The sequence below is a fragment of the Corvus hawaiiensis genome, chromosome 1 (genome assembly GCF_020740725.1).
Source record: "Corvus hawaiiensis isolate bCorHaw1 chromosome 1, bCorHaw1.pri.cur, whole genome shotgun sequence".
Lineage (NCBI taxonomy): Eukaryota > Metazoa > Chordata > Aves > Passeriformes > Corvidae > Corvus > Corvus hawaiiensis.
In genome coordinates, this window is record NC_063213.1 from 14,590,546 (window position 1) to 14,651,493 (window position 60,948).

At 38.7% G+C, this 60,948-nt stretch overlaps 1 protein-coding gene across 2 annotated transcripts; it reads left to right on the forward strand.

The window, feature by feature from the left end:
* Positions 1-23,905: 23,905 nt before the first annotated feature.
* KIF5B (kinesin family member 5B) lies at positions 23,906-59,651 on the forward strand. Of its 2 annotated transcripts, none has more exons than XM_048293610.1 (26): positions 23,906-24,262; positions 32,492-32,579; positions 34,128-34,201; positions 34,630-34,734; positions 35,141-35,189; positions 35,491-35,546; positions 35,658-35,745; positions 37,164-37,288; positions 38,768-38,872; positions 39,272-39,417; positions 41,192-41,340; positions 42,719-42,912; positions 43,851-43,919; positions 45,639-45,845; positions 47,648-47,791; positions 48,434-48,622; positions 49,491-49,608; positions 49,949-50,010; positions 50,121-50,230; positions 50,414-50,515; positions 52,557-52,617; positions 52,725-52,796; positions 52,970-53,074; positions 53,568-53,784; positions 55,503-55,632; positions 57,073-59,651. In XM_048293610.1, the coding sequence occupies exons 1-26, from the start codon at positions 24,137-24,139 to the stop codon at positions 57,077-57,079; spliced, it is 2,898 nt and encodes a 965-aa protein (XP_048149567.1). In that variant the 5' UTR covers positions 23,906-24,136; the 3' UTR covers positions 57,080-59,651. The 2 variants fall into 2 exon arrangements, with proteins under 2 accessions (XP_048149567.1, XP_048149576.1); XM_048293619.1 differs by having other exon boundaries at positions 48,437-48,622.
* The last annotated feature ends 1,297 nt before the right edge of the window (positions 59,652-60,948 follow it).

Sequence of the window (60,948 nt, forward strand, 5' to 3'; positions counted from 1 at the left end):
ATCTGAAGTTTGGCATCTGCTGGGAGTTCAGAGCTTGTTTAATGCATTAGGTTAAGTTGTTTGTGGTCCATTGATGTCATCGGTATAACAGGCACAACTTGCAGTTTCAAAAAATGCCTGATTTAAAGCTCAAAGCTTATGGCAATAGCTATTGCTTTAGCACAGGAGACTGCCACACAGAGTTGGAATCTGTGGTGTCTTTTAGTATTTTGTCAGCAGTATGATCAAAATGAAGAATTTCAGAAGAAAAACCTTCTGAGTTCTGGTTGATTTAACATTTTGCTTGTGCTCCAGAGATAATCTGTATCATTTGTATCTTAGAAAGTAAGGCTCAGGAAGGGGAAAATAAATGTGTCCACCCAAAAATCATCTATTCCATTCTTCATTTCCATAACCAGCCTTCTTGTTTGTAAGAGCTGTCAGCAGCCAATGCTTGTGCACGTTTGTGTGGGCGTGCACCAGCATAGCCTTGATAGCCGCGATAATCAGTCCCTCAGGGTCACGGCTGGCCGGGGGGCAGGGTCCTTTCTGCAGAAGGCTTGTGTCACTCCGTGTGGGCTGGGAAGAGGGGTGGGGGGAGAAGATTGCCCAGGAAGAGGAGACGGATGTGGGTAAACACTGAACAAACCTGGAGAATGAAAATTAGCAGCCTCCTTTGCAGTTTCCTTGGCGCCGGCACTTCCTGCTGGAGCACAGCCTTTGGCAGCCACCGGGATAAGCAGTTTGTCAGACGCCTTGTCTTGGTGCTTTGGAGGAGTGCCTGACTGTGGCTGGAGACAGCAATCAGATGCCATCAGCCAAACCCACTTTCAGGCTTTTTTATGTCTCATATTTCCAACTGTTTGTCCTTGTTTCTCTCCTGGTGCATGGCTCGCAGATCTGCCCTCCCAAGCTGCCCACCAGCCGCTGACTTTTCTCTTTCTGTTCCTTTAGACCTGGCCACTGCCCGGGATTGTCTCTTGTCCTTCTGCTTGACCTTATAGTTTCTCTTGATACAGACAACACTGATATAGTTGTCTGGTTTGGAGACTTCAGAAGACTCTAAGGCATTGCAGGAGGGTACAGGGGCTTGCCCTGAGGGCATTTGTCTGCTTGCAACACAGGCCAGAGCTCATCAGAGGGCATCTTTTAGCTTTTTGATAGCATAGAAGTGCAAAGTTTGTCTCAAGTCAAATCCTGGCAGACATGGATCATCATAATCATTAAACCAATCACCACAACTGCAGTTAATTTGGACCTCTGTAAGCAGACATGAGGTTTGGTGATACAATCTCAGTCCTAAAAATATAACATAAATGTGCTTCAATGCTCTGCATTGAAGATTCAGTTTTTAACAGAGCCAACACAGACTTACCAGCTCCCTTTCACTGGGAGTCTACATTTTCGTTTCCCACCTCAGATTTAGCAGTACTAAAGTAATCCTGCACCTCTGCATCAGGCAGGTGTAGGAAACAAGATTTGTTTTATATAAGTAAAGGCACCAAAAAGATGGGTTAGATGATACATTGAGTCTAGCTATGTAATTATCTCCTTGCTGATGGTCTCAAAAAACCTTCCCTCAGAGTAAGTCAAGTGATGATAAACATTATTTCTCAGGGATTTACTGCCTTCTTTCATTCCCTGTAAATCAGGGTGACAAGATAATTATATGGAACCCTCTATAGAGAAGAAGTTGTAGATTTAGCAAAGATCGACAGAAAGAGGCAAGCAACAAGGCAAGGCAGTAAGGCAGATAACATGCACAAAAACTCTGCTGAATACTGACATACCAGAAAACCAAATAATCTAATTGGAATTAGGACCCACTTTGAATAAAATGCAGTGCTGAAATTATAGCAAGAATAGGAGAAATGTTGGCGACACTTGGGCACCTGACACTGTTACCTGTGATGATCCCAGAGCAGACCTGAAAGAACTCTCAGCAGCAGGAACAATTTGGCTGAAGGTGTTGAATGTCATCAGACACTGCCTTTTCTAACAGGACTGCTACATTTAACTTGGAAGTTTCGTGGAGACATCTTATAATCCGTCCTTCTATAATACATCCAGCTCTGCCAGATCAGCTGAACAAACAACTTGCAGCGATGAGATTATTCGTCTAAAAACACCATTAAAATTGCACTCACTGGAGTATGGAAACCTGTCAAGGCTTTGTGCCTTTTTAGATACTGACTGTTTCCACAGAAAAAAATTATGGGGTATATGGCCTCCCTTTCAGTTGCTATGGAGTTTTGTGGATGCTGGGAAAATTTGCCTTTCACTTATGCTTGGTCTAATAGGCACTATAATGAAAATATTTGATTGAATGAGGTGCAGAAGATAACCCAGCTGGTGACTTTCCATCTTGTCAGGAACATTAAGCCCATTCCCTGAAATAAATTGCTAGTTCAGTTTCATATGTCTGCTGGGGCTAAACGCCCTGTTACTGTAGGATGGAAAAAGACAGATTCAGCAGCAACCACAGAAACCTGGCCCAAAATAATTTGGCAGAGATTAGGCCTTGGGTTGGCACAGTTCCTGGAAGTGAATTACATTCGTGCCACTGGACTTAGTGGCCTTTCTCACATGGTCATTACTATATGCTCCTACAATGACTTAGCATCTACCTGCATTTACCTACTTATTTCCTCAAGTGTCTTCAAAATACCAATACCATAGCTATCAGAAGATTTCTAGTGATGTCGTGTTTGGCACCCAGAAGTCTCATCTCTCTAACCTAGTTTGGCTTTTATGCCTCTCTTTGATAGTCATTTTGGATAAATTTTGCTGTTCTCTGTCCTTCCCACTACATTTCCTGGTACAAATTCCTATCAGTTCACTGTGAACATGGCTTTTTTTGGCCAGCTCTCAGGCTTGAGAAAGCTTCAGTGAAAGTACAGGGAAGGTAATTCTAGTGAGAAAAGTACAGAGATTAGGGGGAAAAATACCCAGAACAGAACTCTGACTTTCTGCCAGGAGACTGACTTTGCCGTGGCTGGCAGTGGAGCTGCACTGTCTGATAGCAGCTGTCACTCTGTGGGAAGAAAAGGATGGGCCATCATCAAGGATGTGCAGCAGGCCTTCCTGGGTAACCATTCCTCGTGTAGGGAATATCACAAGGGATATCAGGACACTTCAAAGAGAGGAGCTGTCTCACCAGTCACAGACAGCACTAAACTGGGTTGTTTTCAGTACTGGTGAAACATCACAAGTACCTTTTTTTTAGTTTCATCTTGAAGGCTTTTATTCAGGATACGGCAAATGGGATCATTGTGACCTCAGCTCAGCTCCATCTGCTGATAGAGACTTTATTTTTGGCCATAATGTCACAATTGCTTTAAATAATTGAGACTGAAAACCTCCAGGATGATTCCTGCAATGGAAATCATAATGCCTCCTGTCGCATCCTGCTCTGGGAAAATGTGTAGAAGGAAGATGAAAACCTGAGCTCAGCCTGCAGTTAGGGAAAGGCTGTGCATGGACACTCAGCTGCTGTCTGCAATGCAGGGCAGGTTCCTGAGCTGGCCCTGGGTTAGCTGGCCAGGACCCCACTGTTTCTCAGGAGGCAGATTTGTCCTGGCACAGCAGCTGCTCTGTGCTGTGGTGTGAGACACAGAGCAGTGTCCAGCTCCTGAGGGCGTGTGCTCAGGGGAGAGAAAAGCAGCAAGAGGAGGCAGGGCAGCTGAGGTGCAAAGCTTACAGGAACCAGCTCAAGGATCTCTAAATTTGCCTCCTGCTTCAGTTAACTTGGAAGCAACACCTTACATATTTGAAGGATAGATCTGACCACATATTTCTACTTCCTTATGCTGAACTCAAGCAAGCAAAAAAATTATGACTGGCTGAAAACAAATAAAACCCACACACATTGTGCCTTTTGGCTCTGATCCAGTGGGGTGTACACTCAGCAGGTTTTTTTTAAGACTTGAGACATGTTTCTTAGCAAGAAAATCTCTGAAAGTGAAAACTGCCACATGACTGTCAGACTCCAGGAATGATGGGTTGGAGGAAAAAAACCTGGTATTGCAAATCTTGCTGTGGACTGGAGGCAGCTGAGAACACCCAACTGCAGGAACACAGAACCCTGTCAAATCTGGATTGTTTTCCTTATTTGTGCTATGGACAAGGACCACTACAGCCAGTGTTGAGCCTGTCTCAATCTGCACACTACATAATATGACTGCTGTTGCATGTCAGTAATGGCTTTCTGTGTCAGTTTATAGGCAGGTTTCTTGAAAGACAGCTGGTTTTGGCTTTTGAACAACAGCCAGCACTCACTGAAAGCACTGTACAAAGTTTCTTAGTGGCTTAGGTGTTGCTTGTCCTGTTCCCAGTACACGTTCCCCCTGCCACCAATGGCACAGCCACACGGGCACTATAACTAAATTTCAACAGAAGAAGACTGAAGGGCCATGGACATTAAATTCACATCCCACCCCTGGAAAATAATTCTCCCTAGTGAAGCTGGAAATAATAGTTGTGAAGTGCATTGGCAAAGACGGCTTCAGAGATGCTACCCATATTAAACATTTCAGTGGAAGAAACCTCACTCTGTAAAAGCCATTCATGCTCTAAGCAGCTTTTTCTGTGAGGAACTCCCACTGAAACTGATGGATAGGAAAGAACAGCCTAAGGCAAGGGATATATTTCATTGGAAGTAATCCTAGATATATTGAAATTACTTGCAAATTTTGGTTTATTTCAACAGGATGGGACTGTGGCCAGTTTTGATGGAGTGGAGATGAATCATGTAATTTTCATGTGGTTTAGTGTAGGAATTCAAAGCAAGGCATCCCTCCTACCATGCATGTAATAAAGCATAGTCACTGTTCTACTGTTCCCAGCCTCTTTACAGCCACAAGTTAGGCAGAAATCAGCTGCTATCTGATCTCACATATCAACTTTGATGCCCAAATTGTATTACATGACTGAAGAATTCAAACTCATGAGCAATTATAAATTAACACAGATACAATTCAACACTAAGCAAATGGGGTATGTGTCAGTCTACAAATATCGTAATGTTAAGTTTCAAAAATCCCAGGTGACTCTCCACAGTAACACATCTGGAAAGCTCAGTTTTTTCACTCTCTGATGACAGCTCACCAGTCCTTGGTCTAGTCACTCTTCCTAAGCAGATGTTCTCACCTACCCCATGCCTTTCTGAAGGCCTCTGTACAAGAATCACCAACTCTCTTCTCATCCTCAACAGCAGAACTGAGCCAAAGCAAGAAAGAATGAAAGAAAGAAGGGAAGAAAACATCTCATTTCTGATAATTCAAATAGGCTAATCAAATATAGTGAGGAAGGGCCCTGCAGAAATGTATTTATAACACAGAGAATGTAAAAAAAAACAAGTCAGTGACAGAGGGAGAATGACTTGAGCGAGTTAAGTGTCCAAATAATCCATCGGGCTTTGAGTTGGCAAGAATGCTACAGGACCAGATACAGGCTGTGAATCAGCAGCTTTGGAATGCCAGCACAGAGAGAATGGCAAGAGTGATCCAAGGGGGGAGAGAGGCATGCAGAAACTGCTCCAAGACCATTTTAGCAAAGCACATGTTTCTAACACATATATATGTCCCTATGATGGTAAAGTAATGGCTCAAACGCTTACTAGCTTAGTTCCTCAATGCATTAATTGAGGTCAAAAAGACTTCCTGATGTCTTGAACAGATTAAATCCACTGCTGACCAGGCACTAAGGCAAAATTTAAAATTTACAATTAAAAAACATGCTTTAGAAGGACCTATTTGCTGGAGAGTGGAAGTAAAATGCTGAATTCCTGCTGCTTAATTTCCAAAATCTGCATTCCATAGACTGACTTCTGTTTTGGCTGGCACCAGAGCAAGCTGAAGAACAAGTGGAGGAGGGCGATCCCATGCTCCTGGCAATATGGTGCCAAGGGCAGGATTCCTTTCAGCGGGTGGGGATAAGAGACATGCTGAGGGCATTTGTTCCCAGCTGACTTTGGCTGTTTGCTAAATATTCTTAGGATAGGTCCAGCAGGAGGGCTTGGCGGGTATCCCTACCCTCACCCTGCCCACTGCCCTCTCACCTTGGCGATGGGGGATGCAGGATTATTGCACTACCCAGACTTCAGTAGTAAAGATCTTTTGCACTTTGTGAAAAGATACTTCACAGGTCAGTGAGAGTCTTTACCATTTTCTTTTCGGCAGTATCACTCATTTCTTTTCTGAGAGGTGAGCAATACCAAAACACTTTCTGTGTTTGTCCTCTTTGGTCCATTTGAACTCATAGTCCCCGTGCCCTTCTAGAGAAAAATCAGACTAGGTTCACTAGAGAACAGGAAAAGCACATGATACTGCTGGAAGAATTATCTTTACTTTCTTGAATTAAATCATACTTTGGGATATTTCATGGGGGTTAAATATATCTATTTAACTTCAAATGTCTCACTGATTTTATGATTAATTTGTCTTTTCTTTCCTTTTTTATCTTGAATAGGGAAAAAGTAATTAATTTATAGAATTCTAACAACAGCTTTTTCTCCAACTTTCAACCCAGAAAAAAACTTTAAAATAATTTCTCTATCAGCTGACTGACTGTGAGTATACCCCGGTCTGCTCAGCATACAAAGAGACCATTGTCAATAGTCAGAAAGCACCTCAGCACTTCAAACAGAAATCACATGAGAGGACCTTCCTGATGCCCAGATGGGTCAGTTGGCAGGAGGAGGACTGATAGGGATGAGAAGCCTACTTTGCATGTGTTTATAATTACCACACAGGCTGCTTAGGATATTTTTATTTATTTATTCTTGTGACTCTGCTGTCAGCAAAGTCAAACATCTTTTTGACTTCCATAATGTACCTGAAGATGCACTTTCGTTGAAATCCATTTCAGCATTACGAGGCAGGAATATTCCTGCCACCAAGGAAGCAGGAACTGTTTTCTTCTTTCAATTAGAAATTGGTTCTAGCTTTGACTAATTCCTCAAATTACTTTGATCTAGTCCAGAATAACAATGCTGAGTTCTTTTCGGAGAGCAGGATAGCAACACTTCTTTTTCTATGCTAGTGAATTCTCTGGATGTAATTTGGATGAAGACAGGACAAGGAAAAAGAAAACAAACAAGAAAATATTATGAGAATTTCTAGTGTTCTGTTCTGCTTCTCAGGAAAAACATCCCATCCATGATGGTAATGCACTGATCATGGGCTGTGGTCAGGAGGAGAACATTGTTTTCAGAGGGCAATTACAAAGCTCCATTCCTTAGACTGGAGCTGTGCTGTGCTCTGGGGCATATGGATAAATGACATTCCTTTCAGTCCCACTGTGCCCAAACTAAGACCTAAGGGAAATTTAGTAACAGTCTCTGTGGGCCCTCTGCTCTCGCTGCATTTGTAGCTGCAGCTGCCTGACTGAAGGGAGAAGCAGCAGATGCCTTTCCCCCCATTTCTAATGTATCTCAGACCTAACTCGAAAAGACCACAGGTAGGACAGGAAGTTTATGTCACTCTTGTGTTCGCTTGCTGCTGCCCAGGTTGCTGCCATGTGTGACAAAAGTGCCGGTTTGGGTTCTGAGGACACCTCTGTGCTGGGAATTGGCCCATGGCTCCTTGCAGAACACCAGGAAAATACCTGGCAGCCATGTGCTGCTGCCACTGGGAAAATTGACCCAAACTGTTTGTTAGAAGCATTAATTATGCCTCCCATTGCAAAGCACCTGGGCATTTAGAAATTTGGAAGAATTTTTTTTTATTATTGTTTAAGCATGAAAGGAAGTTCCTCAAACAACTGCCAATTTTTTGTTCCAGTTACTGAATGGTGAAACTAATCCTGGCCTTGTAAAAACAAAAGCTGGCTCCTGTTCAACACCTCTCCTCTGATAAAAAACTTGCAATAATGTAAATAAAACTAAATAAATCAAAGTAAGAAATTGCCATGTATATTTCACATGAAGTGAACCTGCTATGCCTTCTAAATACTTACAGGCAGTATGTGATCTGCTTTTGATTCATCACTTGTTTAAGTAATACAGATATTTTGCCCTCCAAAGTAATAGGAAAAAAAGACAAAGTAAAACAAAATGTAAAAAACCCAACCAACTCTATGCCTAATGGTTTGTGTTTGCAGGTCAAATAAAGCAGAACTCTTTGCAACCCTTTCTGAAAAGCTTATGGGTTTGCATATTATCTCACCTAGCAGAAAATCACTGAGAAATGTTAAATTTAAGAAAGACTTCATCAGCAAAAGTGTGACACCTCAATAAATAGATTAAAATAAGTTGATCTGCATCTTGAACTAGAGATCAGCAGTGTGGCTCTGTGTTTGATCCTTTGCCAGTTGTGCCACTGGGAATTTGTGTTTGCCCTTGTAACCCAGGCAGAGAAATGGCATGCAAGGGAGAAAAGTGCTGGAAAGGCTCATTAATGCCTCTGTAAATAGAGTTCTTGCCTTGTAAAGGTGCTGGGAATGCTTTTTTCATGAAGATTGGGTGAATACCCAAGCAGTCTCAACACTGATGGGCCCTGTATTGCTTTACAAACTTTATACAGACATACAAGGAAAGAGGAAAATGCATCTGCAAAATATCTCAGTTGACCTGCAGCTAGACTTATGTTATTAATTAACATTTTGTTATTGAAAGGTCTCTTTACATGCAGCCCAAGGTAGCCACTAGCCAAAGTGAAAAGTCAACCCTTGGTTTTGTTGGTACAAAACAGAGTGGATGCAGAGCACACAGAATGACCATGAGTTTGGCTGGTTCTACATATTCTTTCTGTTACATTCCCAGCCTGAATTGCAGTATCAGAGATGACAAGGATAATTTCACCTTGAGAAGCTAAAATACATGCCTTAAGAAAGAAAAACAAAACAGTTTGTACCTTCCAAACGGAATGAAAAGATTTCCTTCACTGACTCATGGTAGTTAGTGCAGAATTGCTCATGGTAGATTGTCAGACATGTGGCAATCAGCATATTGCCAAAACAATATAATACAGTCAGTTTTACAGACCTCGTGTTTGTGACTTGAAAATATATACCTTGCTAGAGCAAATGTTTCAAGTTTTGTCAATGATACATTTGTTCTTCTGACAAAATAATTAAGCATTCTGTCAAAAAGGGATATTTTATTGTGGCAACCTCAGAAATAACAAAACATCTATGATCCATCGCATGCATTTGCACAGTTGGAAGGCAAATCATCTGATTGATTATCTCTGTGATATGAAAATCCATGAACATTATTTGAAAATACAAGTTAGTGTGATGCAGTCAAAGAGTTTGAATTTTGGCAGTCTGTCATCATATGCACGTAATGTTAAGAGATTATACTTATTAATCAATCATCAATTTGACTAATCTAGAAACACCATGTCCCAAAGCAGAAAAAAATCAAAAGGAAATCCATCCAATCAAAATAACTCTTTTATATTTTGATTTCAGTAAATAAAACTTCCATAGTCTTATTCATCAACTTTCTTTGATTCTTTAGGAAATCAAAAGCATTGCTCCAGGGTTAAAACTGGACAAAAAAAAAAATTCATAGAGATGGTTTGAATGAGGACTATTGCATTTAGATGAATCAGACTGTGAGTGCTTGCTTAGGGAGTATAGAATTAAGATACTAAACAATTTCCTATCTTCAAATCCTACATCTTGAATGATGTGGAATTCATTATTTTCACTTATAACTCAGCAGTGAAAACATCCTCTTACTGGGAAAAATGAACTTGAAAATACTGCAGAAATTTAAAAAATGTTGATACTGCTGTTTTATTTAAACTTAATTTTGATTGCACATGCTGAGAATTTTATGATTTGGTTAAATTGTTGAAATACTGTAAATAATAGTAAGGACCATTTTATAAGCTCATTTTTATTTAAAGACAAAGAAAAGAGCAAAAATATCCTCTAACATAACATGTGGTAGCTTATCTTTCATGCAATTTTTCTTTATTATCCCTTCCAAAAAAGCTGATCACTTTGATAAACACATAAAACAATATATAAATTAAAAGAGAAAGTGCATGCTGTGCTCTGCCAGTGGAATGTCTGATTTTGATCTTTGCAAAGTGTCAGTTAAATACTTATAATACACTGGCAGATCAATTTTTTTAACGCTGTGTGGGTAGATAACTTTACTACACTATTGTGTCCTTAGGGTTTGTTTCCACTCAATCTGACATGCATTCATTGATATTGATGTTTCTGTTCCCACCTGGTGGGGAAAGCACAGAGTGGGCCATTACTGGCAGGCTGCTTAGTCAATCTTTAAAGGATTCCATTTTGAATCTGATTGCTCCTTACTTTTCTTTCAAATATACCACAGGCGCCTGCCGAATTTGTCTCTTTGACATAAAAGTAAAAGATTTCTTTAAAATATTTAAAAATCTAGTTTCAGTTGGGCTTTCTTTTAGTAGAGAAAATGCTATAATAGGGTGGGCAAAGCAATTGAGAACTCAGGCACGGGGAAGAGGGGCTGTAAGGACATGAATGCCAGAAGTGCAGTTATCCCAGAATCATGGAATAGCTGAGGCTGGAAGTGAACTCTAGAGAGGACCTAGTCCTGCCCCCTGCTAATGCCCAATGCCTTTCACTATGTGCACTAGTACCATTTGGTAGCTTCCCTCTGCTCATAACTCATGTCAGAGTCTAATCAGCCCTTTCAGAGGGCTAATGGCAGAGCTCTCAGACAGTACTTCAGCAAAAAGTTTGAATCAATAATGTTCTAATGGATTCTATTTGACCTTTGCAAGATAGAGAGAACCAATCCAGTTCTACATCATTTGAATGCTTTCCTTCAAGTGAGTGCCAAATACAGCCTCTGCTTTGGAAAAAGCTGCTCTAAAGAGTGTACCAAATGTGTGCAGCACATCTGAGACTCATGCAGTTAGAAATGTTGGTCTGAGGCTGATGCATTGCTGTTATCAATATATTATATACTGCTGCAGATCTTACTGCAGTTTTCTGGAAGTCTACTTAAGGTGGATCCAAATTTAAATTTAAGAGTTCTGTGAGTAAATTTAAGCATCTGACTAAAATTCCCCCACTTAGGAGTCCAGCTCAGTCTTCATTCTATCTAAGCTTTATGCATCTAGGACTTGGCTGTCCAAAGCTAAGTTCGTTTACTTGGGCTCTTTTACAGTCAATAGAAGGTACATGGGCCTCTCCAGGATAATTTATCTGACCTACCTTACAATGACATAGATCACCTTCTGAGCTATTTAAATTTGTTCATAGACTACAAGAGGAGACTAGGAACACTGGATTATGTGCTAGCTTATATATGCTTATAACACATTAGGTGAAATCTTCTCTAGGTTTTAACTGTTCTGGTTGTTTAACACTCTAGGAAGCCTCCTACCCCAGGCAAGGTCAAAAAAAATGAACAAAACACCTCTCTGGCAGACAGAACTTCAGCTTTCCTCCATCAAAATGCTGAAGAGACTCTCCTGGACACCAACCAGACTACAGAACATGAATACCAAGGTTCCTATATACTATGGTATATGATGTTTCCTTAGACAATCTGTTTTCCCTCGCTATTTTTTTTTTTTTTTTAAGTTATTAGCAGAAGAACAGTGTTTCCACAGATAAAAGATTACTATTTTGGCTGGTTTTAATTTGCAGGAGCAAAGTAATCTCAAAGAATTAATAATCAATTAACCAGTTGACAGCAACTTTAAAGTCTTGTTTATATGATTTTGCTTCTTTTAATGTTCAACCTTGAGGAGAGATCAAAGCAATAAATATTGGTAATCTCATGGGAAGCCTGTCTGAAGCAAACCAAACCTTTGCTCCTTTTTCAGTGTTCTCATTAAATTACATAAATATCCTTGCTAACAATGCAGTAAATTCTGTTGGCCATGTATAAAAAGGAACAGAATTCAGCTTACTACCTAATACATAATTACCCTGTCTAGCAGGGATAAAAAACAAAGAAAAATTACTTTTGTCACTTGCGTGTGCAGATAAAATCCTTACAGAACAAGGAAATGGATTTGGTAAGTAAAAACCTGTCAGGGTCATACAATTTTTTTCTCAGAGCAGAAATGCTCTTTAAAATAAAAATCTATGCATCAGAACACACTGGCATGCTGTACTTTCATTAATACATATGAGATTTTCTGAAAGGATTTCCTCTACAATCTTGTATATCTCATAAAACCTTCAGTGGTCTTAATGAAGATTTATATCACATTGGATTTTTTAGTTAATTCTAACATGATGTGACCAACATGCCAGTACTTGTCTTTTTTAAAGACTGAGTCATGCTGTTGAGCTGAGAAGTATAAGAAAGGGAATACTTGTTTCTCAGGGAAAGAGCTGTGCCACTACCTCCATCTAGATACAAAGAAGAGAAAGGAAAAATGTACTTTGCACTCGCAGCAAAAACCAGCTCTTGTGACATATTCAACATCCACGAAATGCTCAGTAGAGATTTTTTGAGAAATCTTTAATTTGGCCAAGAAGAAGAGCAGGCAGACCCTAGGCAGGTCAGAGGCACAACCAACAGCCTTCCAAGCTTACAAGCACTGCTCGTTATTCTCTGGGTTCAGGTCTTAGTACAGTCTAGAATATAGTAACAGAGGACTGAAAAAGACTACTTAGGTCACTGAATGATGTCCCAGGCAATCCAAGAACCACTGCAACAGGTATTTAGTCTTAAAAGATCCATACAACTCCTCCATGAACAGCCCCATACCTCAGCTTGAACACTATTCCTGACTCCCTGTGGGCCTGAGACACGAAGAAAAAGGAGTAAAGCTGTACGTCTGGGGTACCATGAGAAGAAAGCAGGCATGGTCATTTCCCAACACCCTTACAGCAGTAAGAATTGGAAGTAAATTGACCAAAAGATCCTAAGAAGCTCCAAGAGCTCCTAACACCAGACACAAGAGCAGGGCTTCTCACTGAGCACTAAGCCCAGCACCCAGAGCTAAGAACAGAAGTCCTGTAATGGGAAGCTAAAGCATTGCAAACACACAGAATCTCCTCTCTAACAGGCATTTGGGTACCCGCCCTACCAATAAATTGGATACAAATGAGCAGTTATCTCAAGCTTTAATTCCAACTCCACAGTCATTCTTATCTTGTTTTGTGCTCCCCATCCATAAACTTATCAACCTCCATCTTAAAACACTTTGAGTTTCTTGTAACAATGTACCATTGTTGTCTACCTTTTCCCAGGGAAAACTAGCCTTGGGGAATACAACAGGAATGTGATGCATTTGTTTTCTATTTAAGCCGTATGAACTGTGTTAATCCTTACATCCTTCTGCTAAATATTAGACATCTAAGATAATAGTGACCAGTGCTGTTTTCTGTAGACTAGGCTGTACCTTCCAGTAATGGAGGTAGGGCTGATGTATCTGTAATCAGTGTGATCTGTAATCCTTACACAGAAAGGACAGCTGCTCCAGATAATCAATTCATGCATAAAACACTGACACAATTGAATTCACAAGTCCTAGATTAAATTCAAAGCACATACAAGCATAATTTTTTTCAAGCCATACTATGTACCCACCTATGCCACTGTGACCCTTGAGACGATGATAATGTTCAAGAGGGAGGATTTTCAGAAACAGTGACAGGATTAAAGAGATATTCCTTCCTCTTCCATTTTTAAATGAATTTGGGGAATTATATCTGCTCTGGATACTTGATCATCAATTTTATTAGCAGTGAGAAATTTATATATTATTTTAATATCACACATAGAATACTGATAGTATATTTACAAAGTAAATAAACACAAATGCTTTTCTTTTCAATAATGACAAATACACATAACAATAGAAGTGGAAAATTTCTGCACTAAAATTACTTCAGCATATTGTTAATGTGGTCAATGATATCTCTGAAAATAGGAGTTAAACTGTTGAAAAGGGAAAACACCAATATTATTGACTTGTAAGTAGAAAGGGAGATTATGTTGACGAGGTTTAGAACTAACAGGTAAACAAAGATGGAATTGTATAACAGAAACATAGAAGGGCCTGTTCCAGGGAAAACACTTGAAAAAGGACTCTGATATCCATAAAGGTAGTTGTTCCAAGGCTGCTAACTTTGACCAGTGTTAGGTGCAATGTAAACTGGGCCTAAAGCATACAAGGACCATTGATGTTTCACACTACAAGTTTGACATTAACTAAATTAATTTCAAATACATTTTCACTTTAGAAAATATCCTGGAGCATATTCAAGTCTATGCATAAAATGATTTTACAAGTTATTCTAAAACTACTTCACTGATTATGAGGTCCATGCACAGTAACCATTCTGTAGAGCTGTGACTGGGTAGAGGTCTGGTGGATGAGGTAAGGGGAACTAAAGGACACAAAGGCTTCAAATCTACAGTGTCCTTAATGACCTTCTACAGGCTGATCTGCCAAATTGCAATGACCAATGAACCACATGCTAAAGCTTCATCTTCCTCACTCTAAGCTCCCAAACCTCTCCCTACATTTAACCCTCACACACTCTTCAAGGTAAACCTTTAATCCCACATCATTTAACCGGATTCAGAGGAATGCAGTGATCTATCACCCTTCTGTGCTGCCTGTTATATGCTTGGCCAGAGAAAAAGGGCACAAAGAATATTTTTACTCACACTATGCTATGTAAGTTCCAGCTATTGCAAGGACCACTGTTTTCCATTTTAATGGACACAAACCTTACTGAAAAGTTAATTAAGTGTTCTTCCTTTTTAGCTGGTGACAAGTCTAATGCTTTTGGGGGGCTCCAAAAATGAAGACTATAGCGACTGAGGAATCCATTTCCTTATTTTTCCGTCCAAGTACAAGCCCTGTCTTCAGAGCTGTAACCAAGGAAGGAAGTATTCTTTGCCAGGAATGATGATACTATTGTTTCTGGAAGAGATGCATATGGACAAATCAGAATACAATTATTCAAGAGGCGTGGAAATCACAAAGGCAATTTCAGTTTCACTATTCCATTTTTTTCTCTGTATTTCTGGCAGTGCCTTAAATTTTTCTACAAACAATTAAGAAAATTGTTTGTTGATGTCTATGTGATGTCTTAGAGTACCACAGTCAAAAGGATTAATGGCTTTTAAGATGAATCCATGTTTTCTTAATATCAGAAATAAAGGGGTTTCATAAATTGTTCTCACTGTTCTTTTGTCTTTGCCCGTGTTATTCACCATTTTGATAGGCATCATGATAAAATTCATTCTTCCAGGCTATTTAATAGCTAGGGTGATGCAGTAGAAAGCATTGCTGCAACTCTGGGAGACAAATTGTACTCTATGCTCAACATCAAAGAAAAGAGAACAGGAAATCATGAGCAGAAGCAAGGACAGATTAAAAAAGAGCAGCAAAGTCCTACAAATCATGAAACAACAAAACCAACGATCTTTAATGTTGTGAAGGCACTTGAAAAAGAGAGAATTAAATATGCGGGGACAAAAAAGGTTTTATTAGTAGCTATACTTTTTCTGAATGGTTTGAGATGCCTGCTGGACACTGGGGAAGCAACAAATATATCACAGAAAACCATTACAGGGCTGGATAGACAGGGTAGAGCTGTATTAAAGCTGAAAAGTGACCACCTTCATGAATGAAATAGGGATGAGACAGAAGTTTACTTAGGATGACAAAAGCTCTTTAGATGCTGCCAAAAAAAGTGATTAGTACCCGTCTCATCCCTTACCTGATTTTCTTTTCTTTACTCAGCCACTCCTTAGAGTGCTAAATCAGCACTTTAGCGCCACAGCTCCTGTATAACCACTAAGAACTGCTTTTTTCCCACACACCAACTCCATGTCGTAAGAGCTGGCAAACACCCAGAGTAGAAAGAAAAAAAAAATAGGAGACTTTTACTAAACAGCTTGAAAATCTGGTGTAACCTCTCCACTGTTTCAGGTGGACAGCATGGTAAATGAGCTTGATAAAAACATGACTGAGATGGAGAAAACAGTATGAATTGCAGTATGACGAATACATGTGCATGTGTACACTCCTCCACGCCCCCTCACTCCCTCCACCTAGGGCAGCACACATCCATTTATGGGAGGATTGGAAGTCAGGATGGTGAGTCTGTGTGAGGTCAGCAGGAACTTCACAGGAAAGGTTGATTTTTGAAGTGCAGTCATCCCACCCTCTCACCTCTCATGAATGGTGCATTTACCATTGCTAGAGAAGTTTCTTCAGCATGCAACTTGAAAAAGCACTTTCAGCCCAGCAGTTTTAAACTGAACTCTGAAAGTCAGCTCTGTTCTGCCTACCTCATGTACTGTCACTAATAATAAATTTCAGAATTGAAAAATTGAATTGATAAAAGAACTAGAAAAAAGGTTAGATTCTTCTCTTCCAGCATTATTTCTGGAAAGCTTTAAAGTAGAGATTCATAAAATACAATTTTGCCAAGAGATTTTAGACATGAATTTGAGTATAAGCATATTTCAAACTTGCTGAGTAAAAAGCAACCATGTGTGTGATCATCTTTTTAAACAGAATTAGCCCTACAAAACAAATATGGATTTTACAGTCCCTTTGTGTGTGTGTGTGCGCGCGTATGTAATGGCTGTGAAAAACACAGTTTACTTCAACAGTCACAACCTCTGATGTTTTTTGATGCATGAACTGGACAAAAAGATCTAGCCAGGTATAATTTTTCAGAACAATATCAGTGGGAGGCAAACCCTATTTATCTTTAACTGATTCTGACTTCAGTTTTCACTGGCTGATAGAAGCATGACAAGCTTGGCTGGTTAGCTGCAGGAATTAATAAACAGGAAGAAAGGCAAGATGGTACCCCTGTTCAAGAAGGCTTCTTAGGTCTTTCCTTAAGAATTCAATAAGGCCTTCCCAAATATTACTGTCTTTTGAGCTTTAGATTTTAAAGAAACATATGAAGAGATGGGGCTTTAACTGCTACATTTAGGGCTTTTTATTCCTTTGATACTTCTATATTAAAATTCAGAAAACATATGAATTTAGATTTTTTTTGCAAGTGCCCAGTAAAATACCTTTAACGACAGTGGAGGCAAAAGTGCCAGAAAAGACTCCTTAAAAAACCATCAAAAACCTTTTTTAATCACTGAAAATAAGATCTTGCTGAATTACCTCCAAAATCTCAAGACAGAAGCTTTCAAAAAAACAAACAAAAAAAAAGACTTAGGGGCCTTGGGGGATTTTTTCCATACTCAAGATGGGACACTGTATATAATTTCTGACACCCTTGTAGCCAGCTACATAAGACCACTGGACAGACGCTGATGTGCTTTGAAGTACACAGGATATATGAGTAATGTATTTTGATAGATAATACATGTCATATAGATATATGGTCATAAAATACATAGCTTGAAATTTCCTTATCCTTCAACCTACTTTTTGTACTCTTCTTTCTCCAAGTCTGGGGTCTGAAGGATTGCAAATTAGCTATGACCTAAGCTGTATTATATTAGGGGGGCGGGGTTTTTTGTCACATAAAAGCACTTAGATTAATAAAGCAAGGTTATCTGTACACCGTACCAATGAGGTGCTGTGACTGACACTTTAAAGGATGCACCATCTTTGGATCTATTCTTGATTGTAAAGTTCACAATGTAACTTGTTCCCCCTAATTTTTTTTTACCATTTAAAAGTCAAGAAAAAAACATGGCTGCATTTTGAAGAAATAAGCAAGGCTGCAGTTTCAAATGTAGACCTTCTATCCATAATTTTGCTGCTTGCAGGCAAGGTTATCAGGATATGCTCCTTCAGCATACTGCAGTGAAGAGAAAGAGAAGACAAAATTGAAAAGAAATAGGGGGAAAAAAGAAGAGCAAATCCAAAATGGAGTAAAAAAAGTGTTGCATTCAGAATACACTGGTGTTACATAGTTGAGGCTGACTTTCATTTCACATTTCAGGTAGGATTGTAGTATCTGCTTCCCATGTAATGGTAATTTCCCCACCAGCTAAGTATGTAACAGAATGATCATCTCAGTGGGATTTCTTGCCATTTCTGTGTGCAACCTTAGGTGCAAAGCAATGATGTTCATAGCCATCAGTGGTTTTAAATCAGGCTATTGTGAGACCACCACTCTTGTCAATACCAGGTCTTTACAGGTGGATCAGCCAAGAACAATTTTGTGTTCTTTTGAACCCTTTGGATGCTAATTTTTGCAAAGCTTTTTCAGTGCATAATTCCATCATCCTTTAAAAAGCTTGTAAATGTCCCTCTTTTTCTATGTATTACTATATTATAGTACTGGCCTGAATTTTGTTCTGCAGCAGCTGAGCCAGCTCTTTTCTGGAGTAGCTCAATAAACCACACAGATGCTCTCATGATCACACTTTGCCCCAGCCCCTACCACTAACAAAGCCTATGGCAGATGTGGGATGGTGTCCCTTTGAGTGTGCAAAGCTTCACTTGCTTGTTCCATGCCTCTTTGCTGACGGTAGAAAATGAGGGATCTTAAATCCCATTTCTGATGCTGAAAGAGCTCCTGCAGAAATCACAGGCTTTTTTGCCTGGTTCTTCTATGTTCCCAAACTTCTCTCTTCCGCTTTGCCTCTCCTATCCCAACTACTTTTCTTGTTTCTTTCGGTAAATAAAGCACATTCTTCTTGAATTCAAGACAGTCATGCTCCTTGCCTTCCTCTCTGGCTCCCAGACCAAACAGGTAGACTGAAAAAGCAAAGGCTGCCAAACCCCCATTGCTGAGACATGGAGCGAGATCATTTGTTCAGTGATTCACACACATACACCAAGCACAGACAGCAGCAGCCATGGGATGGTACAAGCTTCAGCAGGACTCTAAAGAATATGTTCATGTGAGGTTTTTCCCCCAGTGTCAGCCTTGAGTAGTTTTAGATAATCAAAAGCAGAGCCTACAGGAGCCCTACAGGAATCTGAGACCAAATTTCTCTTTCATAACTCCCACATGAAAGGATTCTAAGAGTTTTCCTTTAGCAACAATGGAAAACAAGGCATATCTAATTTAATTTTTAAAATGAATAAATTAATTATCAATTTTTTCTACAACTATAAAAAATTTGCTTCAGGCAGGGACCCAGCAAGCTAAGATACAATCCAGTGGTCAGTTTAGTAAGGGTTATAAACAGTGAAAAGCAACTAAGAATAGAGATTTATGATGGGATGTTTCAGACAACATACGCTGGATGCTTTTAATGGTTAAGAATATAAACAAAGTCCAAAAGTGTGTTTCTTCTTCAAAGAGAATTGGAATCGATGCTTTAGGTAGTGAGCAGACAGATTTTTTTGCATGAATTTGCACAAATTAGCTGAAATAAACATCTAAAATGTGGCATTATTCCCAGAGCTTGCTTTTGCTTTTAATTAGTCTATCACTATCAGAATATTAAATATGATCTTGGTGATTAGGAACAAATTAGAGGGTTTTCAGGTTTTATGCATTTCCAGCTAAAAAGAGAAATAAAGCTGATTTTTAGAATTACTTACATTTTTGCCAAGAGGTTATTACTATGTATCAGCAGAAGCACTCTCAACACACGTGTTTCATCCTTCTAGCTCACATAAAATCCTAAACTTGATTTGGACATGAGATACATTCCAAATCATATTGTTTGCTGGAATGAAAAGAAGCTTTAGTGTTTTGCAACGAGGTAGGAGCTTCACATAATCTAGTTGGACTCCAACAGTATCTTAGGCCATTGAACTCCATCCACCAATCTTCTAACCTCAATAAATCAGTTAGTGAGTTCCTCAAGCTGTTGACCAGACATAGTCTCTTGGTAAAGAGACTTCAAATATATTTCTATTATTTAAAATATATTTGCACAAGCTGTTTGAGCCATAAAGTTTTGTTAATTTTAATTACACTTTTCCAGTGTCAGGCAATGTTGCTGGACTTCATAAGTCATCTTAATAGCCTTTATTTAGAGAGTGCACTACAAGCAACAAAGAATTTTGTTTGAGGTACGCTATATCTGGCAGATTAATCACTCTTTTGTCCTGAAAATTGACTTGAAAATTTGGAATAAATTTGACCTGGAATGCACCTGAAATTCTCAGAAGTCATATAATCTATTTTCCCAGCACACTGCAAATTAAAATGAGAAGAGTACTTGTGTTTGCATTAGGCATACTGAATGTCAACAAGTACGGTCAACCAATGAATCTCAGAATTTAATTCTTGGAAGGTCAGGAGGAGGCAGCTTTAATTTGCTTCTCCACAAACACCTGGTTTAAAGATTTATTCAAACATGTAATGTTCTTTTAAGACCAAATCAAGACCACTTTACTCTGCTGGAACAATTTTGATGGTTAATTACATCATTATCCCGATATAGCTTCCCTGTAAGGCTTAGGTTTGCCAATTCCCTTTGCTTAACATGTTTTTATTGCTGGGAAAGACTGAAGATCTAAAAGAGCTGCAAGTCATAAAAGAATTTGTAGAGGCATATTGCACAGATCATAAAGAGAAAGAAACATGGTTAGTGAACTGACAACACAAATTCCTTACATAAATTACTTTAATAAAACACATTGGTCTTTACTGAGAAACTTTGCCAAAATTTTTTGTCAGCTGCATGGGGGCATACTAGGCTTAAACACCAAACAGAACAATTCACTTTCTATGGCAACTGATATATAATTTTTTCTCATTACAATATATTACTTTTAAACAGTCTTTTATCCCAAGTGTCAAAAAATGTATGCTACAGACATTACATATCAACATAGAAGATGGCAAATATATTCTCAATTGGCAAAGAAAGCATATTCTGTAATTGTGACAAAGTGGGAAATTTTCCAGGATGCTCAGTCTCTGCCCTGTTCTCGTGAGACCACATCTTTAAACACAAGTCCTCAAGGCTGATCTTTTGACACATCTTGGCACCAGTAGAGATAACACAGTGCCCTCTTTGAGCGCACAGCTTTGTTGTGTCAGCCTTTAAGTAGGTCATGTCAAGGAGCGGTTGCTATTTTGAACAACAGATCAGAGAAGAGAAACTTCATGACAGAGTCCCTGACAGGGATCTGAGAGCACACGTGTGGTTCAGCACAGCTCCTTTACCAAGGGCTCCCACATCTGGGATGGGACATCATCAGCCAGTTCTCCTATGAGCTTGCACAGAACCAACCGCTTCAGAGTGGGCATTTCCATCTACAGAGTTCACAAATGCTGACGTTTTTTGTTCCAGCAGAGTTAAAATGAGTAATTATCTACTCATATGTCTGTATTGTCTTTGTGGAGTGTCTGCTCTGTCAAACATTCAACAGGTAAGCAAGGTCAAGCACATATTTTCTTGAGAATCACATCATTACGAGGTTTCTTCCTTGACTGAGATGTTCTTACATTGGGCACTACATGTCAGCAAATGTAGCTAAAGATACATCCCCTTTGAATGGATAATAAGAAATTTCTTCAATACATTAGGGTAAAGGATGTTCAGCAGCTGAAACATGTACTTCTGTGAGTAATAATCACAAAGCTGTTTACTATGCAGCTAACATTTCTTTTTCCTTATGTACAAAAGTAAATTAATTGAAAAAGTAGTAAATAAATCACACTCCTTTCATAAAAGTAATAACCTTCTGTCATAGGAAATCTGAGGATCCAAATCCAGCAGCTGCATAAGAACATTCCTAGCCCTAAGCTTGTGAATAATTCCAGAAATAGATGAGATAGAAGCATTAATGTATCTTGCTGCTTGAGATACAAAGGAATAATTTCTAAAATAGCAGCCAACTAAAACAGGTTTTCTGACATGTAAAACCTAATAACAATTATGTTTAAAACATTTAATTGAAAATCGTAGACAGATGTCTGTGTATATCTCATATACTAGATGTTGTGGACTAGCACTGCACCATCTACAGACTGAGCCTATATCTTGGCTTTTCCAGACAACTATTTCCACATGTGCTCATAGGTGTGGACAGGTAATTGTTGCTGCCCTGCATAAGACAGCACAGTCCTGCCACATTTTTAATCACAGCGGAAAAATAAACTAGTTACAACATGAACCCAATTTAGAAGACTTAGCTTACTTCATAAGATAAACTAGGCACAGAAATATTTTTCGCATTACTCTGTGAAAAGAACCTATAAATGCAACTAGATTATTAGGTAATTCTTCTGTCATGTGGAGCAATTTTGAAGAGTTCTCCTTGCACACCTATTGTAAGTAAAAGCACATCACTGAAATCCCTGAGCTGAGAAGTCTTAAAAATGGGGGATGCCTGTTTACAAAAGGTCCCTGTTAAAATTCACAGTCATTCCCCCCTTTATATTAATGAAAAAAAGAGTACTTTTAAGGGAAGCACACTGCTCCTCTGAGTCATTCTGGCCTACTAAAATATACTAACTTAAGAGAAAGGCTCCCTATTACTTTTTCTGGGGTTTTTTTTGTTACTATCTTCAAGGCTATTTGAAAATTTTCCAGTAAAAATCATGACTTCTGTTAGGAAACTGATTGAACTCAGCCAAGCTGTGAGTTTGCACTTAGTTCCAATCTGAAAGTTCGTGCCTGGAAGTAAGAGGCACAGTTGTAAAGGTGTGAGACCCTTGGGAATCTCTATCAGAATGGTTTACCTGATGTTTTTGTCTAGATACAGTCCCTAAGTTGTGATCGACTAGATTCAGAGCCCCTGTAATAAATACATAAACAAACTTGCAATAAATTAAGCCTAAACAAATTGCTGTCCAGATTTTCTCTTTTTTCAATTGGCATGAAGAGGTGGCGACAGTCTCCATCCCGGGGGTGACACCGCGGGCTCTGGGCTGCGTGTGCTGTGATCGCACTCGCCGGGTTCCAGCTCCAGGACACACGGATCCAATGAGGCTCACGGGAGCACTGGCAGCTCCCTGGCATCTGTGAACACCACACCGATGTGGATTTTCCCCTTTTTAGCCATCAGAGGTAAAGAAACGTAAACAAACTAACTAAAAACCCCGAATATCATAGGTTTCTCTCTCAACTGCCTGCTTTAAGCCCTTATTTCACGCTCTGCCCCTCAGCTTTCTGTGTCATACACAGTGCTCTCCCCAGCGCTGCTGCGCCCGGCGTCCTTCTGGCTGCAGGGCCACGCTGTGACGCCTCTCGGACACCAGCTCCGCTGGCGGCCGGATCGGTGCCCGCCGCTCCTCACCAGGGCGGCCAGCGAGGCCTCGTCCCTGCAGCCCTGTGGCCGATAACCTGCCTGAGGGAGCTGGGGGTGTTTAGCCTGGAGAAAAGGAGGCTCAGGGGTGATTTTATCGCTCTCTATAACTGCCTGAAAGGAGGTTGTAGCCAGGTGGCGGTCAGTCTCTTCTCCCAGGAAACCAGCGACAGGGCAAGAGGACTTAGCCTTAAGATGGCCCAAGGGAGGTTTAGGTTGGATAGCAGAAAGAATTTATTCACAGAAATGGTTATTAGACATTTGAATGGGCTGCTCAGGGAGGCTGTGGTGGCTGTCCCTGGATGTGTTTAAGGAAAGACTGGATGTGGCATTTAGCTGACATGATGATGTTTGGTCATAGATTGTACTTGATGACCTCAGGTCTTTTCCAACCTAACTGAATCTGTGATTCTGTGTGGATGACGCCAGGTTGCCCGGGAACATGGTGGAGTCACCATCCCTGGAGGTGTTTTAAGAGGCGCCTGGATCGGGCGCTGGGTGATACGGTTTAGTGCTTTAGGAGTCACAGTGGTAGTGCTGGGTTGACGGTTGGACTTGATGATCTTAAGGGTCTCTTCCAACATTGATGATTCTATAATTCTATAATTCTGTGATTCTGTGATTCTACGGTTCTACGATTCCAGGTGCGGCGGGACACGGCAGGAGGCCGCGGGCGGTGCTACCGCAGCCTCCGCCCGCCTGAGGCAACCCCGCCCGTGCCACCGCCCCCAGCGGCCCCGCGAGCAGCGCCCCCGCCCGCCTGGGGGCGGTGCCGCGCCTGCGCACGGGGCGGAGCTGGGGGTGGGGCGGGCGCTGCGGAGGGTGACGTCACCCGCCCGCCCCACCGGCGGGGCGGGGCGGGACCCGCGGCCGCAGCCGCCATGGCCGGTGCCATGTTGGGGAGGAAGTGAGAGCGGGAGGCGGCGGCGGCGGCCAGGAAGGAGCCCTTCCCTTTTCCCTCCTGCCGGGGCGGGCGCGGGTTTCCCGGCCACGGCGGCTTGCGACACCCCCGGCGCGGGCGGTGCGGCGGCGGCAGCTGGCGGCGGCGGAGCTGAGCGCCCCGGAGGCGGCGGTGGCCTAAGATGGCGGACCCGGCGGAGTGTAACATCAAAGTGATGTGTCGCTTCAGGCCCCTCAACGAGTCCGAAGTGGCCCGAGGCGACAAGTACATCGCTAAGTTCCAGGGCGAAGACACCGTCGTCATCGCGGTGAGGGGCCGCCCCGGACGGGAGAGGCGGGAAGCGCCGCGGGGGAGGGGGTGTCAGGAGTCGGCGGGGTCAGACGCCGCGGGGATGGGCGCGCTGTGAGGCGGGAGGGCGCGGGAGCGCCCGCGGGCGGGGACGCCTCGGGACGGGGAGCGGCCTCCTTCGCGTCCGAGGGAAAGGGGAAAGGGGGCAGGGAGAGCTGCGGACGGGGGGGCTGGCCTGGGTGTGGGCACGGTGGAGCAAGGGGCGGGAGGCGGGGGGGGCAGAGGGGCGTGGGGCTGCGGGGACAGGCCGGTGGGGGCAGGTCAGGAGACCTTTGACAAAGGCTCCAGCGAGAGGCCCAAGTGCCGAGGTGCAGAGTGAAGGCGAGTCCCGCAGTGTGTCCGCCGGCCGGGCGGTCCCTGGGCTGTCCGGCCGTGCTATGTGACCGCTCAATACGCGCTCAAAATGCACGCGTGGGAGCTGCCGCCGGATAATTGTCCGCGGAGAGTTTTGGGGAAGAAATGCGGAACGACAGTGCAGGCTCCAGAGAATTAGTGCTCGAGATCTGTACATTAGTCTTCAGCTGACAACTTCTTTCTGTTGTTCTTAAATCAGAATAAACAGACTATTTGCCTTACTACGTGTTTGTAAATGTATTTTAACTGGAGTCTCCTTGCAAGGTATGAGGCCCGTTGAAAACAATATAGATGTTGCAGGGGAAAAGATAATCCTCTCCTTTTTGTTAAGTGGATCATATTTAGCTACAAAGTGGAACTGGAATATAAAAATAAAGTACAGTAGTTAATTGCCTTGTTTGGTTGGTGTTATACAAACACACTTTAGCCCCAGCGTTTATTTTTGTTAACTTTTAATTTGTGTTTTCATGTAAACATATTTCTTGAGAGAGAATGCTTGATTCTGCATTGCTGAAAGTACCTTAGATGCTAGTTATCTGTGTTAAAATTTCGGGGGGTTATGTTTTGTTTTTTGAGCTTTTTTGCACAGTATCTGAAGATGCAGGAGGCAATTTAATAAAATACTTTTTTTTTTAAGATGAGTTACTAAGTACTAGTGCTTTAGTCTGTTAATATTCAGCTGAATTATATGGAATAAAATACGGAATTCCATGAGTCTGGAGTGACAAGACCAATAGCATACTTGTGAAATGAGGTAATTTGGGTTTATTTCAGCTGGCAAGTTACTGTCTTGGAGTATATCACTTCTTTCATGATGTTGTACAGGTAAACTCAGAGTAAGGAACCAAACCTGGAAAATGAAAACTTAACTTGAGTGAATAATCTCACTTTCATCACCCATGCATTGTGACACTGCATAATCTGTTTATAATCCACAGTTTAGTTTAGAAACCTTGATGTGTTCTATCTTAAAAAACCAAATTTTCCACATTTTCTTGCAGTAGTCCTAGTATAAATGAAAGCGTATCTTTTTAAAATACTCTTTAAGTGCACTTTAAAATTATCCAAAAGGTAGATTGTGCTGACGTTGTTCTATATCTGAATAGAACAGTTTGATGGAGTGCTCCTGAGGGATCACGTGGGACTTTCTGCTTAGGATTGATGTTTGGTGTTGCCAGCTGTACCTTGGTGATTTCTGCTTGGTAAAAATCAGAAGGAATTTCCCAGTTGTCCTGGGCCCAGGACTTGCCATTTCTGACCTGGAGAAAAATGCCCCCAAAATTATTAGATTGGGTAGCAGTGACAGTATTTGTGTCTTGTTTCACAAAATTTGAATAAAGGTTTGATATTCTGATTTTGTCTTTGTAATGGTGGCTATAGGACAAGATTGATATGCTCCAAATTATGACTTAAATCTCTAAAACTCTTGGGACAATAACTTGTGTTTGCTGGTTTTGTTTTTAACACGTTAACTGACTTTTTAAAAATTTAGGGACCCTCTTAACCTGAGCCTGTAGCCAACCACTGCTTGTTTCTGTGTGTTGCAGTTGCCCAAAGGAGGATAACAGAAGCAGTGCTCATGAAACAGTGTCTGAAAGGCTTCCTCCATAAGCTGGGTGTTTGGTTACTTCATCTCTTTGGTTTCTGTCCTTACTACTACCTGTCCCGTTGGCTGCCTGTTGAGCAGTAATTGAGCCACTTTCAGTTTTTTATAGCTGCTTTGCTCAGCTGCCTGAAGGGCTTGGCACCTCCTCTGGGCACCTGGGTTGGTGCTGAACAGTGGAGGCTGCTTTAGTAATGCCTGGGAGTTGCCTGTAATGGTCGATGGGAGGTGAAAACTGGGAGGCAGCAGAAGCAGAGCTGATCTAGCAGTTTTGACTCCTCTGGAGGAGGGTTGGGAGGGAAATCAGTGACTATAACCAAACCCTCCTCCTTCCTTGACTCCCCTCATCTCTGAGCTAGCTATAATCCATTCTTTTCCTAGCTCCTATGTAATTAATGTCATCGTTGTCTTTCTGAACAAGTGAGTCATTTTGATTTACGTTAGATAAAATAATAGTTTTAACTGTAACTAGTGTGTAACAGCAGTTTGAGGGGACATATGGTGTTGGTCTGCTTTAAAGAGCAGACTCTGAAACAAAGTGTTTTCTTTCCACAGGATGAAACTTTTTTAACTAGTAAAGAGCTCTTAATTTATTGATTAAAGGTGGCTTCTTTCCATCTTAATATTCTATCAATTATTTTTTCCTAATGGCTTCTCCTGTTAATTAAATACAAGGATTTTGTTAAAACAGATGGTAGGGTGACTCGTTATATGACTTTTACGTCAAACATTAGAAATGTACCTCTATGTGAAAATTGACAGCAATTTGCTCATGGGTTTCAGGCTTTTGAGTAAGACGGAACAGGGAGGAAGAACAGTTTGATAGAGGCTTAGATCCTTTGATTTTTCAAATATAAAACTACGTGCAACTGAGTAGCTGCATAGTTCTGAGTAACATATCTATACATCTTCTTTAAAAACCTTTCTCTACCTAGTCTTGTTCATCTTAAAACTGCCTAAAAGATACATTAGTGAATACAGTGACACTCAGGGGTTTGGAACTGAAGCCTGAACCAAAACCAGTACGACCCAGTGTCTGAAGTAGTGAGGCCTTATTGGTGTGCACAAAAATGGGCAGTATGTCTCTGTTGTCCAAATGTTTTTTAGTAACAATCATAGTATATTACTTGCTTGTATGGCTTATAGGAAAGAATCATGGCTACCTGTCTGTATTTTCATTTTTGTTTAAGTACTGTTTTTATTTAGTGTAATCCTGGAGAGAGCTTGAGATACTTGGCTTTCTTTTTCATTATCTTTTAAACTAGTGTTGGATCGTAAATGAGAAGGGTAGGTTAGAAAGTTGTTAGAATCAGGTAATGAAGGTCACTTGCTACTGCTGCAGCTTTTAATAGTAGGTTTTTCAAAAGAAAAATGCTGAAGGCTGTACTGGACTGTATAAATTCAAGAAGTGAGATGCATTCTTAAAGTAATTTTATTATTGTTATTGTTTGCCAATGCAAAAGAAAGCAGTGTTTAATTAGAGACACAAAAAATGCGTCAGGTCTACAGTGGAACTTTAAATATGAATTGGGAATTGCAATCTGTAGCTGAAATAATACTATTCTTCCAGTGTTGCTCTCTATCTCTTTTTCTTACCTGATTCCATTAAATGTTGATTAAAAAAGACGCTTTTCAGATGACAGTGGTGTGATGATTTAACAGAAAACAAATATTCTGGCTTCCAGGAATCTGTACAGGGAGAGCTTTGCTCTCTGATTGCTGTGCCCCTTGCTTAGAAACACCTTGCTCATATTTGTTGGGGGTTTTTCTGAAATTCAGTGACATTTTTATAACATCAGTGCTTGCTTTTCTCTTTAGAAGAACCTTTTTACTAAAATAAAGTGTGGCTGAAACATTTATTCAAAAATTATTCTGTTTCCATTCTGGAAATTGAGTTTCTAGTTACAACGTTTTAAATCACATGTTTTAGTCATTTCTAGCAATAAATAACTGCTGTAAAATATATTAATACTTGAGTTGCAGTATTTGCACAGAAATAAGAAAGAGGACAAAAAGGGCTGAGATTCGCTGACTGTTCTGTATCAGCTGCACTTTGGTGTGCATGGGGCTAAGACAAGAAGAAAATCCTCTTCCCTTATCCTAAAATGAAACTATTAATTTGTAGTTGTGCCTTTCCACCCATTGGCCGTGCTGAACTCGATTAGGTGTGTCAAAGCAGCAATACCTTAGCTTAGTAAAAGGAAGAACTGAGTCAGGTATCTGACATCATACTTTCCAGAAATTATTCCATGTTGGATTATTCTTTTAACATATTTTGCGCTGATGGGAAGAACATTATTTAGCATAGATGCAGAACTTAAAGGCAAAGTAAGTCCATTATGCACTACTTTAACCTTTCACCAAGAATAGGCTAAGCATGGGTAGGTATTGTAGCACTGTTTTAGCTGTCCATTCTAGCAAAAAACAGTATAAAGAACTTCTGGATGTGTTGTGATAGAAAAATATGCTACTGATTTTTCAAGTGAATTTTCACTGCTGACTTTGCTTCAGACATCAGTGCATAAAAGTAAGGTGAATGAACTCAGGTGATCTTATAAATAACCAATTCTGTACTTTATGGAAAGTTGCAATACTAATAAGGGATTTTTTTTTAATTACTTCTGTGGAGATAACCGTAAGTATTCCTCAGACTTTTGATGTAAGTTTTCAGTGTAGTTGTGATTGCAGCTTTTTCTGTAGTCCTCATTGATCATATTGACAAAAAAACTTTTCCGAAAAAACCCACATGTACTCTAAATTTTGTATAATTTAAATTGGCTGAGCATCATTTTATGTAATGGATAACTAGTCTTTAAGTTAGCTATGGAGCTGTGTACTTCAGCATCATCCCTTTATTAAGATTCAGTTTAACTACTGCTAGGTCGTGTTGGCAGCTGCACTTTTCTGAAGGCTGTGAGAGCACTTAGAAAGTTTTCGCTGTGAGACCACATCCCTTCAAGTACAAGGCAACTGTGAGAGCTGAAGTTATCTTGCGGTTGACTACAGACAAAAGAAGGCTAGGCAAGGAGCTAAAAGATACAGAGAGAGGAAGTCAGTAGCTCTGCTTGTTTGCATCGTATTTTATGTCTTGCTTATAAGGCCGTATGTATTAAATTGTTAATAGAATTTGAGCACCAGTTTTCAAAAATTTCTGGGGATGTCAAAGCAGCCTCATGCTGTGTTAGTGACACAGCTGCTAGCCCTGTTATGGACACCGTGTGGTAATGCTGCTTGGGCCCTGTGTGTCTTCGGTTCATCATTAGATCTGATTGTTTACTACTTGAGGAAGAAAAGGCATCTGGTGTAGAAAAAATATCTGACACTTTAATCTTTCTTGATTCATCTCTTAAAGGTAATGAGGCTTTCTAGGGCATGGTAATCTGTGTGATACTGTTTTGGCTTTGTTTACTGCAGAAAGTAGACTGTAAAGAGAAGTGATAAGACATAGCATTGTAGATGTCAAAGATGTGAAACCATACTGAGTGGGAGTAATTCGCATTCTTAAAACATAATTATCCTGGAACCTGCTTGTCTAAACCTACTTGATTAGATAGATACTGAATCAGTGATGAAGGAGCAGGGACATGCCACTAATACGGATTTTCTTAGGTGTGATAAAAAAATGAGGACATGTAAGCAAATATGCTACTTTCCACCTGCAAAGGATGGAGAAGTGACAAGTGACAACAGGACCCCTTGTGAGGATTCTTTAGGCCAAGATTATTAAATTTTATATATTGGTAGCAGTTGTTAACTTGAGGGAAATTGGAATTGGTCATGTGCTTAGCAGATTTCACTATATAAACAAACAAGATCAATTAAAGGCAGTACTGCCCAAATGAAGGCCTTGCAGCTTAATTTTCTGTGCTTATTAGTCCATGGCATTCATCATATTTGCTGGTTTTTATATTAACATTGTGTTAAACAAAAGTGACTGTAATTATATGAGATACAGTAATTTGTCTCTGTTCTCTTCTGGAGGCATTTAAATGGCAATTGGAGAGTAGATAATCTAAAAGTATTCTGTGTCTACAGATTACTCTCGAATTAATAATATTTTTCTTTAACACAGATAAAGGATAGTTCAATTCAGTGAAACTTTGCTTGGCAGAAGAATTAAAGACAAACTAAACCCCTCTAAATGTTGTTTAAAAATGTAGAGAAGGGAAGCCTTTTTAGAACCTTCTGCAAATACCTGAAGATTGCAATATGGTTGCAGATGAGTGCAGGTTGTGCCTACAGTTCTTTCTAAACAAGGGATCTTTCTGCGGTTTGGCATCAGAAATACTCTGTAGTGATATATAAATATGTGATGATGTGTTTGTATACATTCAAACACATATACTATACAAAATAATGTTTACATGTTAACGTACTTTTCCATTCTCATCAATGTCATATTCTGTTGGTAACAGCAAAGATCAGATATGTTGTGATCTGTGAGAAATACTTAGTATTGTTAACAGTTGCTGCATAGACTGCCAGAAGATTGTATCCCGGACCTTTCCCTAGTGCTTTTAAAATCAATTAATTGGAATGATAGTTATCTATGTACTTTCTGGAGCAATAATTTGAAGGATGGGTTAAATCTTAAAAATACAAACATGCAGATTTCTAATGTCACATGGATCATTTGCAATGACATTGGACACTATCACTTTTCTCACTCTATTTTTCCAGTGTACTGTGGTAAATAGGATGCTCCACAATGGAATTATTTCAGTGCCTATAAATATGCACTTGAACATGAAACAGATTTGATTAATGTTTTGTGATGTAGCTGAATTGCAGTGTATGGTGTAGCTGATTACTATGTGTGAAATTGGAGGCTTTTTGAAACTACAGCTGCTAGTGAGAAAGGTGGTGTCATCTTTTCTATAGGATTTTCCTTTTTGTGTAATGTGTTCTCAGTCTTCATTTTCTTACCTCAGGGTTACTTGAACTTGTTAGTTGTCTCCCTCCTGGTGTATCTAATGGCCTCAATTCTACCTGCAGAGCATAGGGATTTGAGGTGTCTTTGAAACTGAAATGAGTAATGGAGAAAGGTGGTGTTTTCCCTGCTGTGAAACAAGTGTTCTGACAAACTTCAGCGCCCTAGGGACAGTTTCTGCCTACTGAGTCTTGTGGTTTCTTGAACATATTTATACAGTGAACATGTAATTATTTTTCCAAGAGGGCACTCATCCACCTGAATTCAAGGCCTCAGATAAATATGTTTAGTCTGAGAAAGCTTTGTTTGGTATGGTGCTAGATGTTATTAAAAGGCAAATGGAAGGTGGGGCCAGGGAGGGGAAATGTTGTGGGTGGATGAAAGATGGAAGCCATACTTGTTTCTTTGCCAGAGAGCCAGTTCCAGAATATCCTTGTGGGAGGATGATAGAGAGTTAAATTTAGGCAGGATGGAACACTTAACAGTTGCAGGGAGTTTAACAATGTTAACTGACCTAGGTTCTTAGGTAAACTTCTCCCATCTGCTTGGCTACCTATGAAATCAAGCTCTGAAAGTGCTACAAAAATTTGAGCTTTGTAAGATCAGCGTAATTGTTTATATCCTAATGGATTGTCAGCTGCTTAGAGCTGTTATGAAAATCTCTTTTCTAGAACTGTTATGAAAATCTCTTTCTAAAACAAAGCAATACCCAGCATTCCTCTCAAAATTATGTCAGATTTTCCTCATATAGTCTTTTCCAAAATGAGTCTTGTGAAAGGTCTTCCCCAATATAGCCTTTTCTTCTGCGTGGGGAGCTTTATTTTCATGGTATCTTATGTGGCACAATAATTTGCATTGAATGTTTCTTTTTGTGGTTTTTTAACAAATACTACCAAGCCAGATGCTCTGTGTCATGGGGTATAAGCTGTTTTTAATAATTTGTGTTTACCAGAGTAAACCTACTACCAGAGTAGAAGAAAATAAGGGGTTCTCAGATGTACAGACCAGGCATTAGCTTACCTTGTAAATCAAGTAACTTGAGGTCATGTGGCAGAGTAGTTTTGCAGAACTGTTTAGATAACAATTTAAAACCAAATATATTTAATTCAAGGCCTTACCCTTAAGCAAGCGTGTGAAGATTTAGGCAGCACTGTATAAGCTGATTTCCTCGCTACAAGTGCTTAAAATAGAAGATTGGGCTGAGACAGTGTAGGATACTTCTAAACTATTAACAAACACCTTCCAGTTCTACTTCCAGCATTTTTTGATAACTCTTCTATTATGTTTTTCTTTTTTTGTAGTCCAAGCCATATATATTTGACCGTGTATTCCAGTCAAACACATCACAAGAACAAGTATACAATGACTGTGCTAAAAAGATTGTCAAAGGTAAGGTGGAAGAGCAACTTTACCATAAGAAAATACCATATTCCTGTGGATTTCGGTGTTCAAAACTAATACTTTATTGCTGCCTTTTATCTTTGGAATATTTAATAAGTGCCAACATGGATTGTAGCACTATACAGTCATCCTGTAGTTGAGCTATTAAATTATGTCAGTGCTTAACCTGCTGTTTCAGTTGATTGCAACATTTGATAACATTTACCTGCTATGTTTTAGGGTTTTTTTTACAGTTCTCTGCAATGATAGTTTGAAACAATTTGTCAAAAATTAATCATAATAACTGCTATTAATAGGTTTGAGGTGTGTCATCTGCTCTCCCCATAGGCCCCCCGTACCCCCAAATTTACTGGTGAAAAACATCATACAGAAGTTTGTTTGGAGGAGTGTAAGAGGAAATGAAAATTGTGAAATATGAGTTATTGCTGTGCATGTCAGGGTGTGCAGTTTCTCCAAAACTAAATTGTCAGAATTGGCCTAGTAACTTCAGAAAATCAAGTCTTGTCACAAAGAAGGATATGCCACAGTAAGTTTTTGTAGTAAGCAATTAACTAGTTCCCTGAAAATAAAATTGATTAATTTCTTGAGGGCATCAATATGTTCTAATTGACCCAACTTTCAAAACAGCTTTTCAAAGCCTTGTCAGAAGCCCCTGAAATATCAACTATTAGTGACAAGAGAATATTGGGTAAACATATGGAGATCTTCATCGTTAGAAGAATGAATTGCTGTGGGAAATCCGTGCTGCTGCAAGTATTTAACTGTTTAATGAGTTAAATAGTAGTCAGGCTCAGATCAGAAGTTTGCTTCTTAAAAACTGGATTTAGCTAAGAATTGCAATGCTGCCCCTTTTCTCCATGTAAAACTCTGGGTTCTGTGTGGCATTTCTGAGCTGTGCTACATCGACTGGCAAGTGAGTTCTAGTGGTGAAACAAATGGGTTAACGGGTATGATGGAGTGTCAAAGACCTCACCATTTGGAGTATCTACTCGTGCTTGTTTTTGGAAAATAAAAGTTTGCTTGCAGGATGTGATTCTACAGTAACTTACATGTAAACAAGCCACCCACCAGCCCCTCACCCCTCAATTCAAAACTTTGAAATAGAAGCTTATGGCCTTAGAGCAAGATGTTTATAACTTAGGGCATTGCTCATTCTCATGACAAATTTTCCTGAAGGCGGAAAATATGATGGTGTTCTCATGTTTGGTTTCTTCTGAGATACCAAAGACCATCTGTTCAGCCTGGCGATTATATCAATTTCCTTTTTGTTCCTCACTGTTAAGTCCTGATTTTTCTGTTGAAGAAACGTATGCTTCTGGCACAGGCAGCTTCTAAGACACAGTCAGTGATTGCAAAATGCATTAAAAGATGTAGGGAGGAACACACTCCCTCCCCCTAACTCTAGCACAAGGTTCCCAAACATTCAGTGATTTAACTTGCTGGACATTTCAGGACCTGCCTGCTTGCATTCTATTTAATTCAACTTACCTTTAGAAGAAGGAAATGAATGCTAATGAAAATACTCTTTCCCTTTAGATGTACTTGAGGGATACAATGGTACAATATTTGCTTATGGGCAAACATCATCTGGAAAGACACACACGATGGAAGTAAGAAATGTTAAAATAATTTCCTCTTACTGTCACTGTCATGTCTTTTCATCACAGTAGTCTTTGCTTTGTAGAAATAAGATGTCTGCTTGTTTTCTTGCAACATTTTGATACCCCATTATTTTTTTTAGGACTGAGAATGGCAATTAGTGTAGGGTTTTTCAGCCGTCAGTAGCAGTATGAGAAAAACAAGAATAATATCAATAACATATTTTTGCTTGTAGTAGTTTGGGAGAGTTCTGAGGCTCTTCTTTTCACTTGTGGGGAATGCTGGGGCTAAGTGGATGGTTGACTGTACTTAGAGTGAGTGCATCATACTTGTCAGCATTTTGTCTGCTAACCTGAACCAGATGTTTTGTGTTTGAATACTGTTTATAATGCTGGATTGAGTATGAATTTTTTGTTGTTTCGTATCTTTTTCTGTTAAGGGGAAGCTTCATGACCCAGATGGAATGGGCATTATTCCAAGAATAGTGCAAGATATTTTTAATTATATTTACTCCATGGATGAGAATCTTGAGTTTCATATTAAGGTAAACTTTTCTTCATTTTTACTTATTTAATCTGTATTAAAACTGGAAGGTAGTCGGTGGGTAAATGGCTATTCTGTATCTGTTTCAAATGCCTGTAACTTGGAAACATGATAACCTGAGTTATTTCTGAAGTAACTGATTCTTCTTAAGAATTATCTTAACACTTTAATTTTGTTTCATTGAACATTGATGGAAACTATGCTGATAACCTGTGGCAGTGCTGATAGTGGTTGAAACTTCTGATCAAAACAGTTTCTTCTTAAAGGTGTATTTTAGTTCAGCCTTAAGAACTTGAGCTGGATGTAGTGTTATGTGGGAAGTCATAGTAATCATGCTGGATCCTCGTGATCAAGAAGCAAAGCATTTTTGCTTTCTGATGTATCTCTGTTCCTCTTCTTACTTCTAGGTGTCATATTTTGAAATATACTTGGATAAAATAAGGGACCTTTTGGATGGTAAGACTTTTATTGGTATTGAACATATAAAATAAATTATTCTGGAGAAACATATTAAAAAAGCCCCTTATGTTACTTAGGTATTCATTATGCTAATAATCTTTGCATGATAAAGACACATCATGATGGGAAAGCATACAGCTCATCTATGTAATATTACTGAAGCTGCAGTGGTGGTGGTTTCTTGTATGTTAAGTTTTTGTAAAGTGTTGCTGAGAGGTAGCATTTATGGCTTGGGCATGCATTGTGCACAGTGTTTTCATTCAGTTTCACTTTAGCTTTGGAATGGTTTGTCTTCCAGTTTCAAAGACCAATCTTTCTGTTCATGAGGACAAAAATAGAGTTCCCTATGTGAAGGTGAGCATCAGTCTGATATATTTTCATCTTGCACTTCTCTAGTGTGCACCATTTACTTCTTCCTTGTTGGTGTGGTCTCATTTTTCGCAACCCCCTTTTCTTTTTCCGAAGGGTTGCACAGAGCGTTTTGTATGTAGTCCAGAGGAAGTTATGGATACTATAGATGAAGGAAAATCAAATCGACATGTAGCAGTTACAAGTAAGTATCATCTTCTGTTTCCCTTTAGTGATTTATCTGTTTGCTTCTGGTATACCTTAAAAAAGTAGGGAAGGCAAAACCAGTGAGCTAAATAATTCAGGTTTTTGAAAGGGTCAGGCATAAGCAGTTTCAGTATGTCTTTCAGAAACAAATAGTTCATTTCTGGTTAGATGATGTTGCTTACACTGGGATTGAAAGGAGAAAGTAAGTCATCATCGAGGAACTATGAATCACTGGAGAAAAAGGTGTAGTTCTCCTTTAGGAATAGTGCAAAATCCCAGTTTGTGGAATTTGTTTCAATTAACCTAGAAATATGTAAGCGTGGCTTGTCCACAGTTGATCATTCTGTTGCATACTTTAAGAGCAGCTGATCAGAATTCAGACCTGCTGCAGATTTAAGCAGCATCCCAAGATTTTTGGCTGTAGCATGCAGCTGAGTTGCAAGGAGCCATGTCATAGGTCTCTAAATTCCCACAAAGAAGCAGGATTTGGAATTGCCAGAAGGGTTAGAGAAGACAAGGAAAGTTGTAGGTAGGTGCCTGCAAAGTAAGACTTGAGTTCTTAGCAACTGAGGTGACAAGTCTCAGAGCCAATTAGAGGATGTTGCACAGTCTTCCTGTGTCTAGTTCTTTATTCAGGAAGAGAGAATATACAGTCATTAAGAAAATGTAAGGGTTTTCTTCTCATTTCTTCAGTTAAGGATCAAAAAGAAAAATACAACGTTCCTTTTAAGGAATGATTCAGTCTTGCAGTTTTGCTTCATTGCTCCTAAGTGAGAAGGTTCCGAAATGGGGACTGTACTAAGGAAATTTGGATAGAATATTATTTTCTGTTCTTTGCTTCTTTAACATCAGTAAGCTGGTACTTTTAGAACTGTGAGAGATTTATATTTAAAAGGAGGAAGAAATAGGCAGATGTTCTCATTCGGATTGCAGTCTGCTTAAATTTTGTTAATAGATTAAAATAATACTTTAAATTCAACAAGTCTTGTTTTCTCTTAATGTTTCACAGCAGAAGGAGCAGTACAAGACAGGGATGAAAGGCTATGGCCAGTTAACATTTTCACAGAAGGATAAAATGTGGTACACTGGAGGTCTACAAAACTCTCCTATCAAGACCTAAATATACTTTCTGTTCTAATAAAGTAAATGAATGTGTGAAATCCGTAGTTGACAAGCTAGCAAACCTGATGAGTGAACTTACATGTGATATTAATAGGAGCCCAAGGGAAAACTGGATCTTTCTTACTCAATTAGATGATACCATTCGTTTTGCTGCCTGTAGTTCTACTGTCACTGAGAGATTGCACTATACAGCTTCAGTAGCTTTGGATCTCTTGCTGCACTGTGGGAAGGTGGTGTTTTAAGTGAGATTGGTTGTACAAATCGTCTTGACAACGTGTTTATTTTGAATTATAGATATGAATGAACACAGCTCCCGAAGTCATAGTATTTTTCTTATTAATGTAAAACAAGAGAATACTCAAACAGAACAGAAACTAAGTGGAAAACTTTACCTTGTGGACTTGGCAGGTAGTGAGAAGGTAATTATAAGTTTCTTTTTCTGCTCTGAAAAGCTCTGTGTTTTTTCTATACAGTCAAGTATTTTATGTTAGTGTAATACTGATTGTTCAGTTGTAATCTCTGAGGTGTGTTAATTTTGACTTTGAAACATGGTTTCTGAATCCTAGGCTGGCTTGGCTGTTAGATACTACCACTTTAAGCTGATCTGCATTTCTGCAGTGACTGTAAATCTGGACTAGGGTGGGGAAAGAGGGTAGAGTTCAGTTTCGGTATCTGAGAGTGCAAAAAAAAAAGTGTACAGGTGTGTGGGTTAGCCAGGTACAGGAATAAAGTTTTATGGTTGCAGAATATCTGGGTTTTCTTATGTAGTGATACTAAGTTTCATAATTTGAAATTCTGATTAACATTGATTAAAATGACAGCTTGCTTTCCTGTCAGTGGCTTAAAATGGGAGGAAATACATACTGTAATTGGTCTTTTAAGAGCTGGCTTTTTGACATTTCATCTTTGCTTCTGAGTTTAGCCCTGTCTTTGTCCCCAGTTTTTCCAGTCATTTCTGCTTGCTGTTGTTGTTCCTTACATCATTGTACTATGACCTTATTGTTGTCTCTGATCCTGTGTTTATTCTGAATGTGTTTCTTTAGTTAGAGTCTTTTTTTCTTTTAAAGAAAAGGGCTGGGTTGCTGATCTCCTTTCTCTGTATTTCCTTTCACCATTTCAAACTTTACTTTTGTGCATTTCCCCAGTCCCTTTGAAATACATGGAGTTTCATCATGCTGTGTGTCAGTTTAAGCACAGGGAAGTAGTTTAACTGTAGTCATGATCATGGCTTGGTGGAAATAGTAAAGGGAGGGTTATAGAACTGTAAGTCAAATTCAGCCCTTGAGGCAAAAGAGGTAAGGTAAATAGAATGGCACCATGTCCGATTTTTTTCACATTTCTGCTGATACCTACTTAAGTTCCTAGAGCACTCATGTAGGTCAGATTCAGTCTCTAAAATCTGTTCTCACAAATTTCTGCTCGTGAAGACTCTGCTGAATTTTCCAGGGTAGTAATGGTCTGTGGTTTGGGTTTTATAATTTTTTTTGTTAGGGTTTTTAGAGGAGTGAGGTAGTTTGGTTTTATGGATGATCTCTGGACAAACTATTCATAATACATACTTACTTTTAAAGAATTCAATATTTTTGTCAAACTTCAAAAAACATTTGAAGTTGTTAGTTTGACAGAAGTTTTTAACTATGTTTATCTTCTACAAAAAGGTGTATTTTGCAGGGAGAATATTCACGTCAGTTAAAAATATGAGAAACATCTTCAGACACTTGAGTTTTGAATGAGAAATTGATAATGAATCAGAAAGAGTCTGAGGAAGAGCTTGCTTATGTGTACCTCATAAAGTTAGGGAGACTGACTTATAAGTGGAGAAATTACGTAAGTTTTATGATAAATGTTGAAGGTGGTTTTTGAAGATGCATTTATTAATGTCCTGAAATATTGTATAGGTTAGTAAAACTGGAGCAGAAGGTGCTGTGCTGGATGAGGCCAAGAACATCAACAAGTCTTTGTCTGCTCTTGGAAATGTCATCTCAGCACTGGCTGAAAGCAGTGTAAGTGTTCTGTTTTGGTTTTTTATACTTAAAAGTTTGCATCTCTGAACATATCATGCAGAAATTCTTAGCAATCTCAGTGATATGAGCCAGTGCATTGCAGGTGGCCATTATTCTACAGTATTCTACAGTACTCTTTTACTGTATTGACAGTAAAGATTAATAAGAATGCTGAGGGATCCGAGCATCATATTGAAAGTTTCTTTGTGCTCTAAAGGTTACCAAACATAGAAGTACAATTTTGTCATCCTGTGCATATACAGTCTTATTATTAATGAATTAAAGTAGAATTTAATGTCTTTCTGGTAAGGTCATACCTAGCAAAAGCATAGCTCATATTTCAACAAATTAAGTATGTCTGAAAACCCATGACTGATCATTTAACCATTTTCTTGGTAGACATATGTTCCATATCGTGATAGCAAAATGACCAGAATCCTTCAAGATTCACTAGGGGGTAATTGCAGAACCACTATTGTTATTTGCTGTTCTCCATCTTCTTACAATGAATCTGAAACAAAATCTACTCTTCTGTTTGGCCAAAGGTGAGTAAGTGACTTAATAGGAATAAATGTAGAATGAGAAATAAGTAAGTTGCTCTATTAAGATTCCTGAACCAAATTAATTAGAATGTTTACTTTCTTTCTGTAATTCTTCAGTGTATATGTGGCTAAGTGTTGTGATCTATCTTACCTCATAATATATAAAAATCCTTAAACCAGTCAGGATCCTGAAGACTGTATTTTCAGGAGGAGCATATAATTTGGTTCAAAATGTGGTTTAATGTATAGTCTTGCAGGGCTATAAGTACTTCCCTGTCCCCTGGCCCTCCCTAAAGTGGAAGAAGGTAGGAAGGAGCTCTCCCCTGGTAAGTTGAATCCTTTATTTGCCAGGAGAGCCTGTCCTCTGGTCTAACAGTCCAGTAAACTTTGAGATGATATTTGGAAATTCCTGTGTCGTGTAACTGAATTTTTACATACTCATTTCAAATTAAGTGTTTTGTTAGGTAGCTCTTCTTTACTACTCTATTATTGATGCTTTGTTGTTATACTCCAGTTCCTGACCACTAGATTGAATCACATCATTTGCTGGAGCACATTACAAAAGCAGTGAATGTTTTGCTGGTCCATCTGGTCTTTGCTGTTAGTGTACCTCTCCCACTTCAGTCCAACACATAGTTTCCTACTGGTCTTCACTGAGAAGTTTTGTATTATGGAAAATAGACCAGATTAGAAATCTGGCAGAATATGAATAGTTAGTGAGTGTGGAGTAATGACTGCGTTCTACAACAGTGGAGGTTTTTGGTTTCCTTTTAGAAGGTGGGAGGTCTTTCCTTTTATTATTTAGTGATTGAGCTACTGGAAAGTGTTTTGCAGCTGCAGCTATGTAGTTTCACTACATTGTGCTCTTGATGTCTTCAGGAGTTAACAGAGTGCACTTCTGTCTCAGCCACCACAGTTAGTTCAGTATGTTAATTCAACTTTCTAGGGATGTCGAATTTATGCTGAAGCCATCAGCTGTAGTAACCAAATGTTATGTAATAATCACATAATGTAGCAGAAAATCATGTCTCTTTTAGTAGTAATGTCTCACTAAGATTTTTCAGAAAGGTACTTATAGGAGTCAAGTCAGGGCAACGGAGATGTTTAACTGCCGTTAAGCTTTTTTCCTGTTCTGATTTTTGGGGTGGGATATTCAGTAGTAGAAGACCAAACAGGAGAACTACTGAGATTAAGTGAGGTGTATGGCACTGTAGTGAAAAATATACATTACTTCATTAATATGTTATCAGTGTCTGTAGTTTTGTCTCCAAACCTAATTGAATGGGATTCACCTGGCTGAATGTAGAGAATCACATCTGCAAGTTATCTAAGTAGCTTGTAACACCTTTTGGTTAGTGGAGACATAGTAACTGGTCTTTTTGGTTGAGATGAGTGGTTTCTTAGATAAGCCAGATGGTTTGCATCCTAAAAGTGTTATGCTCTCTGTTGGACAGTGTTTGCTAGATGTGAAATACTATCCTTTGTTCAAAACTGTGTGCAACTGTCCTGACCTGAATTCTTTCAAGTGAAGCAGCTGAATTTGTCCAATTCAATCAGCTTGAGATTTCTCAGCTTTCCAAAGTTATGTTGCTCTGTCCATTGACAGTTGTATCAATCCAATTGAGAGAATAGTAACTTGACAGGGAATAGAAATAAGGTTTTGGAAGAGGTGGGAATGTTTATGCTTTCACCAGTGGTATGTGGACATATTATTTAATAGTCTTTAATTATTTTCTTTAAAAATGAAGTCTCAGAGCTTTTTGCTTTTTCTGTGTAGAGCGAAGACCATTAAGAATACAGTCTGTGTCAACGTGGAGCTCACTGCAGAACAGTGGAAGAAAAAGTATGAGAAGGAAAAAGAGAAAAACAAGACTCTGCGTAACACCATACAGTGGCTGGAAAATGAGCTCAACAGGTGGAGGAATGGTGAGAAGCAGTTACATTATTATTCTGCAGACTTTAGGCAAGACAACAGACGCTGAATTAGTCTTCAGGCTACCAGAAATAGCTAAGAGCTCTATGCAAGACAGTAAATAAGGATATTAAAGCTATAGTATTAAGTCAACTTTGGAGCATGATATTTTTCACTTTATTGCAACTGAAACAACTTCTAATAATCATGTAATGACAAAAATGTCTGAAAGTGTATTCATGTTAGATTGCTCAACACTCGGTTTTCTGGCAGGGCTAGAGTTACATACATTGTAAAACTTTTATTTTGGGGGACAAAACACTGATACTATTTGTAAGTGCAGAAACTGAGTAAAATGTTTTCTCTGCTTTGGTTGTCTGATTCAAAACAGTATCACAAGATCTTGCCTTCATTTAAAGCTCAAACGTGAATCGGCAAAAAACCCACCCAAACCCCAAAGTTGCTGACAGTACCAAATGTGTGCCTGTTCATTCTTCCTGAATGATTAACTTCTTATCAGTTCAAGTTGCTGGCAAAATGCAAGTTAATAGTGAAGCCATAAATTTGGGAAGAGAGGAACATAGGTCATACTGATATATTCTGGAGTTTGGCAGCTGTAGAATATGATTTTGCAATCTTATAAACAACTGTACCACATCCTGATATAAATCTGAAAAAAATGGGTTTGCTGAAATAGGTTTGGTAGGATTTGGGTTGGTTTTTTTTTTTGGGTTGGTTTTTTTGGTTTGTTTTTGGGGGGGGGGGGGGAGTTATTGTTTTATAGAGCTGGTATGAGGCCACACCTGAAATGTCAATATTCTGAAAGAACTATACTTAACAGGAGGTACTGAGGTGTTGGAAAGAGCCTGTACCTTCTGAGGACTGCATAAAATGTTTTGAATAAAGCACTAAGGAATTTAGTTTAATTTACCAGAGAAGTGCCTTGGCATGTGGTGTTTTCTTCTCTGTCAAGTTAAAGTGTTCTCATCAGAAAAAGCTTTATGAACATAAAAGGATAAAAGTATAACTGAAAATATTTTAAATTAGAAGCAAAGCAATGTAAAAGTAAATATGGCTACTTAGCAAAACAGAGTGCCAAGGGAAAGGGAGAATTTTCTGTCTTCTGGGAAAATTAGGTGACTTTCTAGAAGATAAGGTTTGATGTGTAATTTGGAACTCATAGCAGAGTAACTGGGTGAAATACAATGTTTTGTGGTAAGCAGGAAATAGTTTGGATAATCTAGTGCTTATTTTTTTTTGCCAAGTAATCAACTGAACTCAATTGCTTATTAACTGCAATACTGTTAGTAGGAAGTAGCTAATACTTCTCAAGGGTAATTTTGTGGAAAATATGTCATGGCTAACTGTACTAAAATTAAGTGTATTTTTAAGGGGAGACTGTACCAGTTGATGAACAGTTTGACAAGGAGAAGGCCAACTTAGAAGCTTTTGCAGTGGACAAGGATATTACTGTTACTAATGATAAACCAGCTACCACAATTGGAGTAACTGGCAATTTCACTGATGCTGAGAGAAGGAAATGTGAGGAAGAAATTGCCAAACTTTACAAACAACTGGATGACAAGGTATGCCATTCTTACTTAATGTAAGATCTCTTCAAAATATATCTTGAACTATATTATTGTATAATGTGTCTTCAGCATTCTCAGGAGGAGAAGCCAAGGGGCAGGTACAAATCTCTTCACTCTTGCGACCCGAGGGAATGGCCTGAAGTTGTGTCAGGGGAGGTTTAGGTTGGATATTAGAAAAGGTTCTTCATCCAGGGGGAGGTTGAGCACTGGAACAGGCTCCCCAGGGAAACGGTCACAGCACCAGCCTGACAGAGCTCCAGAAGCCTTTGGACGATGCTCTCGGGCACAGGGTGTGACTCTCGGGGTGTCCTGCACAGGGCTGAGAGTTGCACTTGATGATCCTTGTGAGTTCCTTCCAACTCAGGGTGTTCAATGATTCCGTATTTAATTTGCCAGTATTCATTTGTTAGCTCAACTTGTTCAAGTATTTGCTGAGAGTGCTTGCTCTTAATTCTGATTGAGAGAAATCGAATTGCATTATCTGGTGCTAAGGGAGTATCCTTTCTCAATTGGAAAATAATGGAAGTGGGAAAATGAGTAATTTGAAGACAAAACTTTTTTCTTCCCCATGTTTTGGATATTTTATTTGAATATAATCTCAAATTTAAGTGGTAGTACTGTATTTGGATAGAAAAAGTCTTTTAATTAAATATTAAGTGTTTCTTGGAAGTTAGAAAAACTTGGAGAAGACTTGCAAAAGCACAGGTGTAAGACTTTTGTCTCTGAAGCATGGTGTGTTACATACATGCCAGGTTAAGAGCCTAATGAATCAATCAGTGAAATGAAAAGGATTGGTTTTTACTTTTATTGCTTTGTTGTGTAATTATCTCAGAATAAGGAAAAGTTAGATACCTAGCATCTTCTTTCTCTTAGATTATTTTTTCTGAGTGGTATTTGTCAGTGTAATGAACACAGTCTTATTTCAACTGCAGGATGAAGAAATTAATCAGCAGAGCCAACTAGTAGAAAAACTGAAGACACAGATGTTGGATCAAGAAGAGGTGAGTTTTGGTCTTGCATCTTTATTTTCGTTTGTCTTTCCTTTAAAGAAGTCGGAGGTATTTGGAATAGGTCACAGTTTATGACCAGGGAGTAGAATGACACCTTGCTACGGCACAATAATTTTCTTCTATGCCTTATCTAAATGCTCTGCCTATTCATTCCTCCTGCTTACACTGTGCTGATGGCTAAACTTAAACCAGTTTACTTAGATCTTAAGTATCCATGAAGACTGAAAGAATTGGAAGTATTTTATGCAAAGACAGCAGCAGTTGTCTTGCTGTTCAGGTTTGGCCAAATTTAGAAATACATCCTCTGAGGGAAGGCACAACCACCCCTCCCCCACCAGGTTCGGGAAAAATAAATTTTCGTCGAAGGAAAGTGAAGGAGATAAAACTATTTATTTAACAAACACATGGGAAAAGGAAAATAATGCTAAATAATAAAATCTCTCGCTATGGAGAAAAAACCTGGGAAAGTGTTAGAGTCCTCCCTTTGGTCTCCTCAGAGCTGGGGCTTGGGCCAGGCCCTCTGTGCCCGGTGGAAAGTCCTCCTGATGTGTTCTAATAGTCCAGTGGAAAAGGGACAAAATCTGAAATTCCAGGGAAGGAAAAAAAAATTCAACACTCAGTCTCTCTCCGGAGAAAAAGAAGCTGAACCACTGGCCAAAAGCTGACCAGGCAGCCGCAAGCCGGGTACCTCCTCCCTCCCCTGCCGCAGCTGGAAAAAAAACGCTGTCTCTGTGTGACCTTGAACAAGCTGCAAACTGCTTTGAAAAAGTTTTGCTCAGTTTTTTTCCTTCCCCCTCTCAGGCTCAGTTTAGAGGCATGGAAAGGCACAAAGTTAATTCCTGGGCATAGGGCAGCGACACGGGATACACATCATAAAGTCACCCCAAGACACTTCCCTATGCAAAGTTAGCAGGTTGTCAAAACTGAAAGTAACTTGATTTAGTGTGAGAAATCTGTTTTAAGGTTTACTTCTGGTCAGTTGCAGTACAGAGAGAGAAGAGAGAGGAGGGAAATGTATTGGCCCATAATGAAAAAAGAAGTATCTATGTGTTGATTCAGACCATTCTTCCTAGAACATTCAAATGATTTGTATGCATATGTTGACAGGGATATAACTTAATTAATGGGGGGGAATGCCTATCAATAATGAAAATTCCCTTTAGCCAAAATATTAGAAAAATTATTTCTCTGTAGCACAAAATTTTTTAAAAATGGTAATCCTTGTGTGCACATTCAGAAGGAAATGGGAAGCTGGAGCTACTGTTGAATCTAATTTAAATAAATAAATCTGCTGCTTTAGCAATTGTACCCTTTGTCTAGTTACTCTTTAGCAGCTAAGTGTTAAAATGCTGGAAGTTTAGGGACTAAACTGTTGACAATTTCAGACTCATGAATAGTGTTCAGTGGTTTTTCTGAGAACTTGAAATATTCCATGTGCATTTCTAGTTGCTATCCCTATATGTCTTCATTTGTAATCACTTCCATTTTTAAGATATTTAAAAACTTAAAGAACTGTGAATATAGATGGTAAATTTAGTTGTTCATTATATTCTGTTCTTGGTATCCTTATTGCATGAAGCTAGTCACTAGGAATGTAGATATAAAGCTACTGTAGTAGCTAAAAGCATTAATAAAATCCAAGACATACGTGGAATTTTCTTCATGATTATTTATTGTTGTAATTTTATTAAATCTCTGTCAATATTGCAGCTTCTGGCATCAACCAGACGGGACCAAGACAACCTGCAAGCAGAGTTGAATCGCCTTCAGGCTGAAAATGATGCTTCTAAAGAGGAAGTGAAAGAGGTGTTACAAGCCCTTGAAGAGCTAGCTGTGAACTATGATCAAAAGTCTCAGGAAGTAGAAGATAAGGCAAAGGAATATGAACTGCTTAGTGATGAACTCAATCAAAAATCGGTATGAAATTGGGATAAGAAATTACTGAGAGTCTTTAGTGTGACTTTGCTTGTCTTACCCGTATTTCTTAGTTATTTGGAAGTATTTCACAAGGGAAAATGAGAGCTTAAGTCTAAAACTTAATTTGTTTTTGCAGGGTATTATTTTCTAAAATCTGTAAGCTTAAGAAAAAATGTATGGTGATTATTGACCTTGATAGCACTTGTGGCATTTTACTACCTAAAGAGTGTTCAGAAATACCCTAGATGTCAAAACTTAACTCTTTCATTACATGCTGGTTTTGTTTGTCTTCCTGGTGCAGTTGGGGAAATCCTGACTTAAGAATCTGCTTCTTCCAGTCTTGAAGTTGCAGTGAGCATGCTACAGCTTTTCTTGAAAAGAATGTGTGTTTGCCTGCTGTGTGTATGGAATGTGAAATAACTTACCTTGATGCTTTCAAAAATAAGCAGTTTGGTTTACTTTCTGAAAGGAGTAGTTGAGGATGTATTCCAAAAGATAACCCTGGTTAAAATACAGGTGCAGCATCAGTCTCACAGAATAGTGTGCGCCTCCTTACGTACCTGTAAAGTTGCTGAACTGACTGACAGTTTTGGTAGCCAGTTATTTGGCAGACCTCAATCAGTTTTAAGCAGTTAATACTCTACCTACTATCCTAAAATTCTAAGTACTGGAAAGGATCAGCATGTTTGCTGGTATTGCAGACAGTATTAATGGCACAAGTCTCATTCTTCTCTGTTCTTGAAGATGATAATAAGAGGGTCTGGGTCTTCTAGTGACTGGCTTTCAATTTTCAGTTAGTAAGATTTGACTTGATAGAATACTAATGTTGTAGTTGAAGTTCACAAGATCATGCAACTTCTCTTTCAACTTCTAAGTATTTGAGCTGAATAATCTTTACTGGTAGCTTACATCACTTGAAAGTTGGCCAAAAGAGAATCTATGGTCTTGTAAGCAGCATTTTAAATCTGTTGGAATAGGCTTGCTGTGTATGTGTATGATTCTGAAATGTATGGCTTGATTTTTGCAGGAGGTTTTTTGTTTGCTTTATTGATGTAGTTTCTAATTAGTTTATAGGTAGTGATTCTAGATGATATAACTAACTTCCATTGAATGTCATTAATAACTCTCAATCTGCAAGAAAGCAACTGTTCAGAGGTGTCATAAAATTAAAACAAAATTAAATAAAATTAAGATAAAAATAAAATTAAGATAAAATCCCAATCTGGCACAGCTAACCAGTGCAGTAACCATCCTTTGGCATCTCTGCCTGAAACCTTCCTGCTGTAAAACTTCTGGTGTTTTTTTGAAACTGGACAACAAATAGTGGACTCTTGAGCATGTGAGCTGCTGAGCTGCAGCCACTACAACCACAGCAGCTCAAAGCAGCTGAAAAAGTGCTGTAGAGTAAGTGGTGTGCTTATGAAATCTCAGTGCTGGGAGAGTACTGTCATTTTCTGATTTGCAAGTAGGGAAGAGTTAAGAGCTGTGCATATGAAGCTGAAATTGTTTTCATTTACCAAAATATGGTGAAAAGTGTTGGACTTGCTGTCCATTTACCCTTTTTCTATAAATGTGATTCCCTGCAATATTTAATCGTATATAACTCTGAATGCTGTTTAGCAGTGATAACACTAATGTTGCTGCAGAGTTTTAAGATTATATTTTGTGAGTTGAAGGTCGCTGTCCCCAATATTTTTTTAGTTCTTTCAGAAGAAATGCTGGTACTCTGTGAATAGTATGAAACTTAATTCCAGGAGCAAGAGTGTGTTTTGTTTAATTAAGGGTAACTTCTTTTACTGTAGGTCACTTTAGCCAGTATAGATGCAGAGCTTCAGAAACTTAAAGAAATGACCAACCATCAAAAGAAACGAGCAACAGAAATGATGGCCTCCTTACTAAAAGATCTTGCAGAGATTGGAATTGCAGTAGGAAATAACGATGTCAAGGTAAGAGTTAATCGCGGCTGTCTTTAGTGCCGTGTATTAAACACATACATTGTGGATAGGTGGGGGCATTTTCTTAGTATGGTAAAAATTACCACCATAGGAAGCTTCATGTATATTAATAATTTGGACATAAGCTCCTCCATTCCTTATATGGGGACTTAATCAGGTTCCAGACAGAATTTGATTATGCATAGACAAGGAAGAGCAGGCATGATTTTTTTCTGAAGCAGTGTTCTCATTCATGTTGTCAAACTGCTATATGAAGAGGTCTTAATCGACAGCATTGTCTTGGTGATCTAATACAAACCTACAGAGACAATCAGGATGATACTTGTATTAAAAACAGAATGAGGGCATGAAATAAGAGAGAAATCCAGAAGATGGCTATAGGGCAAGAATGTAAGCAGTATTAGAAATCAATCGTGAATTGTATTTCCTTCTTCAAGCAACTCATCTTTGTGCAAACCGCTAAATAATCAATCAGAAAATTTAAATACAGTATAAGGGTTTGGGGGTTTTTTTTAAGTTCTGTGGTTATCAGTTGAGGCTGGGGATGTGTCCTGGACATTTAGCTGCTCCAGTGCACCTTTAGTTCACTTTTGTTATCTGAGCTTTCTAAATGTGCTATTCCACCCTTTTCAGCAGCCTGAGGGAACTGGCATGATAGATGAAGAATTCACAGTTGCAAGACTGTACATTAGCAAAATGAAATCAGAAGTAAAAACAATGGTGAAGCGTTGCAAGCAGTTAGAAGGCACACAGGCTGAAAGCAATAAGAAAATGGAAGAAAATGAAAAGGAGTTGGCTGCCTGCCAGCTCCGGATCTCACAGGTAAATATTTTTCTACAGTGTACAGTGTTCTTTATAAGTTCAATTCATTAACCTATCAGGGAAAAAAAAGTTGCAGGGTTTTTTTGGCACCTAACAAAGTGCACTGTGAGTAAACAGCCATAAGACTCAGCTTTTTCCTTAGTACTCTTTGGTTTGGATGCTTCTAAGTAATTCAGTGTGACAGGATGTCAGAATTTCTGCAAAATATCTGTAGCCTGCTAATGCTTTTGTAGTACTTGTATTAGATACTGGAGTCTGTGTGTTCTCCATCACAGGATTCTTTACAAATATAAGTCTTACTGAAGCAGTGACTAGTGGGCACTCTGCCTGCTAATGCCTCAAGCTGGAAGTGGGAGAGGTAATAGCACAGTAAAATTTCAGGAGGTTTGCATAGCAGATTAAATTTATTTCTAATGTGAGAGAGGCCATTTTAATGTGAATGCTAGAAAAGATAAGTAATGTGACTTCTAACACTTCTGATAACTGTAATCTACATATGCAGTTTAATATTTCTGTATTTTGTTTTACATACAGATAATCCTCTTTTATTTTTAAATCAGGAGAAGCATATTTCAGGGCAATTGTCTAAGTACAGTGGGCCTCTCTTGCCTCTGTTAGTATTTAACATTCAAAATATCTCTTCTCGCAGCCAAAAATGTATTTCATGCCAGTCCAGAATAAAGACATTGTCTTACAGGCTACATTACAGATCTACTTGAGTAGTCATATTCTTCTGAGAGTCTAGTTGGCACCATTTTTGTTTTGAGATGAGGTCACTTGTTGTGTAAAAAATAAGTATGAACCATTTATGCAGATGTAATTCTATGGTACCTAGTTCCAAAGTAAATGAATCTTTTCATTCCACAAGCATGAAGCCAAGATCAAGTCACTGACTGAATATCTTCAGAATGTGGAACAGAAAAAGAGGCAGCTGGAAGAATCTGTGGATTCCCTTAATGAAGAATTAGTTCAACTCCGAGCACAGGGTAGGATGTGCTTCCCTACACCCCACCCACCACCACCATTTTAAGAATATAGTGATAAATAGGGAATTGCTCTGTTCTGTTTAAGTTGAAAGGTAGACCTATAGAAAGACTTTTTGCTACTGAACATGCAGAATTAATCCATGGTAAAATACGTTTGCTGTTTGCAAGAACTGTTATTGATAGGATTAAAGATGTTACTAATTTAATTGATTTTTGTGGCGGGAGCGGACTTTTTCCAAATTGTAAGGTGTTGGCAAGGGAGAGGGAAATTAGTGCCATCATCCATGTGATTGCCTAGATACCTGGCTAAAATGTGTTTTTTCTTCTCTGTCCCTACTAGAAAAGGTCCATGAGATGGAGAAAGAGCACTTAAATAAGGTTCAAACTGCAAATGAAGTCAAGGTAAACCAATTTAATTTTTTAAAAAAGAAAACCCCAATGACCCAAATCCCCACAGAGTGAAGTCTGGTGGTAACTCAGAGCATTTCATATGTTCTGGTTTTTACTAATAGCAAGCTGTGGAGCAGCAAATTCAGAGCCATCGTGAGACGCATCAGAAACAAATCAGTAGCCTGAGAGATGAAGTTGATGCAAAGGAGAAGCTCATCACTGAGCTTCAAGAGTAAGTAATTGTCATTATTTTAGTGGTGCCAAATGTCTCTGGACTGTGCAAGTATAGAAGCACAGTACAATGGGAAGGAAGTGGCGAGAGTTTCTTCCAGAACTGTCCTTCTGTCTTCTATTTTGTTACTGAATGTGGTGTCTGAGAGTTTCAGCTGATGAAATACTTACTGTCTGTGTTCAGCCAAAACCAGAAGATGATGCTTGAACAGGAACGCCTGAGAGTCGAGCACGAGAAGCTGAAAGCGACCGATCAGGAAAAAAGCAGAAAACTTCATGAGCTTACGTAAGTGATAATGACACATGAAACAAATGTGTGTGGGGACACTTACTCTATAAACTAGTGACCTAATATGATGAAGTGCCTTTCACTTTATAGTATGCTTATTAAAGAGAGGCCTTCTTGAACCTTTTTTAAAACCTTCTCACTGCCTGAATACTTAAAATTGGAAGTAAAATTATGTAAGATATGAAGGCCACAACTGGTTTTTTTTGTTAATATGCTATGGATTGAAGTAATTAACTTTTCAATTTGCGGCTACATACTGCATTCTGTAAAACTACAAGAGTCTTCTAACAAATCTCCTGACTCTTTTACTGGTTCTTGTGTTCCCTTATTCTCTCTATGGTTCTTATGTGATTTACCTTGTTAGGTGGCTCTAATTGGTTTATTCTTAAACAGTTGCATGCTTCATTGATTAACTACATACAATGTGTTGGTGAATTAGAGACTCAAAAGTTAGTGCAAAAATTGGAATTAAATTCTGCTTGCAGGTAAGTATCCAGTTGGAAAACACTTCTCAGCTTCTAGAAAGCTGACCTTAATCTCCTGGAAGTCTTTCTAAGTGTATCAGTTGCAACCCCTTTCTGGTACATACATATTTATCTTTACAGAAGCTAAAAATACATTATACTTAAAAGTACTTTTTGAAAAGTGCTTTTTGGCTGTTTAAAACACACACAGTGGTTTTCAGGGGTTTTTATCATGGAATTTGAAGTAATCAGAGGGACCTGATTGTTCTGTGCTGGTAACCAAGAAGCAATGCTTGGGTTTTTTTTGGTTTTTTTACTTTTTTTTTCGTTTATCCTGTTTAAGACTAAAATTTTAACTAACAGTACTCTGGTCTTGTGAATCCATCTTATTTTGATTGATTTATATGCCACAATGATTACAAAACTTACATTAACTACAATAGGTTTTCTTGTCTTGCAAGATTTGCTATATGTAGCACCTTATTGCTTCCTATTTCAGTTTGCACGCTCAGCTACATCTAGCATTGACCACTTTAAAGCACTTGCTGTATAGAAACATTCCTCTCCAAAAGATTTGCAAAGAAGTTTAAAAATTAGTTTTGTATTCTGTGTCTTCCTCCAGCCTTTCTGAATCCAGTTACTTTCCATTGTCTATCATAAATGCACATGGCAAATGACAGGCCAGGAACAATGCACATTATTCACTTCAATTTTTTTAATTTGGAGTTGTATAAGATGCCTGGAACTACTTATACAGAGAGGTCTGGAAAACGGATAGGATACTGACACTATTAGGAATATTTTATTATATCAAATATTTACGGATTTAACTGTGAGCTAGTAGTGAAACTGAGTGAGAAGAAATTTCAAGAGGAAAAGAAGCTTTTTTAACTAATTAACAGGAACACTTCATTTTCATTCTGCCCTTGGCCTTTCTATTATAATCTCAGGTCATAAAAAGAGAGGTCCACATTCCTTTCCTATATTCTGTCATCTTGATAACTGCACTGACTTACAGTTCTGAGAAAGAACACTTCCTGTGCAGAAAATGCTTTCACATTAACTGGCAAGACAGCGGCTCTGTACACTGATAATCATCAGGTTATGTTCCTGTACACTGACATCGTTGTTTGTGATGCTGGTTTTGCCAACGTGTTGAGGGTGAGGTGTTAATCAAACCAAAGAGAAAATTTTTAATCTGTCACACGATACTTATGATCTTGGCTGGTCAGAGCTAAGAACATTTGTAGGATAAGATCTCCCCAAGTATTCACTCTGAAGCTGACTCTCAGAGTTTTGTCTTTTACTATTCTGGAAACTTTTATAGTTTATGCATCTGAATGTACTTGTTTATATTCAATACTAAAAGTATATCCCTCTTTCCTTCTGCAGCTCCCCCAATCCCACCCTGCCATGCCATACAGATTTCTGACTGTGGTGTCATCTGTTAGTTACATCTTTAAGACTTTAACCAAAAGACTTTTTTCATTTGTACAACACTGTGTTTAGTTCTCTAAAACATTAAAATTTTTAATTTTTCTAGGATATTTCAGGAATAATTTATTCTCTTTTAGGGTTATGCAGGACAGACGGGAACAAGCGAGGCAAGATTTAAAGGGTTTGGAAGAGACTGTGGTAAGATAGAATATATTCCAAAGCAAATGTCAATATTTGTCTTTTTTTTTTTTTTTCTTTCAGAGTTTGTTTGGGTTGTTTTGTTAATTTCTTGTCCTTAACTGTAGGCAAAAGAACTTCAGACTCTTCACAATCTTCGGAAGCTGTTTGTTCAAGATCTGGCTACTAGAGTGAAAAAGGTAATGTGGTGTTACAGTGAAGCTTGTTTCTGAGAATGTTACATAAATTTTAGTTCAGAACTAAATTAGGAACTGGTGTTTATTTGGTGTAATTCCTCTGGCTTGATCCTAATATTCAAGATCAGATTTGTACTCAGCCTCATGTCTCCCTCCCGGTGCCTTTGTTACTGCAGAGTGCTGAGATCGACTCAGATGATACAGGAGGCAGTGCTGCACAGAAACAGAAGATTTCCTTCCTTGAGAATAATCTTGAACAGCTTACAAAGGTTCACAAGCAGGTACAGTGAGGCTTCATTTCAAATTTTAATAAAACTGCTCCAGGTTCGTTATTACAGAAGCACCTGCCTATTGGTCATAAAGTAACTTATAAGTAGATACTTCTACATCTTAAGTGTGTCTCTTGATACAGGAAAATTTTAGCCTATTGTTTTGTAACATAAATTAATTAGCTAATTTAAGTACATGTGGGTGTATAACAAAATAGCTGCATTTAAACTGAAGAGTTTGAGTTTAGACTTCATGCGTCAGTCTAGGGGATGGTTGCCTGTCTCTGATGGAAGAGGTGCCTCTGTTGGGTAGCAGGTTCTTCCACAGTACCTGACTTTTCAAATGACAGTCTTAATGTCACTGAACTATATAGATTTACTAAAAGCTTAAGCAAAGTTAATATAGTAACCCTACTGTTTTGCCTCTTCAGGGGTGGGGAGGTTATCTGGTTAGCTCTCCCTATGAAGAGAGATACCAAGGAAATAATCAATTCTGGTTTTGTAGCTGGTACGTGATAATGCTGATCTTCGCTGCGAACTTCCTAAACTGGAGAAGCGACTTAGAGCTACAGCTGAAAGAGTTAAAGCTTTGGAATCTGCACTGAAGGAAGCCAAAGAGAATGCTTCTCGTGATCGCAAGCGGTATCAGCAAGAAGTAGATCGTATAAAGGAAGCTGTAAGATCCAAGAATATGGCCAGAAGAGGACATTCAGCACAAATCGGTGAGTAAAGAATCCCTTGCCCCCTAAAGCTTTATCTGTCTCCTACTTTTTTTTTTATCTCTGGGTATGTGCGCATCTTTCAGCCCTCACTGAAACTGCCCATGTGAATGTGATCTATTTTCTACTGTGAGTTACATTTTGGTTAACAGACTGTGTGTGCAGGTGGTACCTTATGGTTGTTTGGCTTTTTTTTACTTTAAATGGCTTTGGGAAAGGCTTACCAGCCTAGAATTCTAGCCTGAATATATTACATTTCCTAGAAGAAACAGTACACTGCATGTGAGTCTTAATCTCTTAGATTATTACAATTCCATTCCAATTTCTAAAACTAAATAAGTATTTCAAGGCAACAAGAAAGATTAAGCCATCACTTTCAACAACAACAACAACAAAATTGACTTGATCCTTAATGGGGGAGAGGGGCAGACAGAAACCCACAACATCCAAAGATCCTTAATTACCCTTTCAGTTCTTTGTTCCAAAACATTACAGTATCCACAGCCCTCTCTAGGGGAAAGTAATGGAAAAACAGAAAGGGGTGGGAAGGTGGAGGTAGCATAGTCATATTCCTTTGCTCCTCCACCTGCCATTACTCTGTCGAGTGCTGAGGACTGAGAAGGTGTGTGACCCGTGGAGGACTTAACCGTGCACATTACACTACAGCTGTAGAACTAAAGGCATCAATATACTTCTCTTAAATGTTAATGTGACTGAAGTGAGTGTTGCAGTTAAATTTTGTCCATATTCTGTAGGTCTGCAAAGAACTGTTGCAAAATAGTTACAAAATTTTGGTCACATGAAGTGCGAGCTTGCAGACAGGTGCTTTTCTGTCTTAATTTTCTCTCAAGTGGTCTCCAAGAAAACAAACAATTCTCTAGTGAGCTCACCTGAGGTATACAGCCTCTTGTGCTTAAATATCTAGATGAACCAGTCATGTCTTAACTGGAGATCAGCATCCTATAAGGCAGTAATTGAGAAGTGTTTCTCTGCTGCAGCTGCTGCCTGTAGGTTCTTTATATTCAGTTTTGCTTGCTGAAACTTTAGGTGCTTCTTTTTAATATTACAGGACTTTGTGAAGTCCTACACATACATTATGCATGTTCTGTCAAGAGCTAAGTGCAAAACTGATGGAAAATATGGTTTATTAAGTGTATGCAGCTTGTGAAGGACCTGTCAAAACTGCCAGGTTTTTACTTGGGCTATAGAGCAAGTTTTATTTTTATGTGATAGTAGATTGATGAAGCACTGTTATCTGTGGAGTATTGGTACACAGAACCACCTGCAGAGAGTGTAAGTAGTGACTTATCAATCAAGTAGATGTGGGAAGGACAGCAGCTATAATGATTGCTTACTGTTACATAACTCTCATGAAACTGTCTATTGTTGTGTCTTATTTGAGTTCTTACTGCCAAAAAATAGGATTCATAGAAGGTAATACATTAGGTGGGACAGATCATTCATGTGAAGATAATCTTTATCAGAAGCTTTGCAAGCTTTAACAGGGAGCAATAAAAGCAAAACCTTGTCTATTTTCCAGGGTTTGTTGTAGCTGACACTAATCTGTTACGTTCTCAGAATGCCATCCTCTAAATTTGTTTTCTTATTCAAAGTGCATTCAGTTGTGATTATTACATTTGGCTAATGGTATCAGTAAATTTGAATAATCCAAGGTACAATTGCTGTGTATATATTTGTAAGTCACATTTCTTGCCATGCAGCTAAGCCTATCCGCCCTGGCCAGCATCCAGCAGCTTCTCCAACTCATCCAAGTGCAATTCGTGGTGGAGGTGCGTTCACTCAGAACAGCCAGCCAGCTGTGCTGCGTGGAGGTGGACGGCAAGACAAAGTGTAAGTTTGTCTTGTAGCATTTTCTAAAATGTGTGAGCAAACTACTTTGTATTAGGTTTATTACAGTTCATTCTGTGGCATAAAGTCACTTGAATAGTCAGACTAACTTGTCTTTTTTACAGAATTTTATAGCCAGTGGAACAGTATAATGTACATCTGACTAAAGATGCTGCTGCTTTTCTTCTAAAATGTGTTTGCTGTAAAATGGTAATTCTGATGGTGTTCTCCTGGGGTAGAACAAAATGTGGAAACAATCAGTTGGAGGTAGTTACCAGTCAAAGACAGTAGCCACTGTTTGGGAAAGGAGTGGACATTTTAAATTCTTTTGTCCTGCTAGTATCTTTTTAAATATGGTTTTCTTCAGGAAAACATTCAGTGATGAAATAAAATTTACCGGTTTTTTACATGTTATTTATTTGCTTCTCTTTCTGTGTTTGCACACTGCTTTGTGTCAGTGACTTGGAATTATTTAACAGAATTCATGTCCTGATCCAGTAGACTTAAAATGTTAGCCTAGCTCAAATGTAGTTATAGCAATTGAAATTAAATGTGCACTTACTTGAAAACATCTCTAATCTCCAAAGTAACTACACATAGTATTATTATATTATATACACGTGCATGTGGTATGGCATTTGGTATGTTTAAGTTGCTTTACAGAATCATATCGTTTAATTAGTATCTGCTTTATAGTTGGTTGATCTGTTGCTCACCTAACAGTAATGCTTTACTTTATATTCTCTGTTGTCACCTTCACTTTTGAATGTGTCTATAAATGTCTTCTAGACATTCCCTTAGTTAAGGTTATCTGCATCTTCAGTTTGAAATACATCTAAAATGGGGTGGGTCCTTGAAACCTGGGTGCTCCTCTTCTGAAGGGCTCCAGAGCAGTTTATGTGAATCTTGTGTCTATTCATTTCTTTTAATTAGCTGACTGACTTATCCAAGCTTTCTCTCCAGTTCAGAGAAAACTGGGTTGTAGAACTAGGCAGGGTACCTGGTTCTGTTCAGTAATGTCTCTTAGTAAATAAGAGGTTGAACTGAAGGGTACTTCAACTTTGAATAACATTTAGCTTGAATGACCAAGGAGTTGCCACTAGCCAGGAAAAGCAGCAACAGTCATGGGAAATGGAGCTGGGCTATAAGTGGTTTCTGTCTGTAATGGTTTTTTTATTTATTTTTAATTATTTATTATTATTGCAGTCAAGATTGCATACCCTGTCAGTTTGTCGTGCTGTAAATTTGTTGGTAGCAGACAGCATTGCTTAAATGCTTTGTGTTGTGTGATTTCTTATTTTAAAGTGGATGTTTCATTACCACTTATCTGAGTGTTTTAAGAACTGGGCTCTTAAAGGCCATGTAAATAGTGATATGGTCTACTGTAAATGTAAATAACTTTGCTTTTTTGGCCTAACTCTGTGGTTTTTTTCTCATTTACAGTTGCTGAAAAGTAAATGCAGCATGAGGAGGATTGGATATTCTGTAGAGGGAGTCATTCCATGACAATAATCTCTCCATTTGGGGACTGTAGGATTATTTTTTGAAAATTGTATAAATTATACCTGGCCTGTACAGCTCTTCCCCCTTCTACAAATTCTGCTAACTGATTCCCAAAAAAAACCAACTAGAGTGCAATTTTGGCGTCTTGAAAAATGACATGTTACTTAAAGTGTAGCTCTGCTTATTACACAGTTTGTCTTTCATGTCTTAAATTTAGTCTGCACTGTGCCAAGCTGAATGTACATTGAGAAAATCTTAGTTCAAATTTTCTAGCTTAATTTGTGTACATCTTATTGTCTTAGGGAATGTGCAACAGTGTTTAAGTATACTTTCATTTTTGTCACTTCACATAACACTACATGTCCCACTGAATTAGGGCAGCACTCTACGTTACAGTTTTCTTTTGGAATGCTGCATAGAGCATTGGAACTAACTGTGTTTGTACAGTGTGAGGATCCTGAGGTGCTTACGGCAGCTGCCACGAGGCACTGCGCGCGCGCCACCGCCGCCCTAAAGGGTTCAGTGCGAACAAGGCTGTGTAACTGTTCTCTCATTCAGTGCCCGGTGACCGGGTGACTTAGAATGAAATACTGTACAGTAATAAGCGTAAACCTGAGTTTACAAAAAAGACTTTGGCAATGGATTATCCCATCTGTCCTGTTCCTGATTCTGCACACAGTACAGTCTGGTGGAGTGAAAACATTCTGCTTCATTCTGATGAGCCTGTCTGTCCATTTGTCTGTATCTATGACGGTTCACTTTTGCTATTTGTAATAGTGAAATGAGGGCAATCTAAAAATGTAACTTTATATTCCACTACATACAGTACTGGAATTTTTGGCTAAAATTTTGACTTTCAATTTTAAAAAGCCTTTTTCAACAACATGCCAATGAATTCAGATACGTAAATAAAGGACACAACTTTTTAAAACTGATGTATCCAGAAATGCCAGAGGCATGTGTTTAAAATAACAATAAAATAAATAAAAGTGCTACCCTGAATTGTATTTGTAATCCATTTGTAAGTAGGTATATGAAATGTCCAAAGTAGTAGTTGTTGAATATTTTTCTTCTCTTTGCAATAAAGTCCTGTAAAGTGGCTAACAAAACGAAATGTGGGGTTTTGATTTTTTTTTGTTGGTTTTTTTTGTTTTGTTTTGTTTTGTTTTGAGCTCCGGTACTCTCACTGAGCTAAATCCGGGGTTTAAACTTTTATATTGTAATTTACTTAACTTATTGATAGGATTTAGCCACTATAATTTTTAGAACAGCCTTCTGTATAGAAACTAGTTACCAGGTCTTTAAGAAAGAAGGAACTTAGTATTGCTGGAAGAATTCAATGGGTTTTTCAGACCTGGTTGATAGAACTTTTTGTTCTGGCTTGAGTTTTTTGCTGGGTATTCAGTTATTGTGGAAACAGTAGAAACTCTATGACTGTTCAGAGAGCAAATCACTTTCAATTTTTATATTTTAAAATAGGCAAAATATTTATATTATGATGGAGTATAGTCAAATTTTAGACCTTGAACCACTTTTTTTCTATATCTACAGTAGTCTGAATTTTTAATAGTTTGATTTTTAAAGTTTGATTGTATCAGTTGGAAATCCCACTATTTTGGAGTTTTCAGCTTTTAAGACAGTTTTTTTTTAAGGCCACCAAACACTCCAAACTTGCAGTTGTTTCAGAGCACAGTCGAAGGCAGCATACTGAGGAAAAAAAAAGAAACAACAAAATATTTTAAATTAAATTTCTCATCAAGGAATCAGCACTGACCATTATCTTTATCAATGTTAACTACAGGTTTTCAGGCCTTCATTTGTCAATGTGCAATCATAGAAACAAAACAACACACTCAAATGAAGCAGGATTTTTTTCTCATGCCTGTGAATGGGGGTTTCATTCCTGTAGGTAATTGTCATGGGTTTTGGTGCTCAAAATTGCTGTGTTTAAAAAATTAGATTGAACAGTAACTAGTGTGTAGCTCAGTGTACATCACCTTTTTATATTTAAATCTTTTTTTATTTTAAACCTTTTATGAAGTTTACCAAGAACTGCCTCTTAAAATGTAAAAGAGAAAAACACACAACTTCCTTTGCTTTCTGGTTTGGCTGGCATAGGTCAGCCAGACAGGACAGTTGCTGTATTTTGTAAATTAAAATACTCAGTCTATACAGGGAATGTTCGACACTGCTATTTCAACTTGCAGTCTTTGAATGGTTCTTACTTTTATGTTCCTCTAGATCATATTTTTAAAAGATGGTTTAGGATAGGAACTTGGTGAAATAATATTTATTTCTGGTGAACAACTAAATTATTTACCTAACTTAAATGCTGACTCACTACTGTGTGTAACTCTAAATTTGACATGAGGACAAGTCTACCTGTGGAATCTGATTTAACTTCAGTACACTTAAGATGCATTAAAACAATTGGTTTGGGGAAGACGCCATATAGTTTTAACTTACCTGCATGCTGTAAATGTATTTGTGTTTAAATAAAGAGGAGAAAAATCTTTGAACTTCTCTGTGCATTTATTCCATTTATTATCTCTACATGTGGTTTTAAAATTTAAATAGTCTCCATATACTGTTTTTCATTTGATTGGCTTCACAACCAGTTTTCTCCTTCTAAATTGTGATCACTTGATGCCTCCACCCTCTTAAGCCTGTGTTAGTTAGTACAAGTAAGCTTTCCCACACAGAAATCTGGATATTTAAGTTTTAGTCTTCAGAAGACTGTTCATGACAGAAAAAGCCAGACCCACACAAAAATCTGAAACCAAACAAAACAGAAACACCCCCCCAGCTGATGCTTATGGAAATTGGTTGCAGCCATGATGCATCAGACTTTCAACCCCTGCAGTCTGGGATTACTTTGACTTTTCTGAACTCTCTCTAGTTCATAAATGTGCCAGTAGCCATGGCTTCTCTTAGTTGCATACAAACCGGTTTGGTTTGTGTTTTTGTTGTTTTGTTTTTAACATCAACTTCCACCCTATCCATCTTGGATAGATGAAAAAGAATTGAAAGAATTCTCCCATGATAAGACACAGACATTCTTTTTCTGAGAGTTCCTCTTTTACTCCAAGTAGCTGTTTTGTTTCCAGAGTACTAATCGCTGCCTAGTATTCACCTGCTTTTCAAAAAAAAGACCTGAAAAATGCCCAAATCGTCACCAACAAACCCAACCGTCCTGTTCTTAAGGTGTGTCTATGTTTTGCTTCTTAGCTGTGATGGGTAGTTAGATACGTAAGATTATTGCTGCATCCTGTTCATCACAGTTTGGGTTTTTAATGGGTGCATTCTAGAGTAAGCTGAAGCAGGGTTAGAATCAGCTACACTTTTTTCTTTCCAAGGGCAGAAGGAGATTCAGAACTAGAGGAGATTGCTGGAATTGAGGCCTGCTCACAGTCAAGGAAGCAGAGATGCACTTGCATTCTCCACTTGTCCTTTGAAATGAAAGCTTTGAAATGAAGCAGTATAGAATCTGATCAAGGTTTTGGGTACACAGTGTGCATTTGATTTGGTTCCTGAGCAACTTAAAGTCCATTTTTAAAGACTTTCTAAGGTGACACTGCATTGATCTGTTTGGGATGCACGAAGAGTGTGACACAGGTGCCAGATCTATGGGCTGCCCAGGAACAGTCAAATGTGATGATGCAGCAATCTTTTCCAGGTGTGGTGTGTTGTGCTTGGGGCTCTCCGGAGTGTGGTATCAGTTGTCTGTATGGCGATGCTCAAAGTTCTCCTTTTATCCCTGTGCTTGGACAGTTGTTTCCAGAGTCCGTGTAAACTTCGTTGGAAAGGAATTACCAT

Coding starts and splice junctions, on each gene's coding strand:
- KIF5B (XM_048293610.1), top strand. CDS start 24,137: ATGGCGGACCCGGCGGAGTGTAACATCAAAGTGATGTGTCGCTTCAGG. Junction 32,580..34,127: donor TGCTAAAAAGATTGTCAAAG/GTAAGGTGGAAG, acceptor CTTTCCCTTTAG/ATGTACTTGAGGGATACAAT. Junction 42,913..43,850: donor ACAAACAACTGGATGACAAG/GTATGCCATTCT, acceptor TTTCAACTGCAG/GATGAAGAAATTAATCAGCA.